The sequence below is a fragment of the Schistocerca serialis genome, chromosome 3 (assembly GCF_023864345.2).
Source record: "Schistocerca serialis cubense isolate TAMUIC-IGC-003099 chromosome 3, iqSchSeri2.2, whole genome shotgun sequence".
NCBI classification, from domain to species: Eukaryota; Metazoa; Arthropoda; class Insecta; order Orthoptera; family Acrididae; genus Schistocerca; species Schistocerca serialis.
In genome coordinates this window covers 382,164,418-382,236,506 of record NC_064640.1, presented here as the reverse complement: position 1 = coordinate 382,236,506, position 72,089 = coordinate 382,164,418, and positions in this window count along the sequence as shown.

Below are 72,089 nucleotides of genomic sequence, written 5' to 3'. Positions count from 1 at the left end.
ACTTTTTTGAAATTCTTGAAGTAAACCGAAGTCGACCATTCACCTTTTCTATTACAAATCTTACATGCTCACTGCATTTCATATCGCTTTGCAACGTTATGTACAGATATTTAAACAATGTGACTGTGTTTTTTTCCTACTCATTATGGCTCTGAGCACTATGGGACTCAACTGCTGAGGTCATTAGTCCCCTAGAACTTAGAACTAGTTAAACCTAACTAACCTAAGGACATCACAAACATCCATGCCCGAGGCAGGATTCGAACCTGCGACCGTAGCGGTCTTGCGGTTCCAGACTGCAGCGCCTTTAACCGCACGGCCACTTCGGCCGGCTCCTACTCATTAACTTACACTTTTCTACATTTACAGCTAGCTGCCATTCATCACATAAACGAGAAATTTTGTGTAAGTCATCTTGAATTCTTTTACAGTCACTCAACGACACCCTCATGCAAACCACAGTATCATCAGCAAACAGCTGCTCATCTTGTCAGCCTGATCATATATGCATATAGAAAATCACAGTGGTCCAGTCGCATTTCCCTGGGGCGCTCCTGACGGTGCCCTTGTCTCGGAAGAGCACTCACCGTTCTGTTACTTAAGAAGTCTTCGAGTCACTCACGTATCTCGTAACATCTTCCGTATGCTCATACCTTAGTTAACAATCTGCCTAGGGGCCCGTGTTGAAAGCTTTTCGGAAATCTATGAAACTGGAATCTGCGTTTTGCCCTTCATCCATATTTCGTAGCATATCATGTGAGAAAAGCGCAAGCTGAGTTTACACAAGTGACGCTTTCTGAAAGAAAAATTATTATATTCGAACTGGAAATATGTTCAAGAATTTTGCAGCAGAAAGATGTTAAGGATATTGGTCTGTAATTCTTCCGGTCCGTTCTTTTACACTTCTTATGTACAAAATGACCTGCATTTTTTTCCAGTCGCTTGGCACTTTGCGCTGGCCGAGAGGTTAGTGATAAATGCAAGATAAGTAAGTGGGATTCAAAATGGTTCAAATGGCTCTGAGCACTATGCTACTTAACTTCTGAGGTCATCAGTCGCCTAGAACTTAGAACTAATTAAACCTAACTAACCTAAGGACATCACACACATCCATGCCCTTGGCAGGATTCGATCCTGCGACCGTAGCGGTTGCTCGGTTCCAAACTGTAGAGCCTATCACCGCACGGCTACCCCGACCGGTCAAGTAAGTGGGGGGGGGGGGGGGGGGGGGACCAATGCCTTAGTATACTCTTTGGAAAACAGAATTGGGATTTCATACCAGTGCACACTCCGCTGCAGAGTGAAAATTTCATTCTGGAAACATCCCCCAGGCTGTGACTGAGCGATGTCTCCGCAATATCCTTTCTTCCAGGAGTTCTAGTTCTGCAGGGTATGCAGAAGAGCTTCTGCGAAGTTTGGAAGGTAGGAGGGTAGCTCAGTTGGTAGAGTACTTGCCCGCGAAAGGCAGAGGTCCCGAGTTCGAGTCTCGATCCGGCACACAGTTTTAATCTGCCAGGAAGTTTCATACCAGCGCACACTCGTCTGCAGACTGAAAATTTCATTCTGAATTTGGATTCCATCCGGATCTGGCACCTTATTTATTAACTTTTTCATTTGCAGGTTTCTGAAAGCGTATTACACAAGATGTCTACGAATAGGTCACGCAATTCCTGTAAATTAAGTGCCCGTGGTTTCCGGGCGCGTAGCTGGCACCCAAAAGCGTCCCAGACGTGTTTCACCCTGTTCACATCAGGTGAATTTTGGCTAGGCTTCAAAGTGAGATCATCATCATGCTCCTCAAATTGCGATTCTGACCTTGTAACTGACAGTTATCCTACTGGCACACGGCATCGCCGTCGTGGATGAAGGAAAGCAGAATTTCTGCAGTAACTTTCACCCAGTCCATAGCTGGCATGGTGCTTTCAATTACTGCCAGAGGTTCCACGGAGTCCTAGGTGAATGTCCCCCTAGTGGAGTCCTGCTCCACCGGCCGCAACCAGGGCGCTGTGCATGTTTCGAGCAGCCGTTCGCCTCGATGATGCCGTACCGAGAAACTAACCTCGACCTGGTGTAACAGAGAATGCAATTCATCCAACCAGGGACACTTCTCCATTTATCTGCTGTTTGATCACGATCCCATGCCCAATGCTGTCCAAAGTGACGATATCGCTGTGTTAACATGGAAACAAGTAGGGTTCATCTGCTGCGTAGCACTATGTTCACCAATCTATGCTAAACGGTTTGCTCCCAAATACTTGTACATACAACACCAATGTACGCTGTCGTAGATATGTCACAGATTGCCATCTATTCTGCTTTACACGTTCTGTGATGAGGCGTGAACTCCCAACACTTCGTTGCCTACTCGTAGTACACAACGTCCTTCAACCACTTTTCATGAATGATCACGACAGTAGCACATGAGATCCGACTAGCTTCACTGTTTCCAAGGCGCTAGTTTCCAGGCGCCATCTCATAACAACCCGCCCTTTGTCAGACTCGCTTAAGTCGGTAGATATCCTCATTCATGGTCCGTATCACCTTTAGAATGATTCCCAATTCGCAGTCTATCATGACAAGCCAACATGGTCTCGATTCTATGTAGACCAAGAAATATGGTGCACTCCTGCATTCTTCTCAATGAACGCTGGTGATTCTGCCCTGCTTGAGTGCTCCCTTTCGTGTTCATCTGATGTTGCGAGTACCAATTACGCTCACAGCTGGTCTGGCCATCTCGTGGTGGGCCGGAGCTACACCACCTCTAGACGACTTGGTTGGCTGAGTATTGCGCCTTTTTTTATAGATGATGCGGGCAGTCTGGCGGAAACTGTCCAGCAACATTGAGATGCCGGTGTGTTCACGAAGTTGTCTTCTCGAGTACCCATCGGAATGTGAAAGGGGAGTCTCAGGGTTCAGTTTTACACTCTTTGCAGCTGGCTGATGTGCGCGACAGCGGCATGTCCGCATACCACGAAAGTGTACTCTGCCACGGGTGTGACCAGTAGCAAGTTAAGCAGGATGTCACAGTGTGAAGGTGGAGTGAACTCCGGGTTGAGGGTGAGCTACATGTCACAGAATCACCGCAGTGCTCGTCATGTCCCAAACGTGTGGCCGCCAGGTCAGATGGTCACTGCCACTTATTTGCCTCTCCTAACGATGGGATGAGGTCACTCACAACTGTGACAGGCAGCATGTCAGGAGACAGCTTCTTCTTCGTGAATACAAGCACCTTGCCTTTTATGGCAATGAACTTGAGTCAGTAGATAGTGGAACAAGAGCCGAGGAGGTTGCAGTCGAGCTTAACATTATCCTGGGTACGTCAGGGACGTGTACAGTGAGGACAGCAGAGGGAAGATCACCGGTCCCAGAAACACTCCAGCATCTGTCGGCCACTCCGTTGATATCCTGTCATCAGCCCGAAAGTGAAAGGATCTCCGGAAAAGTAGGAGTGGAGCACGCGAACGTGCTAGGTCGGTACCCCGTGCACAAAGCTTATGTAGACTAGGCCGTTGTCCCAAACGCAATGAAACACCCTGGAGACGTCTAAGAACACTGCCACTACGTACTCACAACACTCCAGGGACCTTATTGCCTGCTCCACTAGCCGCAGCAGCCGATATTTTGTGGAGTGGCCTCTCAGCAAGCCAAACTCCTCACCCGTTACTAGGGCTTCTGCATAGGCAGATTCCGCAGTCATCTCGGATAGGGTGAGACAGGTGGTCAGCACACACCTCTCCCAGTCGTTGTCCGTTTTCGTGACAGGTAGCTCCTCAATTGACCTCAGGAGATTTGAGTGCACCCTGATTGCCAAAAGCGCTCGGCAGACCCAGGTGGACACCCATCCAAGTGCTAGCCAGCCCGACAGCGTTTAACTTCATTGGCCTGGCGAGACCCGGTGGTACTACTGGGGCGAGCACGTTGGCCAGCTAAACGGCTGGATGTACGATAATAACCTGAAAGCTGTTTTACCTTACAGCATAATGCTGTGAAATGAACGCTATTTAAGGAACATTAAAAATAGCTCACTTTTCCTTACGGACCAACAGCATGTAGTAGTTCGTGCAGTGAGACATGGTTATCTCCACTGACTGACACCTCCATATCGTGAGCGGCGACAGAGATGATGGGCACAGAGCAAGATCAGCTTTAAATTAAACTTGGAAAGCCAAATACAATTTTTAATTCATAGCTTACTGATGCAGAATTTCTATACGTCGGTATATCCATTCTACCAGTAACTGGAAGCGTTGACATTATCTCTGTATATAAAGCTCCAAATAATGATATAAATAAAGACCATCTGCATACTCCCCTCATTTCCACTACTCGCTAAAAGCGAATTATTAGAGACTTCAGTGGAATCATCTTGCTTGGGACTGAAATCGAGAGGATACAGTTAGAATGTTAATCGCAGGGATCACTGAGGAAAATAACTTAGTGATACTCAACGACGGGACACCAACGATAATTAGTCATCTAAATTAACGGTGCAGTGCAGGTGATCTGTGGTTTGCATCTGCATTGATGTCTACAGCTTTTACACGAAAGGAGGCTGGAGGATGAGTAGGTTCCACGTACCCAAGATTAAAAATGGTTCAAATGGCTCTGAACACTACGGGACTTAACATCTGTGGTGATCAGTCCCCTAGAACTTAACACTACTTAAACCTAACTAACCTAAGGACATCACACACATCCATACTCGAGGCAGGATTCGAACCTGCGACCGTAGCTGTCACGCGGTTCCAGAATGAAGCGCCTAGAACCGCACGGCCACTCCGGCCGGCGTAGCCAAGATTAACTACAAGTTAAAACGTATCAGGAGAAGTCTAGTTCCAAGTCACTTAGACGCTAATCTGCTAAAGAGGAATCGCCTGACAACAACATATTTCCATCGTGATTGAGAAAAGGAGGAAAAGCCTAAAAATATAATATAGAGGCAACTGGCCATCGATTGGGAAACTGTGTGAACAATCATAACTCTGAAATACTTACATCTGACATTACATTCACATGCTACATGGTTGTGAAAAAAACCATTGTAACAAACGAAAAGCTCCACAGTCCAAGACATAGCGACACAGATAAATGCTCCTCAGTTGCATTAGCTCATTCCCTTCTTCACCGTTTCACTTGCTGTGGTCATATACGCAACTGGAGGTGGCTCAGGAATACACTCGCCTTGCTGCCAAGGAGCTCAGAAACCAAATACACAACATACATCGTACTTCGGCCTGCACGTAAACAACACTGCAGTGTGGTTACTGGGAAATTATGTCAGTTACATAATTAACATCACAAGGTAGCATAACTTTACCAAGTTGGTTGGTAACGCAAAAAGGTTATGTGCCAACATGCCGTAAATAACATTTGACAAACTTGGGATAACATAATCTATTGAAAGAGTGAAGCAAGAGAGCAAGAAATTAATTTTAACTCGCAATAACCCTTTCATATTCTTATATTCATCTTTATTTAAATTTTTAAGACATGCATTTTATAACACTATTTCATGTTTATAAATACCATTAGTTGATAAAGAAAGTGGTCTGTTTAAAAGAAACAAACAAATACCTAGTTGGATCCATTTACCAGTCACCCTCAGATGATTACCAGACATGTCTGATATACAGATTATATAACAGTTACTCCTATAACATACATAAGGCATACTGGAGTCAGTGTAAAGTGGTAATACCATCCCTAATGAACAGATTGGAAGTTAGTAGAAACCCAATAGTTATTTCCTGTCAGAGAGGTCACAGTTCGTAGTAATTGACGGAAAGTCATCGAGTAAAATAGAAGTGATTTCTGGCGTTCCCCAAGGTAGTGTTATAGGTCATTTGCTGTTCCTTATAAACGATTTTGGAGACAATCTGAGCAGCCGTCTTCGGTTCTCTGCATATGGCGCTGTCGTTTATCGGTTAATAAAGTCATCAGAAGATCAAAACAAACTGCAAAACGATTTAGAAAAGATATCTGAATGGTGCGAAAAGTGGCAGTTGACCCTAAATAATGAAAAGTGTGAGGTCATCAACATGAGTGGTAAAGGAACTCGTTAAATCAGTCTAATCTAAAAGCCATAAATTTGGGCTGGAAATCATTAGAAGAAAGGCGTTTTTCGTTGTGACGGAATCTTCTCACTAAATTCCAGTCACCATATTTCTCCTCCGAATGCAAAAATATTTTGTTGACACCGACCTACATAGGGCGAAACGATCACCACAATAAAACAAGGGAAATCAGAGCTCGTACGGTAAGATATAGATGTTCATTCTTTCCGCGCGCTATACGAGATTGGAATAATAGAGAATTGTGATGGTGGTTCGATGAACTCTTTGCCAGGCACTTAAATGTGATTTGCAGAGTATCCATGTAGATATAGATGTAGATGTATTTTATAAGTAACAAACATTAGTTGATTTCATAATTTCTGTAACTTCATGTAATCAATGCAATTACTTCTGACGCAAGTACAGTCCACATGCACAAACATAAAAATCTATATAATTATTGTTGTCATTTTATACTCACTGTGGTTTTCACAAAATGTATTCGTAGTCAGGTGTTGTAATAAAACCTAGAAATTGTATTTTTGGCCCAACATACATTTCTTTACTTGAACAATACCTATTGGCGTTAACGAGCTAAAATTGCGGTACATTAGAATGTCAGTGGTTTTTGTTCCAGGACTGTAATGATAGTCGTTCACGAGATACCGTATTTTGAAAAGTTCCCACACCAACACTTGTACAAGACCTGTGGTAGCACACATTAGGGAACAACGCAAGTGCATGCACCAGTTATACGGGTTCTGACCAATAACGAGACATCTGCTCATCATAGGTTGTGTTCAGAATGGTCACCGGCAGCAGCAATACACGCTTCCAGTCTGGTATGGATCGACTGGCGCACACGTGCTAACCTTTCAGCGGAGATGTCCGAGCAGGCTGCAGTAATACGACGTTACATACCCTAGGATGTAGCTGGTCTGTCTTTGTAGACAGCGTCTTTCAGATTTCCCCGCAGAAAAATGTCTACAGGCGTCTAATCCGGGGAATTAACCGGTCAAAGTACAAGTCCTCTACGTCGAATTCAACGATTTAGAAACAAATCGTGAAGACATACGGCAGTACTTCACGCACTATGGGCTGGACAGCCATCATTCTGGTACCACAACTTCATCCTAGTCTGCAGGAGAATGTCTTCTAGCATCTGTGGAAGATGGTCTATCAGGAGGCTTCGATAACTGCGCCTTCAGTGTTCCGTCTCTGAAAAACGAGCTTATTGACTGATGGTTCAGTACCCCACACCACAAGTTTATGGACGCTGACGTGCCATCTAACGAAGCCAAGGGGGTTTTCACCGAACAATAGTGCATGTTTTAGCGGTTTTCCTGGCCATGATTAGTAACTGTCACTTTATCACTAAACAAATACATGATACATCTAGACTAGAGTATCCTATCTTAATGCCTATGTACAGATGTTAACACGATTCTCATAATCGTTTCCATGCAGCTCTTGACGGAGAAATACACTCCTGGAAATTGAAATAAGAACACCGTGAATTCATTGTCCCAGGAAGGGGAAATTTTATTGACACATTCCTGGGGTCAGATACATCACATGATCACACTGACAGAACCACAGGCACATAGACACAGGCAACAGAGCATGCACAATGTCGGCACTAGTACAGTGTATATCCACCTTTCGCAGCAATGCAGGCTGCTATTCTCCCATGGAGACGATCGTAGAGATGCTGGATGTAGTCCTGTGGAACGGCTTGCCATGCCATTTCCACCTGGCCCCTCAGTTGGACCAGCGTTCGTGCTGGACGTGCAGACCGCGTGAGACGACGCTTCATCCAGTCCCAAACATGCTCAATGGGGGACAGATCCGGAGATCTTGCTGGCCAGGGTAGTTGACTTACACCTTCTAGAGCACGTTGGGTGGCACGGGATACATGCGGACGTGCATTGTCCTGTTGGAACAGCAAGTTCCCTTGCCGGTCTAGGAATGGTAGAACGATGGGTTCGATGACGGTTTGGATGTACCGTGCACTATTCAGTGTCCCCTCGACGATCACCAGTGGTGTACGGCCAGTGTAGGAGATCGCTCCCCACACCATGATGCCGGGTGTTGGCCCTGTGTGCCTCGGTCGTATGCAGTCCTGATTGTGGCGCTCACCTGCACGGCGCCAAACACGCATACGACCATCACTGGCACCAAGGCAGAAGCGACTCTCATCGCTGAAGACGTCACGTCTCCATTCGTCCCTCCATTCACGCCTGTCGCGACACCACTGGAGGCGGGCTGCACGATGTTGGGGCGTGAGCGGAAGACGGCCTAACGGTGTGCGGGACCGTAGCCCAGCTTCATGGAGACGGTTGCGAATGGTCCTCGCCGATACCCCAGGAGCAACAGTGTCCCTAATTTGCTGGGAAGTGGCGGTGCGGTACCCTACGGCACTGCGTAGGATCCTACGGTCTTGGCGTGCATCCGTGCGTCGCTGCGGTCCGGTCCCAGGTCGACGGGCACGTGCACCTTCCGCCGACCACTGGCGACAACATCGATGTACTGTGGAGACCTCACGCCCCACGTGTTGAGCAATTCGGCGGTACGTCCACCCGGCCTCCCGCATGCCCACTATACGCCCTCGCTCAAAGTCCGTCAACTGCACATACGGTTCAGGTCCACGCTGTCGCTGCATGCTACCAGTGTTAAAGACTGCGATGGAGCTCCGTATGCCACGGCAAACTGGCTGACACTGACGGCGGCGGTGCACAAATGCTGCGCAGCTAGCGCCATTCGACGGCCAACACCGCGGTTCCTGGTGTGTCCGCTGTGCCGTGCGTGTGATCATTGCTTGTACAGCCCTCTCGCAGTGTCCGGAGCAAGTATGGTGGGTCTGACACACCGTTGTCAATGAGTTCTTTTTTCCATTTCCAGGAGTGTATGTGATAGGAGTAGAATCCATGCTGGTGGATAATGCGTAGGACGCTCGCTTGACTCACGCCAATTCCTAGTGCGACTGCGTGGGAAACATCGTTTGTATCAACTGCAACAGCAGCAAGACATTAATTTCCCTGTCTTCTGTCGTCACTTCTGTTACGTTATCTAGGTTTTAAGCTACCAGTTTCACGTAACTGGTTGAAGAGGTTGATAAGTAATTGCCGAGGTGATTGACGTCTGTTCGGATATCGTGCCCCTTACACTTTACCAGAACGAACTGCATTCTTCCTATACTCTCCAAGCACCAGGATCATCTCGGTTTCTTCAGCGTTGGTAAGTCCCATCGTCCTGTAACGAGCTACTGCTTGGACTGACACACACTGACTAGCAAGTCGCAGTACACTGAAGGAACACACAAGCACACTGTAAGCAAATAGAACAGCATCGTACTTAGCAAGTACGCAGTTTTAATGGCACAAATAAGTGTCGGTGTAGAGACTTCTCAAAACACTATATCTCGTAAACAACTCGCACTGGAATCCTGCAACAAACAACACTGAATTTCTAAGTTACCCTACTTTTAGTCTGTTAATGTCAGTAGGCATTGTTCCATTTAAAAAAGTATTTGTTTGCACGAAAAATACACTTTCCAAGTATTATTATTTTCTGTTTATTGGCTAACAATACCAGCCTCTGACTACCAGTCCATTCTATGAAGATCGCACATCAGTAGCACGTTCTGTTTCCGCAATATTTGCGGTGCAAGTTAAGTGATTCACCCTTTATAGGTAGGTGCAAATACAGCAACTACAAAAACTGCTTACACACATCTTTAGAATTATTAGAGAAGATAAAATGAAACACTTTTTTTTTAGGTTGCACGGAAGTCACAGGAGCACCGTTTCCTTCGTAGGGTCCTATGGAGGGTTTGACGTTGCTCTCCCATCAGGTTAACATTCACGGTTCTTTCTTCTACTTCTTATGCAACTCATTGAGAATGGAATCTGATTTTCAACACAATTACATTTTGCTATTAGGAAGGGTACGTTTTGAATACTATTAACAGTGTCCACATTCCCGAATAAGTAATTACATTATTAATGTTTATGTTACGTTATTTTACTTTTGCATAAAAGTTTACACGGATGTTTACAGGTATTTGATGACTGACTACACTGTAACCGAGTTATCTACATGCATCTCATGTGTTGGGTGGCAAAATGCAAAATTCGAACAGCAAGGTGCGAAAATGCAGAACGATTACCATCGAGGATGTGACCATATCATGTCACATATAAAAGGGTTGATGTGCATCTTCAGGAAACAGGATCTCTTAGGTCATACCGAGGTTACAAAACGAAGTGACCTCGCCCCTCGCCACACGCTGCCGCTGATACCGGAGAACGATTAGACAATGTTTTCGCCAATTCTTGAATTGCGAGAAGCCACCACGTTCTCTCGACTTCGGTCCTGCAGATTTCTTTTTATGCCGGGAAATGAAGTGGTCGATGTATTAACGTAAACGGACGACATTTTGAGCAAAATTTCTAAAATTGCGGGCGTTTGAAAACATTCTCTGGACATCAATAGCATCAAATCTTCATGGGCCCCAGCGGGGAAACGATGCTTTCAATTACATAAGAAAGGTGTTTCTTATTATCTCCTCCAAACATTCTAACACTCTGTATTCGTTGTTATTTTTATTTTATTTGTTTATTTATTTTTACTTCTTGTACGTAGCCAGTCCATAAATTATGAGAATCCACATTACCCAGATCAATAATAGTGAAGCTTGTGTCAAACAAGTAAAGACCTGACCTCTTTAGAGGGAAGAAGTGACTCGCAAAGTCAGGTATGACAATACGGGAGGATCTCATCTACTAAAAATCTCGAACAGTGCGATCTAGACATTTGGGCTGCAAAATGCGTAGACAAACAATGGCCGGATAATGGTGAAGACCGAAAATGGGGTAAATTCGGTATGCAGTGCAGACAAACTCGAATGCCTGTACTTTAAGAGCTAAGAAAACGTCAATTCTTGCTGCCCCTTGTTTGTGTGTTTACTTTTTGATCATTATTTGACAGTGAAATAGTTCATTTTTGTAATAATTTCCCTCAGACAGTTTCCTGTTATTATCAATTGTTTTCTTAGGTTTACTGTTACTACTAATTATAAATTTTCTGTTCGGTTTACATACTTCCCGTACCAATATAGTTCGTTATTTCACTAATACTTCACTATTGTCTATAACCCGGTTCGGAATAACAAAGTGATTGACAGCGAAGCACAGCTGAGCGTGGAAGGGGGGCGATATGGTCGGTTTGCCGGTGCGTGCGGACGCATTATTGCTGTAGCAGTAACGACTGTGCGGTTCTTTACTGGACTACCTTCTCATACCACCTTTTCATGTGCGGTACTGAGTTCGCTTTACAGAATCTTTATATCCTTGTGGCTTAACAAACGCACTCCCGTGTATAAAACGACAGCGTATACCTATTATTTGTATATCTCAACAAAAGCAACGGGACACGCACTGGTTTTACAATAACCAGAATGAATCACGTTCAGTTGTATTCGACTGTTAAAATAGTTCTGAATCGTTCATATAAATACAATAACTAAGCTTGAGTAGTTACCAATCACTGTAGTGTGCATGCAGAGTGTCATACTTGTGCAGAGGAGTATTCCTTAATAATGAGATGAGATTTGTTGTGTAACTGCAGTATACACCATTCAGTCAAACATACGACACACAAACACAAAAATAAAGACGAATTAAGGCAAATGTCACTTAGTTCAGAATCACTTTCTTCCAGGACACACTCGTTCTGCACTCATTTCACTTTTCCATGCTTCTTTAACAACCGTTTCTGTGTTGCTTACGAGACTTCTCCACTTCTGTGGCGTTGTTTGTGCCACTGCTTCCTCTAACAGATCATTCAAGTTTTGCCACAGTGAAGCTTTTGTTATTTGTTACCACGTAATTTTTAATCCGTGCCCAAATCATTTCGATGGCATTAATGTGGCAGTGATTTGGTGGAAGCATAAGAATCCTGTGGCCATGTTCTTTACCTACCTAGTCCACAACATACTGCTGAAACTGTGGTTTACTTTACTTTACTATTTCCATGAGCTCCGCCTTACATAAATTGGCCTGAATTTTCACGTTATGGCGTTTCAGCCATTCGACATTGTCGACTTTTTTCGTTGCCATCGTTGGAGCTTTATCGTTAATAGCTTAATGGTATGGGGCATTATTCATTACAATGACAGACGGCCGATTTAAGTTTTCCAGTAATTGCCTGTAGGTCCGAAACAAGATGCAGTTACAGCATGCAAGACATAATTCTTGCATTTTCCACTGGAACAGCAGAACTTTCACATATACTACCATGTGTCCAATGTTTTCTCACAGAATGACCGGCGTTTATCAAGCTTTCGTCGAGCCACACACTGTCTTCAAACAGCACTTTAACGATAGTTCTTAAAAATCGACAGCACCGTGACACGATGTGACTTCTGTCTCCATTCTAATTTTCCGTCCATTAATTTTTTAAAACGAAAACCAAGAGCTTTGGCAACCGTTAACAAAGACTTATTGCTGCCACTGAACATCTCAGCTTCGCGGAGAGAAACGCACAGCTTTATTATAGTTGGATATTCGTTTTCGTAGTAATATCCATAAATGTCTTGTCTTGTTGAAAAGAGTCCAACTTCGTTAAGCGCGGTTCTGTCCCTCTCTTGTTACCGGGTGTAGACAGTTTGGATGGATCAGGCTCTTCCCCTTCTGCACAGTATTGCTCCTTACAAATTGTGATGACAGTATTTTTGCGTATCTTCAAGACATCTGCAATTCTTTCGACTACCTTCGTTAGGGGCAATAGAGTTGCACTATTGTCTCTCTCCTTCTCGAAATACTCCCGCGCTGAAAACGAAAAACTTGAGTAGATCGCTGAACTTTCCGTTTAGCAGCCACACTTTTTTCACACTTCTACTACAAGTTTCAGACGTTCTCTAGCGCAAAATAAATTCGCCGCACAGGGAAACAAAGCACACAACGAAACAGACCACAACTGTTTAGGTTACTGGCCGCGAGCGCCGTCTACAACTGACTAGAGTAGCCGCTACCCGCAGTAGCAAACAGATTTAACAACGGTGAACGGAACACGAAGCGCGGCCAAGCGTGTTCTCTGATTGGCTGCTGCTATGTTAGTAACCCTGTGAAGAGCTAGACGTCAATCACTTTGTTATTTAGATCCAGGTATAATTCAGATGATTACGAGGGTAAGTCAATTATTATCCGTAAAGTAGTTATAAAATTTTTTTGTAATCGGGAATCTTAAAACAACATCATTTTTAGAGATGGCCTCCTTGCGTTTCAACGCACTTGGTCCATATTTGTACAAGTTTCCTGATGCCCTCATAAAAGAAGGTTCTCGGTTGAGCTGTGAGCCAGGAATGCACCGCTTCTTTCACTGCTTCGTCCGAGACAACTCGACGGCCCCTTAGTGCCTGTTTTAGTGGACCAAACAAATAATAGTCAGAAGGGACAAGATCGGGACTACATAGAGGACGATCCAGTACTTCAAAATTAGAGTTTCTGGAGCGTTTAAGCAGTGTGGGCAGCAGTATGCGGACGGGCATTGTCGGGCAACAACACACCACCTTTTGACAGCAATCCTCGTCATCTGCTTATAGTTTCAGGTTTTAGCCTGGAGGTAAGCATCTCACTGTAACGTACACTGTTCATTGTTGTGCCCCTTTCCCCATAATGTTCCAGTACTGGACCCTGTGCGCCCAAAAAACAGTAAGCATCAGTTTTCCTGCAAACGGTTGGGTCTTGAACTTTTCCTTGCGCGGCGAATTTGGATGTTTTCATTCCATACTCTGCCGTGTATTCTCCGGCTCGTAATGATGCATCCGTGTTTCGTCACCAGTGTCCCATTCGTTACCATAGCGATCAAAATATTTTTTGCGGGTGTCCAAGTGCGTTTGATTACGCAACTGTGTGAGTCGTTTTGGGGCCCACCTTGCACAAATTTTATGAAACCCAAGTCTGTTGTGGATGATTTCGTAGGCAGGACCGTGAGTAGCGCGCATACGATGTGCCACTTCGTCAATACGTAATCGTCTGTCTAAGAGATCATTTCATGTGAAAGCTCAATGGTTTCTTCATTTGTGGCGGTAAACGGTCGTTCGGTTCCTTCATCGTGCGTAACACTTGTGCGACCATATACGGAATTTTTCAATCCGTTCGTCGACACTCCGTTGTGGCAAAACGCTGTTGCCGCACTATACCGAAAGTCTTCGATGAATTTCGACCCCTGATACGCCTTCCGACCACAAAAAACCGATCACTGAACGTTGCTCTTCTTTGGTGCAAATAGACAGCGGAGCAGCCATGATTAACAGCATGGTGACGATAACGAAACTAACCTAGAAGCTTAAAAATTGCAAAGATGTAACAACAAATAAACAAAGCATGTGTTACCGACGTAAAACAACAGTACTACAAAAATAAACAAAAATGTAACTAAATTGCGGATAATAATTGACTTACACTCGTAATTATTCAGTCCGTTAATTTTACTGTCTGTTAAACAATTTCGTATTACATCACTGTTGTTACTCATCATTAGAACCATTAATAGTACACTTCGTTCTTATTCCGTTTGTATTGTTTTCAGACTGTTGCGCCCCAGATCGTTCTAGCTATGTTTAGCAAGTTTCTGCTCTTGACACCAGTCTCCTGTTTAACGAGCGCTGTCAAAGCATGCTATCCTCGGCCACAGAATCTCGCCTCTCCCTGAAGATACCCGTCGCCTCCACTTCCGGGAACTCTCGCTCCCCTACCGCAGAGCGCCCCGGTATGCTTTGTTCCACCACCCTCGTGACACAGGGTCGTTTATGTCCTGCAGAGACATCTTTGCGAGCTTTCACGTTAATGCGCTAAGCTCCTTACTACTCACGCAAATTTCCAATCTCTGTCAGATTATCTCAACAAGTCCCGTCATATATTATAGTACATATACATCCATGTAATACTTCTGTCGGAGAACCGGCTCTACCCAAGCATTCCCATAAGTTTGGTAAATCAAGACGGACATATCTTTCTAAGGCTCAACAGATGCAGCCGACGAGGGCAGGAGTAGGGGTGTACAGACGCTCTGATTTATCACCTATTGTTCTACGCATATTCAACATTAATGAAAATAAACGAGTAAAATATACACTGAAGCGTCAAATACACTGGTATAGGCATGCGTATTCAAATACATAGATATATAAACAGGCACAATAGGGCGCTGAGTTCGGAAACGTCTATATAAGACAACAAGTGTCTGAGCAGTTGCTATATCGGTTACTGCTGCTACAATGGCAGGTTATCACGATTTACGTGAGTTTGAACATGGTGTTATAGTCGGCGCACGAGCGATGAGACACAGCATTTTCGAGGTAGCAATGAAATGGGGATTTTCCCTTCCGACCATTTCATGAGTATACCGTGAATATCAGAGAATCCGGTAAAACATCAAAACTCCCGACACCGCTGTGGCCGGACAAATATCCTGCAAGAACGGGACCAACGACGGCTGAAGAGAATCGTTCAACGGGACAGAAGAGCAACCGTTCCGCAAATTGATGCAGATTTCAATGCTGGGCCATCAACAAGTGTCAGCGAACGAACCATTCAACGAAATGTCATCGATATGGGCTTCCGGAGCCGAAGCTACTCGTGTACCCTTAACGACTGCACGACACAAAGCTTTACCCCTCGCGTGGGTCGTGAACACCGACATAGGACTGTTGATGACTGGAAACATGTTGACTGGTCGGACGAGTCTGAATCGAGCGGATGGACGTGTACGGGTATGGAGATATCTTCATGAATCAATGGACCCTGCATCTTAGCAGGGGACTGTTCAGGCTGGTGGAGGCTCTGTAATGGTATGGGGCATTTGCAGTTGATGTTATATGGGACCCCTGATACGACTATGACAGGTGACACGTACGTAAGCATCCTGTCTGATCACCTGCATCCATTCATGTCCATTGTGCACGTACTTGGGCAATTCCAGGAAGACAATGCGACATCCCACACTTCCAGAATTGCTACACAGTGGCTCTAGGAACACTCTTCTAAGTTTAAACACTTCCGCTCGCTACCAAACTCCCTAGACATGAACATTATTGAGCATATCTGGAATGCCTTGCAAGAAGTAGTTTGGTGAATATCTTCTATTCCCTTCTCAGACATAAACGAAAAAACTTCATAGATTTACTGACAAACTTACTCAGTTTTATGACAAATATGCTCTCCTAAAGACTGGAAACCTTCACCTTGGCTAACTGAAGAATTAAAGCCGCTCATGAATTGCAAACACGCTGCACATCTGGCATAATAACTACACCATACGCCTAAAATCCATATTGCTTACAAGCAGAAGCGGAACGAACTCGGACAATCTGTGAGAAATGCATAACTGAGAGATGCTCTTACATGAACCGACAACAGAAACAGACAAGATGTCCTACGCAAAAACCTGCGTTGTCTAGGTATAGACGAAGTTAACGCTGCAGCTGAAGCCATTGTACCAGCTGAAGAATTGAAGCGATACTTGACATTACCCACAACTGAACTACAAACGAAACAGAGACTCCTTGGTTACATGATGGGGATAAACGCTGCAGCCACGCAAAATTGTATCTGAAGCATGTTACTTAGAACACCATCGAAAAACGCCTTCATGCGTATCAGACCGCAATGACATTGGACATAATGGCATCACAGTCAAATGATAAGATTATTATTGACCTACTACCGCTAAAAGGTATCAGACAGATTATATAATTGTAAGACAGAGATTTAGGAACCAGGTTTTAAATTGTAAGACATTTCCAGGGGCAGATGTGGACTCCGACCACAATGTATTGGTTATGAACTGTAGATTAAAACTGAAGAAACTGCAAAAAGGTGGAAATTTAAGGAGATGGGACCTGGATAAACTGACTAAACCAGAGGTTGTACAGAGATTCAGGGAGAGCATAAGGGAACAATTGACAAGAACGGGGGAAAGAAATACAGTAGAAGAAGAATGGGTAGCTTTGAGGGATGAAGAAGTGAAGGCAGCAGAGGATCAAGAAGGTAAAAAGACGAGGGCTAGTAGAAACTCTTTGGTAACAGAAGAAAGATTAAATTTAATTGACGAAAGGAGAAAATATAAAAATGCAGTAAATGAAGCAGGCAAAAAGGAACACAAACGTCTCAAAAATGATATCGACAGGAAGTGCAAAATGGCTAAGCAGGGATGGCTAGAGGACAAATGTAAGGATGTAGAGGCTTATCTCACTAGGGATAAGATAGATACTTCCTACAGGAAAATTGAAGAGACCTTTGGAGAAAGGAGAACCACTTCCATGAATATCAAGAGCTTTGATGGAAACCCAGTTCTAAGCAAAGAAGGGAAAGCAGAAAGGTGGAAGGAGTATATAGAGGGTCTACACAAAGGCGATGTACTTGAGGACAATATTATGGAAATGGAAGAGGATGTAGATAAAGATGAAATGGGAGATATGATACTGCGTGAAGAGTTTGACAGAGCACTGAAAGACCTGAGTCGAAACAAGGCCCCGAGAGTAGACAACATTCCATTAGAACTACTGACGGCTTCGGGAGAGCCAGTCTTGACAAAACTCTACCATCTAGTGAGCAAGATGTATGAGACAGGCGAAATACCCTCAGACTTCAAGAAGAATATAATAATTCCAATCCCAAAGAAAGCAGGTGTTGACAGATGTGAAAATTACCGAACTATCAGTTTCATAAGTCATAGCTGCAAAATACCAACGCCAATTCTTTACAGACGAATGGGAAAACTGGTAGAAGCCGAACTCGGGGAAGATCAGTTTGGATTCCGTAGAAATGTTGGAACACGTGAGGCAATACTAACCCCACGACTTAACTTAGAAGAAAGATTAAGGAAAGGCAAACCTACGTTTCTAGCATTTGTAGACTTAGAGAAAGCCTTTGACAATGTTGATTGGAATACTCTCTTTCAAATTCTGAAGGTGGCAGGGATAAAATACATGGAGCGAAAGACTATTTACAATTTGTACAGAAAGCAGATGGCCGTTATAGGAGTCGACGGGTATGAAAGGGAAGCAGTGGTTGGGAAGGGAGTGAGATAGGGTTGTAGCCTATCCTCGATGTTATTCAATCTGTATATTGCGCAAGCAATAAAGGAAACAAAAGAAAAGTTCGGAGTAGGTATTAAAATCCATGGAGAAGAAATAAAAACTTTGAGGTTCGCCGATGACATTGTAATTCTGTCAGCGACAGCAAAGGACGTGGAAGAGCAGCTTAACGGAATGGACAGTGTCTTGAAAGAAGGGTGTAAGATGAACATCAACAAAAGCAAAACGAGGATCATGGAATGTAGTCGAATTAAGTCGGGTGATGCTGAGGGAATTAGATTAGGAAATTAGACACTTAAAGTAGTAAAGGAGTTTTGCTATTTGGATAGCAAAATAACTGATGATGGTCGAAGTAGAGAGGATATAAAATGTAGAATGGCAGTGGCAACGAAAGCGTTTCTGAAGAAGAAAAATTTGTTAACATCGAATATAGATTTAAATGTCAGGAATTCGTTTCTGAAAGTATTTGTATGGAGTGTAGCCACGTATGGAAGTGAAACGTGGACGATAAATAGTTTAGACAAGAAGAGAATAGAAGCTTTCGAAATGTGGTGCTACAGAAGAATGCTGAAGATTACATGGGTAGGTCACATAACTAATGAGGAGGTATTGAATAGAATTGCGGATAAGAGGAGCTTGTGGCACAACTTGACTAGAAGAAGGGATCAGTTGGTAGGACATGTTCTGAGACATCAAGGGATCACCACTTTTAGTATTGGAGGGCAGCGTGGAGGGTAAAATCGTAGAGGGAGACCAAGAGATGAATACACTAAACAGGTTCAGGAGGATGTAGGCTGCAGTAGATACTGGGAGGTGAAGAAGCTTGCACAGGATAGAGTAGAATGGAGAGCTGCGTCAAACCAGGCTCAGGACTAAAGACCACAACAACAACAACAACTACCTCTCAATGTAACAGATACTGGGAGGTGAAGAAGCTTGCACAGGATAGAGTAGCATGGAGAGCTGCATCAAACCAGGCTCAGGACTAAAGACCACAACAACAACTACCTCTCAATGTAACAGATACATCCAACCATTCCTTAACCACAAATATTTTGTCTGAGGCCTGGAAACAGGGACTAGTTAAGCCACTACCTAAAAAGTACGTTACCACAGCATCCTCTATTTATAGACCTATTTCCTTCTCCCTGCACTGTCCAAGGCTTAGAATATATAGCCTGCGACCAACTAAGAAACCGCATACCTACAAACAATCTACAGGACGAATACCAACCAGGTTTCCGTAAACATCGCAGCACATCGTACGCCTTAATAAAGCCTTAACGAAGCTTAATGAAGCTTTCTATGGATGCACAAGGGGCAACTATTATGTGCTTTTTAGACTTGAGCAAAGCTTTTGAAACTTTCAACTTCAACATTTTACTTGCCAAACTTAGCGGACTAAATTTTGGGCCAAGAGCAGTGCAATGGTTTCTCTCTTAACTGACGTCTCGCCAGCAATGCGTGATGTCCGCCACCGTAAAGGTCCTATACTATTTTCACCGTACATAAACGATGTGTGCTGATGGCCTCCAGTTCTATCTAAAGGCAAAAGCAATAAACCTGAAGACAACTATCGATAATCTCCATATGGCCTGTGTGCACTATAAAAATGGGTCCAGGACGTAGGGTTGAAGCTCAACCAGTCCAAAACCCGAGCGGTACTGGCTGGTGATTCTAGGCTCGTTAGCTCGAAATATCGGGAACCTCTACCATCCCGGATCCTAAATGGGACAAACATCGACTTCTCTACTTTAGCAAATAGTCTAGTAGTAATAATAGATGAAAATCTGAATTGGACTGATCACAAAACTGCAACGTGCGAAGTGCAGCAGAAACTCCCTATGCCCTACAAAATTATAAAAAGATGTTCCCTCTTGACCTGAAAAAGAAACTTGTACAAAGATTTATTCTTCCTGTTATTGATTTCAGCGATGTTATCCTGTAAGCCCTTTCCCACGAAAGCTCACGACGCTTGAATCTGATTATGAACGACTGTGTTCATTATATCTGTGATTTTCGTCTCCTTGATCACATTTCACCACTGTATGCACAGCTATCTTGGCCGCGTGCACCCAAGCGTAGAGATTTCCATACCTTCTGCGTTCTCCACTGTCTTATCAGCGAACACTATCCTTCATATCTCTCCTGGACGTTAACATTCTTATCTAAATAACATGACAGAAACACCCGTTCCCATCACAGCAAAATCCTTTCTGTCTCACTCCACCGTTCAGCCACTATCTCGAAGTCCTTCTCAGTAGCAGGAATCCGACTCTGGAATAACATCCCACATATTTGAGAGCTGCATAATATCTCCAGCTCCAAAAGACATTTAATGATATATCTACTAACGCCATAATAAGGGTTACATTTGTCCCTGTAAGCTCTAGTTACCCTTGTACATACTTCTTTCCAACCAGATCTTCGTCTTTTCCCAGTATTCTTGGCTGGTACCGTCTCCTTAATATCTTCCACAATCATTATTGGCATTAAGATCGTCATTATTGTTTATTATTTGTATTATCACAGTTATTGGCCGCAGCTGCAGTAGTACAAGTACTGCCAGTATTGATTTGATTGATTCATAGTCAGTATAATTAACTCACATTGCCAGTTCAGACACTCAAATAATTTTGAAGCTATTTCTAATACTAAAATAGTTATTTTTAGGAAACTATGACGTAAAAAAGCAATGTGTGTGTGAAAATTTGATCCAATGTAAGTGAGGGCCTGATGGTCCTAATCAGATCAGGTTAAGTAAATAAACAAATAACAGCGTTAAAATCCACCTTTACCATTCAAAATAGTTCGTTTTCATTGGGTTATGTACTTGTACATGTCAGTGTAATTGTTTTCGCACCCTTCTGTGTTTCCACGCCGCGTTGTTAAACCAGAAACATACTACGCATCCCTACGTCCAAAATGGCGGAAACAGCGGTAGATATCAACATAAGAGAAAGATAATTGTAATTGTAGAATGCTATCCTCTTGCGTTTGTGTATATGTCCTTGGACGCGCTGAGGCATCTCTCTGCAAAATACATATTATGACTACGCTGCAGGAAACACTTTTAATAGAATTAGCTCCCCTAACGTGAAATCGACTTCTATTCCTATGCACATTCCGAGTAGTAACTGGATAAAAAGATTGTCTTCTTCGATCCATCGTCCATTCGTCTCACCTTGTTACCTATTCTCCTGTATCTCACGAGGAAGAGAATCCTCTGGGAAATAAGAGGTGGGAGAAATTTCATATGCCGTCTCACTACGTTTGGCCCACAAGTGGGCGCCTTTCACGCTACAAATTCCCTGCCTTGTTCGGAACACGCACTACAAGATTTGAGCCGCAGCCGAGACCGAGGCGCTGGTAAAGAAGCTCTCTAGCCGCTTTTCTACTTCAGCTCCGCAAATAGCAGCTTTCGTCTCATCTGCACTACTAAATAATTCTTATAAAAGGGTTTACCTCTCAGCAGACTAGCGTGTTTTAGTGTCTCTCTCTCTCTCTCTCTCTCTCTCTCTCTCTCTCTCTCTCTGTTTCTAAACTTAAATTAAATTCTGTTGCTTCTTCAGAGACCGTGTTGATGGGGCTCTGAAGTTAAACGAAAGCAATAAGAGTTCCTCCTTTTACCTCCGGTATTAAATATTTCCTAGACGGTTAATTGAGTTTTAATGTAACAATGTTTACCAATTTTTAAATTTGGGCACTCATTGTTTAAATTAATCAAACTAAGGAAATATATAACTTTTCATTATACGCAAACAAGTAAGATTTTAAGTCGTTACTGGGAATTTGTTTGGAACGTAAAATGGGTAGCCACGATATTTCAGTGATTCTCTTACGTGTCGTATATTTGTTCCAGAACTCGACGTCCAGTCAGTGGCAACAGATGCGGGGATATACCGCCGCCAGACTGCTTTCTTTATTGTATATTAGAGTTTAGTTTGCCTATTCTGGTCCGTTGTTAATGCGGTGAAGGTGAGTAACTCCATTTGGATTCGGACTCATGCGTTACTGTAAAGCATCAGTCACGTCTCAGCAGCTAACAGGTGATGAACAGTTCGAAAATAAGTAAATAACATGTTCTTCCACTAGCAGTCATGGAAGTCTGAGTCAGTGTTTTAAGCCCGCCGGAGTGGGCGAGCGGGTCTAGGCGCTACAGTCTGGAATCGCGCGACCGCTGCGGTCGCGGGTTCGAATCCTGCCTCGGGCATGGATGTGTGTGATGTCCTTAGGTTAGTTAGGTTTAAGTAGTTCTAAGTTCTAGGGGACTGATGGCCTCAGCAGTTAAGTCCCATAGTGCTCAGAGCCATTTTGAGCCAGTGTTTTAAAAACACACACATTACTTATCGGTCAGACCCAATTTGTGAATTCCATATATAGATGAATGCGGTTTCCAAAAAAAAAAAATACCTACAAGCTTTTTTAATAAGAGGAGTACTGGAGCAAGTATTCACAGCGTGTGAAGCAAATGAGCACTGGAAAAATATTCACAGAAGTTTCGTAATAGTTTACACATTATTTTATGAACTGACAAGAAATGTTCTGTTTTAGCATGAAACGGAGTTTATGTATAACTCTAGATGCCACTCTAAACCGACACGTTTCGTTTACTTCATGTTACCGGGAACGCTGAAACTTTCTGGAAGAGTTATAGTACCTCTTAATCGCACAGTCCTAATTGTACCATCGTAATACCCCACTCTTCCTGCTTCTGTTACCATTAACAGAGAATAGGAACAAAATTTAAGCTCGCAGCAACTAATTTGCCTATGCACAAAGTATTGGGCGGGACGCTGACCTTTAAAAATAGCGTTAAATTTAATAAATGAGTGCTAAAACTAGTTTTCCGATGCCAGTTTAAGTAAATTGCGCAATGATCCGTCATGCAACCGTCCGGCGGAACAACATAAAGAACTGAAATGAAATGATTCCGCTTTTGGCTGTTAAAATATCATTTATATTTACATGTTGTCACGTATGTTTACGTTTCTGACGCTTTTGTGATCCATTTTACACGCCTGATACATGAAATTTAGACTTAAGTGTTTGTATCATTATTTCATCAGCCTTATAAAGTGAATGGTATTTGGAACGGCGGATAAATTCACAACACCACATGTAAATTCTCTTACACAGTATGTCACAGCTTTATGTTACTGAGTGGGTTACGGTACGCCATGACGCTTCAAAATGACCATATATCAAATTTGCAGTCGCAATAAATAATGTCTTAACAGCCAAAAGAGGAATGATTTCGTTTAAAAAAATTCACGATAGCTGTGGACCTAGTCATCATCAAACTACCTGAAGCTTGACGCAAATAAGTGATAGCACTCGTACTTGAGTACTTTTTATTTGCCCCTCCTGTGAGTAGAGATGAAGAAGAAATCTTAATAAGTATCACACAGAACGATCCTAGTGTAGTTTACAAAAATCAGTTTCTTCTATACTTTTACTGGGTGGAATTATTCAACCGATTTTGATAACTTCGGAACTGCTTATTTCCGAAAATGATCTGTAATTTCACCTACCTCTCTTCGTAACATTTTCTATCACGTGAAATGCGGATCACTGTTATAAGACTTACCAATTCTACACCTGTACTTATAGTTAAGTCAAGATCTTTCTGCACTGTGCATTGTGATTTCATATAAAGATCAAGACATGATTTAACATAAGAAAATGCAAGTCTATGTCAGTCTCAAAGTGTTTTCTTTACCCAATACGTGTGTCGCAACGCGTAGTGGATGGCGTAATAACTTTTTCACTGATAGAGGATTACATTTATTTCATTTCAATTAACAGTTGAAGTTCGCATAACACAGTCCATTATGGATTCACTGTATGTAACTGAAAAACATGGTCTAATCGATATTTTTTAAGTACTGTTTCTAAGATTGAGAAAACCTCGCTTTTTTTTTTAGCGAAAACAATTATCATACCTCCTGCGGTTGGCAACATTGGTTGGTTTAAAAAAAATGGATCGGAATAATTGTTCCACATAACTTCGTTACGATGCTTTGTGCCATTCCGAGTAACACCAAAAATAATCTTTTAATTATAGATACAGTAATTAAGAAGCTCAGCTTCTAAAGTTACTGTCTCTCGTGCTCCGTGCTTTCTACTGAGTTCCACTTATTTGCCGTCTCTATCGAAGTCTCGAGTAGTTGACCTTTGTACTCCAAACATATTTTCAAGTTTCAGGTATTTCAATATGCAGTCTGACAAGTTAAATCGGACATTTTCTGCCTATTGTTATTATCATTCTGGAGCTTAGAAACGCTGCACTTAAAAATGGACAATATATTAAACAGATAAGATTGAGGTAAAGCAACTGAAAAAATGAAGCGTATACTGGCACATGACCCACAATATGAAAGTTCCTACTATATTTGGCTTATGGGCTATATTAAGCATACTGTTAATTCGACAGACCTAAGAAAGGGAGGACATGAAAAACTTTAAAAATGTTATAAGTTGGCTTTACTATTTAAGTCCCTTCCAAAGGGATCAACCATAAGACATTACTAGTTATTATCTGGTCGTTTCCGAGCAGAAATAGAAGCAAAGGAATGGTGAACAAGGCCTCAAATCCGTCACGGTCTTTTCTCTTACTATAGTGGTACTCCAAAGTTTCGTAGATGACCACATGAAACCAGAGTTCATGTGAATGTTGCCGTCAACACACTTGTGGACGATATTACCCACAAGGACAATATTTCGATAGATATATCTTGAGACATATTACACATTTTCTGAATAATAAAATAAAATTTTAAATTTTGCAGTAAATAAAATCTGAAAACTATCCTCTAATTTAAGAATATACATACACACGTCATACTTTTCCAACTCGTAGTGCTCCTTTCATCAGAGATCTTTGGTAGTTGTCTAGTGAAGTATCTGTCTTCTGATCTTGGCTACTCGCTCGACGTTATGTTATTCAACAAAGAGTTTAGATAGGCTATCTCCGTGCTAAAGAACACAATCTTAAATGGACAAATCGGTGGATTACGTCGCTAAAGTGTCGAGAGAAATTGATTGTGTGAATGCGTGAATTGATACAATTGACGCGAATGATGTCCAGACATCAAGTGCCAGAACTGTTTTTCGGAATTCAGATGTTTCGTGTGAATCTCTGGTTGCTTCGATGTCAGTGGTGTAACCCATAACACCCCTTACGCACATCTACTTCTACATGACACAGAGAAAAGACCAAACATACTTTCAAAGTATCAACGTGGAGGAATTACCGTCAAACGTATTAATTTTGCAGTTTAAAACTTCATATTTTTTCCTGCTTCGTGTTGAACACAACAAGACTCGTGGCAGTGAATCTCTTCAAATAACAACACAGTACAACGGACTGGCTCCCAAGCGGTGTCAAAATCTGTTGTATCGACGCTGTAAATATGAAGAGGAAGAAAGGAAAAGTAAATAATGTTAATGTTTAATGTCCTGTCGAAGGTCATTAGACAAGATCGTTGAAACGGAGCACATGCTCAGAATGGGGGAGGATGGGGAAATAAATCAGTCGCCTCCTTTCCAAAAGAACCATCCCAGAATTTTTTGGCCTAGGCTTGAAAGCAGCATAAAACCAGTCCTCGGTCTGAAAACCATAACGACAACGTTTTAGCAGCTTTGTGAGAGCTGCGCGGAGTGGCCGTGCTGTTTGAGGCGTCATGTCACGGACTGCGTGGTCCCTCCCGTTGTGTTGTTCTTAGCATAAGTTAGTTTAAGTTAGTTTACGTAGTGTGTAAGTCTAGGGATCGATGGCCTAAGCAGTTTGGTCCCTTAGGAATTCACAGACATATGAACATTTTTTCAGCTTTGTAACGAACGTTTTGAACCTACTCCCCTACTTAATAGCACCGACCATTCGTTTTTATGAACTGAATGACACGAGGGAGTTACAAGATGTGAAACTTTAAGTGTAACTGTAAACGAGAGAAAAGGTCATGGAGTGAAGGTAGCTGTGTGACTAAAATTCAAAGCCAGTAACTTCGTTCAATAAACGTAGATGAAAGTGAAACTATTTTTTTATATTAGCTTTTCAACAGAAGATCGAGTATTTCAACATGACAACAAAATTGCACGACTTTCCACGTACAGTGGGCCCAGCATGGCATCACTGCGATTTACTATTTACCATGGCACCAAACGAACACTGAGTTTTTCGCTTTTGCTCGCAGACATCGTGATAGAGTCCAGATTAGTGTAAGACTGCTAGCCAGCTCGTTAAAGGTGCTGCCTGGATGACCGCATAGCTGCTATGGGCTACTGCAAACAGTACGTCACACGTCAGGCCCCACTGTTCGGCAATCAGCGGTGTTACCGAAATCCAGGGCGGAAGTTCAGCATTACACTAGGTGAGACCTGGAGCGTCTGCAGGAGAACACGCTATGTCAGATCCTGTATTAATGGCGCCCGCCCAGCCAGCAAAGGAAACGTGTCAGCTACTACTGCAGAGAGCGCTATCTCCATGTGGTTCGGGAAAGCGTCGGCGTTCAGTCACCTCCCACTGGTGCAGCCATCAGCATTAATCAGCATCGTTCAACGGGACCACTTGCCATTCTGTCTTGCATCTAGGACCAACAGACTTGACGGTCGAACTGGGACCCTACCAACCATCGGACACCTAGTGACTGCCATCGCCAGACATTAGCAGCCAAATATTAGTAGCCCGAGATCACGCCTTGGATGACACCGTCTTCGTCACACGCTGCTGCCGAAGAGGCTAGCAACATCTACTCATCATGTAGCAATGAAGTACTGCTGTGCCGCCAGCATTCATTAAGCAATGAAGGTGCCTTCGGTATGCTCTGCTCTGAGCCATGTCTTGCTGTTTACAGCCGTGGCTGGGGGCCTGACTATACCGCCATAGAAAGTCGTGGGTTCGATCCCCGTCCAACTTGCCGAACATGGAGTTTTGCTGTACCCCGTTCGAGTCTAATACATGTATCGGGTTGCAAAATGAGTACTGCTAAATTTGCGCCTGCTCCTCACTGGTGAAACAATTCTCTCGGGATGATGGCGTCAGAGCAACCACCCTGACAAGCTTAAACCTACCCACTCACACTCCAACGGGGTCGACGCTATCTAAAGCTGCCGACTCCGTCACAGTCTGATGTAAAAGGAGCGAGTAGGGGCAACACTGGCTCCGGGGCAACCAGTGAAACTTCACTTCTTGCACGCTACATGCCGAATGGGACATCGCATACTGTTAGGCAACTAGTGGCGCGACATCGACAATGGCTACACCTCCTCCCAAGCTGAGTGAAAAAGACAGTAAAATGTCACGTGGCACAAGAGTGTTCAGAACAGATAGCACGCAGCTGATGCTCAGCGACAGTGCATGTTTCGTTAAAAAGACGGTCAAGAGGAAAACTTACACCACAATTTCTTTGGCTGCGTAAAACGTAAGAATATGAGACTTTTAATCAGGGACATCAGTCGATTGGAGAATCAGTTCTCGATCACAATCCCAGTGCTATTAGCATTAAGACACGTTTTAAGAACATGCACATCATCTTCAACAAAATAAAAAGAGCTATATAAGAGATAACTCTTAAATATTTTAGTGCTGTAATGTGACAGGAATCGCAGTTGCTATAGTTGTAAACTAATTATGAAGCTGGGTACTGTAATCATGTAACACCTTAATTAATATAAAGATTTTGACAAATTTCCTTTACGGGCTTTTGAGGACAGGAGGTCAGGATACTTACACAAGAAAGAAAAAAAAGGTATATCAACATGGACTCTAAAATGCATACCTTATGAGCTACGAAAACTTCTTGATCTTCGATACTGTGAAACACATCTTTTCTACTGCGAGTTCTTTGCTTTCCATATTTTGGGAGGAGACAGTATGGACCAAACAAAACAAAACAAAAAAAAGTGTCCAGTAAACACAGGCTCTAAAACGAGTACCTTAAGAGCTATAAGCACCTTTTCAATAGAAGACATATGTTTCACAGTGACGAAGATGAGCAAGTACTCGTATCTTTTAAAGTATGCATTATAGAACCCATATTTATTTCACTTCTTTCTTTTTTTAATTCATACCACCTCCTCCAAAAATACGGAAAGCAAAAAGTTCGCACTGGAAGAGATGTGTTTCACGCAGTTTAGAACTTAGGTTTACTGGACTTTGTCTTGTTTTGGTGTGAGAGACCTATCCTCGAAGACTGTAAAGGGTATTTAGATACACCCCGTACTTAGATACACCCTGTATTTATTTTAGCTTTATTATGTTTGTAAGTATGTGATTGGGCCACCTTATAGATAATAAGACTTTAAAAAGTTGCTTTTAGGTTTCAGCAACAGAAGTCAATAAAAATCACTTTCCATCGTCGCTGTAAGTCCGTTCTCATTTTTTTACTCAGTTCTTATGACATCATTTCTGAAAGAATACGTTCACAGCGAAGGAATAAAGTAGCTCATGTGTTACTAACAGACAGAAATACAGCAGAATTTGTGTTGCACAGAGAGATTCGAAACATAGACAGGACACATCTACACAACATCTTGAGTAATCACCGTAGGAAAACGAGAATTGTGTTTGCTTGTAATTTATCAGATAATTCTTGTGCTAGAAGATAAAATAAAAAGTGTAGGAGTATTACTCGACATCGAGATATGCGGGGTCGGCCATCGCTCCGTAAAATACCTCGGCGCGTTATCGATTTCAGTGAAAAACCGCTAGCATCAAGCATGTAAACAACGCGTAGTAACACCCATGGGAGGCGATGCAGCCGCGTAGCTGAACTACAAAACCCATACGCCCTGCAATCAGGCGCGTGGCAACTCATAATTTGCATCAGTAAATCGGAAACAGCGTCGTGCGCATTAGAATCTCGACGTGCCACAATGCGTCCACTATGCGTGCGTGCGCGCGCGCGCGCTCGTGTGTGTGTGTGTGTGTGTGTGTGTGTGTGTATAAAAACTCGCAGCGTGTCAACAAGAAACAGGGTCGCTGGAATATTTCGCATTCTATTTTGTTCACAGGGAGGAAGCGAAAGAGAAGAAAACACAGCTGTGCGCCCGAATGTTTTGGTGTCTGGCCATGCCTGCATGTTTGAAATATCAGCCTGTTATGCACCACATTTCATCGGTCCATTAATTTAATTTCTTATTATTCTACCTAACTATCCTTTGCTTATTGGCACTCAAGTAGCAGCTGTGTTTCTAGGAAAAAAAATGATATTGCTCCCCTTCATAATGGAAACTGTACTTGCCCAAACGTTTTTCAGCACACGTGCCACCATCCGTTTCAGCATACAAGGTGTAAGCAAAAACTAACGGACGTTATTGTTTTCCTTAAAGACTCTCTATTTATTCATTAACTTCGACTTGGTTTCCTTCAAAGTAATCCCCCATAGACATAATATACTTGTGCCAGCGCTTTTTCCAGTGTTAGAACTACTTCTGGAACTCACCTTTCGTTATGTCACTCACCACCTTCAGCGATTCTGTTTTTATCTCGTCAGTGGTGGAGAAACGTCGTCTTTTCATGGTTCCCTTTAGCTTCGGGAACAGAAAGAAGTCGCAGGGGACCATGTCTGGCGATTACGGTGGCTCTGGCAACATAAAGGTTTTCTTTTTTGCCAAAATATCTCGATAAAGCATTGAGGTGTGGGCGGGAGCATTATCCTGATACAGTTTCCACCAGTGTTTTGGCCACAATTCTGATAGATTCCTTTGGACTGCTTCAAGCAAACGGGGAAAGACTTCCAGGCAGTCTTTTTCATTGACCGTACGACCATCAGACAAGAACTCATGATGCACTATCTCATTGTAACCGAAGAAAACAATGAGAAGAACGTCAGAATGTTATCAAACTTGTCGAACTTTTTTCGTCTTGGCTCATGTTTGCATTGGAAGGACTGGGCCTTGGTTTCGACATCATACCCGTATAGACATTTTCATCGCCTGTTATAATATTTCTTAGAAGTTCTGAATCGTTGTCGACTTTATTCAGTAATTCCTGAGCGATGTCTACGCGACGTCGGTTTTGATCGAAATTCAACAATTTCAGAACAAACTTCACTGCTACACGTTTCGTGCCCAAAAGATGCAAAAAAATTTATTGGCATGAGTCAAAGGATATGCTAATATCATCAGCAACCTCTATGATCGTGACTCGGCGACTTTCCACAACCATTTTCTTTACTTCTTCTATATTGTCGTTAGTTATTGATGTCCTAGGGCGTCTAGGAAGGACGTCGTCTCCAACGTCTTCTCGACCGTCGTTGAAACGTTTATACCGCTCATAATTTCTTGTCTTACTCATAGTACCTTCGCCAAAAGCTAAAGTCAACATTTCGAATGTGGTGCTCCACTTCATTCTATACTGCAAGCAAAATTTAACCGAACACTTGAAAACACGTTTAACCTTTTCGACGGTCAACAATAAACTATATATTCTAAACCACTGAAAATGTGAGCATATATCAGGAACATGTGTAAGTAACAAATAAAAAAATTGAGAATCGAATGCATAAAGATGTGAAATTAAATAATTCTCTTTATTTTTTGATGACACCTTGTGTATGTACTGTAACATGTTTTGGGAAGGAAAGTAAATTAACAAGATTCTGCAGTTTGCAAACGCAAGCTGAACCTAATCCTACACTTATGATATCGTACACCAATACACGTTCCACAGGCTACAGACGAATGAATAGATACACAAGAGACGAGCGGTTAGAAGTGTTTCAGCATATGTTGACCGCTATACTGGAAATTTTAGCTCTTAGCGACACACTTTCTGAAATTATTCAAGGATACTGGAAGAAAAGGAAGAAAGGAAAATTAGAATTTACCGCTCCATCAACGAAGAAGTCATAAGACACCAGACACAAGCTCTGATTGGGGAAGGAAACGAAATGGAATCGTCCGCGCTTTCTTTAAAGAAACTGTCCCAGCACTAGCCTTGAGAAATCACGAAACACTATAATTTGGATTGGCAGACGGAAATTCGAACCACCACCCTCTAGAATAAGAGCCCAATGTCTTAGCACTCGGCCACCTCGATTGGTCCAGGATGTATTAATGTGGCACCCAAAGGTGTGGAGATGACAGTATAACTGTAAAACTAAAATCCATGGACACTCGATTAGACTGAACTGTGATTTTGTTTACATAATAAGATATTAACTAACCAGTGATAAAATTTAAATAATGATTTTCTATAATTTTCGAGACAAGAGGGAAGAGGAAGTTATGTTATTCTTTCCGTGCTGAAGTATTTTGGACGATTTTAATTTTCATGAAACTACTCTCCATTTACAATTATTAATTCTCGCTAAGATGTTTCTGACCATTAGATAGGTTCCTTCGCATCACAGACGACGCTCTGATCACAAAGACCCTTCTGATCGTAGGCAGTAACAGCAACCTAACACACCAATAGAGTTCCCACACAATTCGCTTGCAAAAGTGGCCTTGTTCCTTTTTTTACCATGTCCACAGAAAATAGTGCATTTCACGAGAGTATGCTGTTTCCTTGCTGGGATCGTGTCTTTAAATAGGACCTAGCAGGATCAATTATTCAGTGCACCGTTTGATTCACTGATTCGTACTGTAAGCAGGATGCTAACAATTGGAAGGCAGTTGGTCCAGTGAATGAGAGAAGCTAGGTAGTATCACCAACTAGGTATCGTTTACTTCTGTTACTGAACAGGTACCTCCTGAGAGTCGGGCTACAGATCGAATAGTGTATCTATTCTAAAAATACGCCCTGTTTACGACACCAGCTTTCCGGAATACAGCTACATCAGGAAGTATAATTTACAGTTTTTCTCTGAATGTGAAGGAACTGAAGAGCTTAAAATAAACGTAGCCTAAGTCGTAATTAGGTGTTCTCCAGTGAGATACGAACCGACAACAAGATATAAAACAAGGATAATCCGAATACAGAGCGATGTATGTGATTGTGATATTCAGAAATTCAACATCATATTATAGTGGAGAGCCTCATGTAGTCGATGCTAGCAGAAATTTCTTTCACTAAAACACAGGGCACGAAATATTGAGGGAAGAAAGCTTTGTCACAGACTGAACGAAATAAAAGTACGAAATCTACTTGGAATAAAGAAGAATCGGAGTAGCTCCTGCAGAAACGCACGGTGGCCTCGCAGCAGTGCGCCAGTCACACGAAGAAGTCAAGCTAGAGGGAATAAGAGGACGTTGCGCAATAACTTCCTGGAGCTTTGCTTCTGACTAGCTGCTGACAACCTCTCCTGGAATTTCTTATAGCCGCCGTTCCTGGGACCCTGAGCAACATCTGCAGGAGCAGTCGCAGGTCCAGGTCTGGTGAAGTATATCTAGGAACGCAATAAATTGGAGGTCGCGCCAATCACGTGAACGCTAATATGAAGGACAAAGTAGGCTGCGGGTGGTTGAATTTTCCAAGACCTGCGCGAGCCAGAGACGAAGACAAAAAGACAGATGGGTGCGTTAGAGCAGAATCACAAAAATTAACGACAGTAATGAGCTTTCACAGTAGTGATAATAGTGTACTAATCGCCAATTAATTCTAGGAGCATGACTGTTACACTAATTTTATATTAAGACATGTGAGATATTGTATCGGTCAAATAATAATAATATTATTAGCGCACTCTGACTCCACAAGGCTATTCCTTGCATTTTAACACTGCAATTGTTTTCTACAAAACGTCGTCCAGTATATGCTTTCTGCTAATAATGGGACGTGGCCACTGTAACCAAGTGTAGAACAAGTACACTGGTGATTAAAACTTAAGGACCAAACTAAGTTTCTCATGAAGTGTCCCTGCCAAGTAATGTAGCTCGATGGAACTTGAACCATACATAGGAAGAACTTCTTCAGTATAGTATGGTATAGTATCGAATGTGACTGAAAGAAATACGCAATGAAACAAACAGAATTGACACTTTTATTCAAAGACAAAAATTACACTGAAGTCACCGCATTTTATGATGGACATCTGGACATTAAAAAAGGCGTGACATTGTACGTAATATGCTGTGTGATCACCACAGAAGGCCAGACATGTTCTGCAACGTGTCAGTGCTCGCCACATGGCTGGTAAGGAGTTTTTGTTGTAGTCCGTTCCACTCCTCATACAGCGAGGATGACTACGGTCGCATGGTCGTAGGTCTCGTGGACGTGCTACAGTATGTGTCCCAAACGTATCGCACACGTTCTCGTGGGATTTAGGTCGCCGGAACGGACAGGCAAGTCCATTCGCCAAATATCCTCTCATTAAAGAGTTCCTCCACCTACGCTGTTCCATGCCGTAGCGCGTTGTCATCCATTAAAATGAAGTCAGGGTCGAATGCACCCCTGAAAAGACGCGTATGGGAAAAGACTACTGTGTCACAATAGTGTTGACCGGTGGGTGTAACGTGTTCAAACATTCTAAGGTCGGTATGCACATGCGACATTATGATTCACCATACCGTAATACTTGGAGCACCAAAATGAACATGTTAGACAAGGTTCCTGGGTGCATTACGTGCTCCCACCTCATGCCATATGAGAGTACGTCCAGGTTTGCTGAACTTGATCGTTTTGGTGGTCTACATGTTATGGCGTTGCAGGGGCGTGCTGACCTCTAAATCTCTGAACGCGAATGACAATGTGCAACCACATCGAACGTCGTAGGTGGAGGAGGTCCTGGACTCTGGGACTGGCCTGCCCGTTCCCGCCACTTAAGTTCCATGGGTCACGTGTGGGATGCATTGGGGAGATGAAGTAAGTACGTTCTCACGCACCAAGTGCCATCCAGATGTTTTGCTACATGCCTATTACTGTGCAAGGTTTCCACAGCGTTGTGTCGACGTTCCAGACTTTCATCCGATCATTCTTTTCACACATGAAGTGCATTTCACAAATGAAGGTCTCCTCATTCGTCGCAACAGCAACATTTGGTATGAAGAAAACTTTGATGCCACACTTCCCCATCAATTTCATCATCGTTTCGTTATTAATGTGTGGGCAGGTATTGTCTATGGTCGTCTGATAGGCCTGTGTATTCTACCACCGTGCCTAACGAGTTACAGCTATTTGGTCTGCATGCAAGACGTGCTGGTGCAACATTTGGAGGATGTGCCATTGCACATCCGTCGGACGATATAGTTCCTGCACGATGGCGTGCCAGCTCACTTTTCATGCGACGTCCTTCAGCACATTCATCAAATATTCGGGGACTTTGTTTCTCTATACGGGTGTCACGGGGACAATCTCCTTGCCCAGTAATGGTTACAGCACAGATCGATCAAGGAACTCAGAGATTTTTGGAGCTTGTGTATGTCAACATTGTTCGCAGGTACACTCCGTGCAATGAAACTTATGGTCGCCACATAGATCAAATGTAACAGTTCACGCAGGTACCAGTTGGTTGATGCACGTGCCACGTATCTTCTGACGATCTTTCAAAGTTGTTTATCTTCCAAATGGCACATTTCCGGACATGGGTTTACTACCAAATACTGTTGTTCTGAATCCCCTCTACAACACGTGTTCCTTTAGTTTGTCGTATTTTACTCGCTTTGTTTCTAGCTCTTGTCTGCTCATTCGAATTTCCTTGGAACTGTTGCTCGATATTACTTATATTAGTTTTAAATAGAGAGCGACTCTATTTAAAACTAATAAAAGTAATATCGAGCAACAGTGCCAAGGAAATTCGAATGAGCAGACAAGAGCTAGAAACAAAGCGAGTAAAATACAACAAACTAAAGGAACACGTGTTGTAGAGGGGATTCAGAACAACAGTATTTGGTAGTAAACCCATGTCTGGAAATGTGCCATTTGGAAGATAAACAACTTTATTCATTTCTCCTATTTGCTCCACTTTCTTCTCCTGATTGGACTGCAGTGCTGTGATTTGATTCCCACTTGACAAAATGGTTCTGTACGTATTTATCTGCTGGTATTCCGTACCACTAGGAAGTTGTACAAGCCTTATGCGATTATAAAAAATACTTAAATGCTTCGTTGAGTTGCATCTTGAACAAGTACAGGGCTGATTTTCGTACAGTTGCACCACAGACTGGAATTCTGTTTTCCCGGAAACCACAGAGTCGGGCTAATAAGGCTTCAACGCAATGACTCTGTCAGAATTTATACTAGGAAAGAAAGCATGTACTGCGAATAGCGAGGCGCAACACGGTAGTATTGCCACACAAAATCGAGCGAGAGAACAGAATGCGATTGCAGCAGAATTACCACACTATAACGTCATTCCGATAGCACCGAAAGATGAAGTAAGGTAACGTTACACACAGGGAAGAGTTTCTCCACAATATCAAGACGCCAAGCTGAAGATGTGAAGAAAACAGTTTGGACACTGTGGCTTGGTACAGAGCGCTGACAAGCCTAGAAAACGAGGCCAAATATCCTCTTTACCACAGCTCGTAATGTCATAGGCACGAGCTAACCAGTACAGTTATCCGGACTTTTGAAGCATGGGATCAGTCGGTACTCAGTCTTGGAAGTTATAGTGAATCAGCACCGAAATTGTTCTGTGATGGGCCGCCTACTGCACGTCCCATAAATTCAGCTACAAAACTCCAGTCAGCCAGCCTGATGCACTCCATCTCCATTGCTGTGGATTGCCATTGCTGCCCTCCTTTTTACCACTGATGTGAAGACTTGAGCGCCTTCGACCAGAAACCATTGAGGGTTAATCGAAGGTGCTGCCCCTGGTACACTAGTGAGCAGCTAGCGGTGTCTTGGCTGTCTCTTGTTGCGAGACCAGCGCATATTTCTCATGGGTACTGGATGACATCGAGAGCGCCTTGGTCGAACGGGTCATCAAGCTGTTAGGGTCCCAGCTGGACAGGCAACGCCTGCAGACATCCGGATCGATATCCTGCAAGACGCCACTGCCTCCGAGTGAATCTTTGACCACGCCAAGTTACGATGTCGCCTACTGAGTCGGGCTAATCGGCATCTCCTAGCCAAGTGCGCTCCTCTGCTGCCACCTGTCACACCATGGAGGCCCTATTTTGCACTGTATAAATCCTGGCAAGAAATATATTCAAATCCGACACTGTCTTTCTGACACTCTCGGCCATTCCACCAGAAAACAGTGCCGCACTCCGTCACCGCGTTCTGTACATGCAGACACCGTGGTTACCTGGGCCTCCACTGTATGTTACATACGTTCTGTGGCCATAAATAAATAGTTAGGACTAGATATACTTCTGAAATTTCGTTCTGGATACCCTGGACTATTTAGTTTACCGTACATACATTTATCTGACCATATATCCTCCCTAACATCACAGATAGCAGCATAATTCTTCAGACTACCTTGTATTTTGTCAAGTGAAACTTCGACGATAGTAAACTTAAACCAGCATAAGCAATTGCAACAGCACTTACTGAACCCTCCTCGTGTTTAAAATTACCGGTACCGTTCGTTATTGTACTATTGTTTCACAAACGTGAGCATTAATACACTTCAAAAATCCACTTCTTGTAATGTTATCCATTTTAAAACTGGAAAATTTCTTATCAATCACTTTTATTTCATTTACCACGCCGTTCCAAAAGGAGGAAGGAAATGGATGTACTATTCCTCTCAAAGCTAGACTCCAAATTTGTTTTCCGTGGCAAAGACATTTTTACTGTACTCTTCCTTACAGTTACCAAGCCGCACCACGGAAGGAAATAGCGAGCACGCTCGCTGTAAACGCGGGCGCTCGGTGGCTTTCTACCTAGCCTCTAGTTAAGAATCCAAGTGTTCCGTCCGCATATTTAACGAGCAGATGTGAAAAATGATATCAGTTGCACCTAAAACCAAGGCTTCATCCAGTACCTGGCCTCCTACAGGACCGCACCAATCCAGGAACATACTCTGGCGGAGATGCTGCACAACTGCTGACACAGTTCATTCTCGGACTCCTGCGTCCTACAAGACCCACATCAGCCTAACCATCTCCCATGCTACTCTTTGGGCACTGAGGTGTGGGTTCATACCTTCAGGGAAGTTCTAGGGTGGCTACCACTCGTTATCAGAACCAGCCAGGGACGACACATGTTCATTGTGGAAGTCTATGCCGCCATACAGGTATGGGATGCAGGCCAGATGCTCTCACGTTGAGCGGAATCTGCATTGAGCAAATCACCAGCTGCTCCAGAGCCAGTTCGCTACAAATTTAGATGCCACACAGAGACAGGCCAACAACCACAGGTCCAGTGAAATCGCAGCAGATCCCTCATGGAGTCGCACCCCTTCCCACATTCAGTACCAAAGACTCCCATCGGGGACCTGGAGACTGGAACACCAGCACCAGCCGGCTCCAGCACCATGACGAAGAAGATGTTCCAAACAGAGGGCACAACGCAACCACAGATAATAGCCGACGTCGATATGGACATCGAACACCTAGCTGCCCACCCACACTTTCTCTCTTCAGGTATGGCGATCCCTCAACTGACAGAAAATCTTCAAACCCTATAGGCCATTTAAAAAGCTCCATCTGCGTCCAGAGACAGCAAGGTCTGTAATCTGTGATATATGCTGCGAAAGACTATGGCTGAAAAGTGATGCCAAAGAGCAACAACATGGGTCTGGACTTCTACATCATGCATAAAATAAAGCCATCAGCCTTCCCAAGGTGAACTCAGTTAATATCGTGCTCTGTCACAATATCCACCTCGCTGACAATGTGCGTACGTGACTCAGCTGCGTACTGGACCTCGCTTGGACAGCTCTTTGGACTGCGAAGAAATGGATGCTGGTGGAATTCGGTGATCACAGACTATCTACATTCTTCTCTTGGTGTGTGTCTAAAGATTTCCGGCGGTCTGGCGGAGAGTAGTAGTTTCGACGGTCTATTGACAATTATGTATCCACGCTGACTGTTTAATAAAGAATGTTTATTTCACTTTAGCAGGTGTAATAATGCTCACGAGGTGGGTGCAGTACAGTACCGTCTAGAAAATGTAGCCAATTTTCAGAATTTTAACGGTATCGGCGGGCAGTAGTTTGGAGGATCCTGTTCGAGACATCATAATTCCCGATGTACCTGCTACAGAGTTGAGAAAAGTCCGAGATCGGTACAAAATACCGACCTAAAATGTGACTGACCTAATTTCACTTCCCTGCTTTCCCTGTATCCCTGAGATCTGTATTGGTACTTAGCCACCTACACACTCTCCTACGACAGTCATCAGGTGTCGGGCAAATTCTTTGCTCGTTGGTGAAGAGAAACAAACGCCACTGATCCGGGTTCCATTCCAGATTTTCGCTTGATCAGTTTTGACTTCCATCACAGTGTTGGGAGTTTTCTGTTGTTGTTCCTAATAGTTGCCTAAAAGCAAAATTGATCGTGCGGAATTGATTTCGTACTGTCTGGCTCGACAAAGCCCTCCCAGTTGCCAATGAAAGGACTTCGCTTGGTAGTGTTGCATTCTCCTCAACGTACCTTCCGGCCATACTTTGTACGTACCACATCAGCAGGTACTTTTCAGAGTTTTGTGTCTCAGTATAACAGTGTGATGTCTGAAAACACCATCTTGGCGCGCAGCTTCCCTTGCTAACAATCTTCTTGTCGTAGAGTGGCAATGCGCAGGGTCTAACCCTCTGATTACCTATAGAGACATCTCGATAGACTTAACAAGTCGCTTAGGAGCGTTTACGTTATGGAGACGGAGTGCACCCTTCTGAACTGCCCTGAGAATCGATATTTGCTTTTACCTGTATTCCTGTGGTCAAAGGAGTACTGGGAAAGAGGTTTTCGGTCAAAAAACACAAACTAGTCACGAGGTTGGTGCAAAACCATTTTGGGGTAGTTTATACAGTAAAGCTAGAACGGGGGAAAGGTGTAATGCAATGTAATTAATACACGAAAGAAGTCGCTTGTAAAGCACTCGTTAGAGCGATTCTTGAGTTTTACTCTCATGGAAGACATAACATGTAGGATTAAAAGAGGAGATAGGGAATACAGACAGAAAATTGGGCACGTTTCATCCCATGTCCGTTCAGTAACAGCAAGAACTTTTCGATGATTCTTCTCGAACTCCAGAAACAGACTCTACAAGGGAGGCCTTGTGCATTACCGAGTAGTTTACTGAGAGCGAACACACCAAGGAAACTCAAACAATATATTACATCTTCACATATACGTCTCGGAAAATGACGACTACGTGATAGTCAGGTATCTGAGCTCATGTGGTTTCTTTCCAGACAACATTCGCAAATGGAATAGGAGACCAAGGAAATGTCGGCACTATCTGAAATACTCTTTGCCACAGATCCTGAAATAACTTTCGGTGTACGAATGTAGAAATAAAATTATTTTGCAGATTGCTCTGCAGTATGGTTGTGTTCGTTACTGTCTTTTATAGAAAACTGCAGAGAAGGGAAATTTTATACTGCTTCGTCTGCATAAACGTGTAAAATATTTTGTAAATTCCCAATTTAGCGAACTGTGCCATCGTTGTTAGCTAAATTACAAAACTTCTGTCTGAGTTTGCAGGACTTTGAAGAACCTGCGCAGATACGCTTCTTCGTAGTTAGAGATTCCAGCAGCGCAGAAAGCACAATCAGTCTGCAGCCTATCCTGAAGCTTCCATCAGAGCTGGGGCAATACGTCCGTGGAATATGACAGAACTCTCTTCGCCGAGGAGCAGAGCCAAATTACAACTGCCGGATATGCAGAGAGTTTACGAGCGATCGAAGAAAGAGCAATCAAATGTTCCCGAAAATCTATAGGTCTTGTTAATGTAAATACGTCACCCGCTCCTAAATAAACTCAGGAGCTCTTTATGTTTTACGAATCACAAGTTTAAACCCACGGCGGAATAGCTATAACACTCTGTTTTGCTGCTCTGCACAACGAATAAACTGACAATTTGAAATTGGCGGAACAACGCTTCATCCGAAGATACACTGCCGGAAAAAATGCAACACCCTCAAGGACTATGTTCACAGGCACCAGAGTGTTTTAATATATGTGCATAGTGAGAGGTTGTATTGTTAGCGATACATTTGTCGCGGTGATTGGCGATCAGTCAGCTCTCAGGAGGCCTGTTTTTGCACCCTCTGTTCTGACTCTGCAGGCAGTAACTATGCTAGTTAGAGGTGAACATTGTTTGCTACATTCTTTGTACGGTATAACCGTATCCCATCAGTGAATACGTACTCCTGCTGAACAACTTTGATTATTTGGACGGTGCTGCATACTGGGTCTGCAGGAAGCTGGATAGATGTATAGACCGATTGCTGCACATGTTGGGCACAATATATCGGTGGTGTGTTGATGCATGCAACAGCACTCTGCGGAACATTGCCCCATATGTAGATATAGTTCTGCGCGTCCATGCAGTACAGATGCACTTCATCGACGTATTGTGAGCAGTGGTGGCTGACCGAACATCATCCAAGACGAAATCCGGGCACATGTTGCGCTTACTGTGTCATCAGGGGCCATTGGAAACTGTCTACCTGCAACGGTATTAATACCAAATTTGCCTCTGGCCGTGTCACCTCTGATGCTACGACAGCGCAAAGCACAGCTAATCTGGTGTCGTCAGAGTGTTGACTGAAGAGTAGAATGGCGTTCTGTTGTCTTCAGTGATGAAGTCTCTTTCGGTATGAGCGTGATGGACGTACACATGGATGGCATAGAGCTGGTGAGATGCCTATTCCAGATATGTGTTCGCCCACGACAGGCAGGTCGCGGCCCAAGCTTCATGGTGTTGTGGGGGCCATCAGTTACAACTCATGGTCACATTTCGTGTTTATGCAGAGTAAAGTAACCAGTCCTCGCTACACTGCACAGGCTGTTATCCTCGTGCTACTGCCATTTCTTCGACAGGAAGATGATACCCTTTTTTTAGAAGGATAATGCACGTCCACTTACGCCTACTGAGAGGTGACACGCTCTTTGTGGTGTACAACAGCTGCCCTGGACAGCAAGATCACCAGATCTCTCACCAGTTAGACACGTATGAGACATGTTGGAGCTGAAACTTACTCGTTCTCCAGCGCTTGCAAGAAACATTACTGAATCAAAGGGAGGTACACTGTGAATTGATTCTACAGTTTGGTCACCCCTTACTGCGACGTGTGTGTTTCATTTGGTAGGAAATAGTTGACATACACCTATGAGCCAAAACATTATGACCATCAGTTTAATAGCGTGTTTTCCATTTTTCAGACGCAGTACAAAAGAGATTCTGCTTGGCATGGATTATAAAAGTTCTTGCTGTATTCAGAAGTATATGGTACCAGATGGCTACTTACAGGTCAATCAATTGCAGCAAATTATGGGATGGTGATTTACGGGCACGTAGCTGACGCCAAGTATTTGTTCTAGTAGGTACAAAATGGTTCAAACGGTTCGGAGCACTATGGGACTTAATATCTCAGGTCATCAGTCCCCTAGAACTTAGCACTACTTAAACATAACTAACCTAAGGACATCACATACATCCATGCCCGAGGCAGGATTCGAACCTGCGACCGTAGTGGTCGCGCGGTTCCAGACTGAAGCGCCTAGAACCGCTCGGCCACTCAGGCCCGACAGTAGGTACAGGTCGGGCACATTTACCGGCCAAGACATCAAAGTGAGTTCACTATAATGCCTCAAATCACTGTAATACGATTCATATCCTCCAACGCGGACAGTTATCCTGCTGGAAGATACCATCTTGATAGAGGGAGATTTCAAGCATGAAGCGATATAGGTGGTCCGCAATAATATTCATGTAGTTCATTGCTGTCACGATGTCTTCGATTACCACGACAGGTCGTATGGAAGCCCGTCAGTGAACCCCATATCATTATTCTACCCTCACTGACCTTCATCTGTGACGCTGTGAATGTTTTGTGCAACCATTTGCCTGGATAACGGCGTGTAAGCATCGGTCAGGTGTAACAAGAAATGCGATTTATTCGACAGGCGACACGTTTCTATCGGCCCACTGTGAAAACTCAGTGATTCTGTGCACACCACAGTCATAACTGATGCAACACAGGAACAAATAGGAGTCGTGTGATGAGGATATCCATGTTCAACAATGGTATTTGAACGGTGTGCTCCGAAACACATGTGCCTGAACCAGCATTGCACTCTGTCGTCAGATCCGCCACAGATCGCTGTCTATCTTGGATTACACTGTGGCGGATCCTCCAACTTCTACGTTTTGTGATGAGATGTGGCCGTCCAATACCTTACGGCCTACTCGTTATTTCGCCATCCTTCAGCCACTTTCCATAGGTGCTCAAGACAGTAGTACGCCAACAGGCTTACAGCTTCGCCGTTTCAAATATCCTCGTTTCCAGCCGCAGCGCAACGAGAATGTGCCCTTTGTCAAAACAGCTTACACCAGTGGATTTCCGCATCTGCTACTTCGCTACAATGACTGCCCGTTCGTCTGTCTTTAGCTTATATTCTTTGCTCACTGCCTCACGAGCCCACAACTCCACCAGTAAGCTTTCAGCGTCATTGCGGGCAGCGGTCATAATGTTTTGGCTCATCAGCGTATATTCCTGCAACGATGAATTGTCTGTCACCTCACTTGTCAATAAAATCATCTTCTCCTTGAGTGTGCTTCATTATTTTCTTCCGGCGGTGTATAATACGATTCCCATACCGTTTCAGCACACTCATGTTTCCAGTAGATAATGTAGTTAAATATCAGATTTAGTAACAGCATATGCATATAATCATAAAAGCCACAATAATCTGACTTTACTGTTTATGTATATGTGCGAAAGCAACATCCATGTTAACATAATTTTGGTTCAATGTACTTGGCCTCACATTAGTTATACTATGTGAATGAAAAGCAAATACATTCTTCCAACCAAAAAATGTTGTATGTTTGTACGTAGAGCGTTGTACTACAGTTCTTCAGCACATGCCAGTTGCTGGCCGGTTGCTTGTGACATACAGTGCTTACAAAATAATAGATACAAACATTTGTGGGAATATGAAATAGAATGAAAACATAAGCTCAGTCGTAGGTAAAGCACGAAACTAGGTTCATTGGTTGGATACTGGGAAACATAGGAAACTGCAGTCACTCTACGAGGGGTAGTCATAGTTGAAACCTTATCACTTCCAAACAATCAAGTTGCAACCATGCGATTTATGGAGGCTGCTAGGATTCCTCTACATATTCACCCATGAGTGTGAGATTTCCACAACAATGGATGACTTGGTGGAGACAATGGTTATAGAAGTCTGCATTCTGGCTGTTCATAAAACTTTCCACCTCAGAAATCACCTATGCCACACGAAGGTTTCTTCATCTCAAGGTAGAGCAGGAAGTCACTGGGAGCCATGTCAGGGGAGAGAATACCGGGAGAAGATTAAATTTGCCAGCACAGAGAAGGAAAATGTGTGATCGTGTACTGTGCAGAGTGAGCTGAAGTAAAACCAACCCAGCCCCTCCCCACCCTTGTACAATTTCCCGCGACGCTTCGTCTGGAAACTGTAACTGCGTCATATTTCGCTAGTAAGAACCTGTGACGCTCACACCCTTACGAAAATAGTCTGTTGGCCCCACACCATGGCAGTCCCAAGAAAACTTTATCATTATTCTGCCCAATGATGATTGGTTCTTCGACTTTTTCAGCGCTGCTGATTTCCGACGTATCCGCTAGTTGCAATGGTCCTTTGTCTCACGGTCATAGTGATATACCTAACGCTGCAATGGTCCCCTAAGGTCAACAATGGCGATTGACGACCTGTATTTCCGACTTTAGACTGTCATCACGATAAACAATGATTGTGAAGGCTATTGGGATCTACGTTCCCACACAAAATTCACGAAATAACGCACACAACGCCTCTCTATATTGTATGCGGCCATGGAGGGCCCGTCCATAATCTCAGGCACCCTGTTGAGCATACAAATGGGTACAAAAGCACCAAAAATTGACCATGGAATCTTGGCGTATACCTCTCTTTGGAGATGAGCACCGTAGATGTAAGATTCCAGATGACTGTCGTCAACGTATACGAAGGTAACTTGGACTGCTGTATGCCAGAGACATCCACTCTACCGAATATAGCAAAGTAGATGTGGGGGCGTCCGAAGCCACTGATGTGAATCCAGGAAATATTAAACTCTCCACAATACAGGGATAATGTCATCCAACCTCTCGATGAACTGTTTCATCAGTATTTCGGAGAATAATTTAACTTCGTGGATGACAACTCTCGAGTCCACTGCACAAGTGTCGTCAACGATTTCTTCAATCGAACCCGTATTGCTAGTCTGAATTAGCCTGCATGTTTCCTCAATATGAATCCCATGGAACGTGCTTGGACACGATATAAAAGAGCTTTGGAAGCACGTCCTGAGCCACCTTGGAATCTAAGGGAGCTACGCAAGAGTGCCATTGAAGAATGGGATAAATTAGACCACCAGCGGTTAAATGAATTCGGAGGCACCATTTAACGTAGCGTGTATGCCTGCATTCATGCAAGGGGGCATGTTACCCTGTATTGAATAAGGCTGCTATACAATGGGCTTACGAAAAGAGAAATCCTTTTTGTTTCTCTTAGATTATTGCAGGAGTAATTCGCCAGGTTTTGGTTGTCAATAAATTGGGAGATGCATTACGATTTAATTCTTGCTTCAACTTGTACAGAACGTCTTAGAGTTTTTGAATGGCGGGTGATGCATACCTTTTGTTGTTTGTGAGTGAGGAAACTAGTAAAACACTACAGCTACCTATTCATCACTGCCGCAGGTAGCGCGAAGACAAGATTGGTAAAATCGAGTTGCCAAAGATCGCGAGAAGACTGCGATGAGTGGTGCCAACGCTCTCGTTAGAAGATAAACAACGTTATGTATTTCCGTGCTGTATATACCGATGTGCCAAAAGATGACCACAGCCCACCGCGAGATTGTATGATGCCTGGACAACACGGGACGCGGAAAGAGAAGTATACGAGCGGAGCAGAGACGAATAGCGAATGATTCAAGCGAAGATAAGTGGCGCAAATGAGGAAATCCGACAACTCAAGAGACTTTGACAAAGCCAGATTGTCGTATCCATGTACCTGGGAGCACGTATCCCGGTAACGGCGAAGCTGGTCGGTTGTTCTCGTGCTACTGCCGTGAATATCTAAGGAAAGTAGTTGAAGAATGTTGAAACCAGGTGTGGGCGACAAGAAATTGGATGTCCATACCTCGTCATAGAACATAGCGATCCTAGGCTTACTCGCTCTCTGAAGGAGCGCAGGCGGCGATCTGTGGCAGATCTGACGACAGAGTACAGTGCTGGCAGAGGCATAAGTGTTTTGGAGCACACCGTTCAGCGCACGGTGTTGAACATGGTGTTCCACAACAGAGGACCCCTTCGTGTTTCCTTGCTGAGCCGACAACATCGTCAATTATGATTACAGTGTACACGGCATCATAGAGATTCGACAGTGGATTAGTGGAACCGTATGGCCTGATCAGATGAGTCCCGTTTATTGTTAAACCAGGTCGATGGTAGTGTGCAGATACGTCGTCATCTAGGTGAAAGGCTGATCGAAACATGTAGCACGCCGCGGACGCAGGTCGGTGGGAGCAGTATTATGTTATGGGAGTCACTCACCTGGGCTCCCATGGGACCTGCGTTAGTACTCGAAGGCAAGATGATAGCTGTGGACTTCGTGAACTTTATTAGGGACCACCTGTAACCCGTTATGCTTGATGTCTTCCCCAGCAGCGGTAGCATCTTCCAGCAGGATAACTGTCCCTGTCACAATGCCAGAATCGTGCTGCAATGGTTTGAGGAGCTTGATAGCTAACTCATGTTGATGTCTTGACCATCAAATTCGGCTTCTATGAATACGATGAAACTCAACTGGGACGCTACTGGGCACCAGCTCCGCGCCCTCAAAGCTCTGAAAACCTATCGTTACTTGTCGAATCTATGGCACGCAGAATCACAGCTGAACTGCGTTACAGAGGTGAACCAACAGGCTTTTAAGTAGGTGGTCATAATGTTTCGGCTCATCAGGGTATCGACGTTAAGAATCCTTACTCACTGAATGTAGTGGCACTAGCTTGTTTAAAATAGTAGTTCTCGCACATTCTAATCTCTACAGCCTCTTGATGATAGGGTACCAGTAGATACATGCGTTCGTCAAGATGTGTGACATTCTTCACTTCGTGCTTAGCAACAGTTCATTGTATCAGATTAAGATTTTAAATTTTTTTAATGTTCCGTTGGTATTCTGGACAACGTTCGGACACTGTGGAGTTGACTAACCGATATAATTGCTTCACAAGCACTGTTATAAATTCCAGAGATTCTATGGCCAATATTGTCCTTAACCGGCCTCAGCATCTCTCATATTTTTGAGTGGTAGGAAAATATACCTTGAGCAAATAGATCTCATGTGTAATGTAAAGACCAATCCTCGGTTGTGGCAATATTCCCCTACTCATTGTCTGGATACCTTCAACCATTCGCCATCGAGGACGCGATAAGTTTTCCTCCGTTGAAACAGTAGTACATATATACCCACGGTCTTTCTTTGTAATTCTATGATTGTCTTTTCATCGTTATGCTTGCCCTAGACGTGGAGGAGGAAAATGTGTCTCCGACTACGTCTCCAGTCAGCGACAGCATCTTCATAGTTGCCATCTACAGCTTTAAATATAAGCGAAAAATAAGATTTATGCCTTCATCATGTTCACATTTTTAACCAAACGATCTCAAAAAAGCAATATTGTATGTTAGAAGTAAATTCATACAGGGTAACTGGCTATCTGTCTACACTGCCTTTATATTGACAACATTAATGCTGTTCCTTGGTTCACCGCGAGTTCAAAACGTGCGCAACGCGTATAGGCCCAAAACATTGGTACATGCGGACTGCAGGTGGAAATGTTTACGAGTATACCGCGTCTTGTGAGATAAAGTACAGTTGAAAAACGTCTTAAAACACACACAGAAACTCATTTTAAGTTATGACTTGGACAAATTTTCCATTTGGTATAATGATCGTGGACCAGTGCAAGATTAGTAGTAAACATCGTCATATCGTTTAAATATTTAAGAACAGTAATAACTCATATGAAATGGAAAAACAAGTAACCAAATCATTATTCATGGAGACAAATAAAGGCTGATATTTGTTGGAGGGTTTCTGGGAAAGTGCAGTCCACCTGCGAATCACATACGAGACGCAAGTATGAGCTGTTCTGAATTAGTGCTCGAGTGTTTGGAGACTTTATCAAAAACAGGGGTAGGACAAAAATATGGAAACACGGCGAGAAATGCATGCTTGAACGTAAGTGCGCTGTCGTATTTGACCCTGAACGGACTCTTTGCAATGTCCTCAAAACGTTGCAAGTGTCACTCATAGTCAGGACAGTACTCTGCGTAGTTGTGAGTGCATTACATCAGAGACAAGTGAATTCGAACGTGGGACGATTTCTGGTAGTCTTCTGATGGGCGCTTCCGTAACCAAGGTACCAGAAGTGTTTGTTGTTGCAAGAGGCACCGCATCGAACATTTATACCGCGCGCAGGAGAAGTGGAAAAACATCATCCACAAAGTCATAGCGTGGACGAAAGTGTGTGATGAGTAATCGTGACTGATACTCGTTGAACAGCATTTTGAGGAAAAATAGGAAGACAACAGCTGAAAAAGTCACTGCAGAGCGGAATGTCGCACTCGCGAGCCCTGTCCCACAAAAACAATACGAAGGGACCTGCATAAGCAGGCTAGATAGAATTCCAAAACCACTCATCAGTGATGCAAATGATCGTAACAAGGAAACGCGGCACCGAAGTCATAAAACGTGGACTACGGAGCAATGAAAAAATGTCATGCTGTCGGGTGAGTCTTGTTTCACATTGTTCCACACACGTCCATCCAGTGGTACAATGTTTGTTCTATGATGCTGTGTTCCCAAACGTCAGGGTCCCTGTTCAGACAGCTAACATCGTCCAGACCTTGTTTCGTGAGCACGAGAATGAATTGTCGCCTCTCCTCCGGCCGCCACTGTCACCAGATCTCTTTACTACTGGCCTTTTGTGGCAAGCTTTGGAGAGAAGGGTGCGTGATGACTGCCCACCACCATTATCGTTATCACAACTTCCACTATTTTGATGGGAGAATAGTATAAGATTCCCTTGAAAACTATACAGGATCTTTATTTGTCAGCTACAGCTGAACCGAATGCCATCGGTTTTCCTACACCGTATTGGGTATGGTAATATGTTGTGTTTGTGGTATTTCCACATTTTTGTCCACCCGTGAAATAACTGGAGACATGTAGCCACCTGAAGAGGCGCGCTGCTAGAATCCTAACATATCGGTATAGTCCATATGAAAGAGTAATGGAGATGCTCGGGGAATTTCAGTGGGAATCTAAGGAAGAGAGGCGACACCATTCTTGCCAAGAACTGTTCGGTAAATTTAGTGAACCACTACTGGAAGAAGACTGTGTGACAGTTCTGCCACCACCTCGCATAGGAACCACGATAAAAGAGACTGGGGCACAAAAGGGTTATTTTTCCCTCGCTACATACACGACTGGTATAGGATAGATTTTTCCTACTATTGGTGGTACGAAGTACCCCGTCCACCAATTATATACTGTCAAGAGAAGTATACGTGTAGATGTACACAGAAGATCCAAAGAAACTGGTACAGCTGTCTAATATCGTGGAAGGCCCCCGCGAGCACGCAGAAGTGCCGCAACACGACGCGCATGGACTCGACTCATGTCTGAAGTAGTGCTGGAGGGAATTGATATCATGAATCCTGCAGGGCTGTCCATAAATGTGTAAGAGTACGGGGACGTGATGATAGCTTCTGAGCAGCGCATTGGAAGGCATCCCAGATTTTCTCAATAATGTTCATGTCTGGGGAGTTTGGTAGCCAGTAGAAGTGTTTAAACACAGAAGAGTGTTCCCGGAGCCACTCTGTAGCAGTTCTGGACGTGTAAGGTGTCGAGTTGTCTTGTTGCAATTGGCCAAGTCCGCCGTAATGCACAATGGACGTGAATGGATGCAGGTGATCAGACAGGATGCTTACGTACGAGTCGTATCTAGACATATCGGGTGTCCAATATCACTCCAACTGTACACGTCCCACACCATTACAGAGCGTCCACTAACTTGAACAGTCCCCTGCTGATATGCAGGATCCATGGATTCGTGAGATTGTCTCCACACCCGTACGCGTCAATACTCTCGATACAATTTGAAGCGAGACTCGTCGGACCAGGCAACATGTTTCTAGTCATCAACAGTCCAATGTCGGTGTTGATAGGCCCAGGCGAAGCATAAAGCTTTGTGTCGTGCAGTCAGTAAAGGTATACGACTAACTCGGCTCCGAAAGCCCATATTGATATGTTTCGTTGAATGGTTCGCACGCTGACACTTATTATGGCCCAGCATTCAAATCTGCAGCAATTTGGGGAAGGGTTGCACTTCTGTCACTTTGAACGATTCTCTTCAGTCGTCGTTGTCCCGTTCTTGCAGGATATTTCCGGCCGCAGCGATTTCGGAGGTTTTATGTTTTACCGGAATCCTGGTATTCACGGTACACGCGTGAAATGGTCTTACGGGAATATCCCCACTTCATCGCTACCTCGGAGATGCTGTGTCCGATCCCTCGTGAGCCGACTATAACGTTCAGACTCACTTAAATCGTGATAACCTGTCATTGTTGCAGCAGTAACCGATCTAAGAACTGCGTCAGACACTTGTTGTCTTACATAGGCGTTGCCGACCGCAGCGCCGTATTCTACCTGTTCACATATCTCTGTATTTGAATACGTATGTCTATTGCAGTTTCTTTGGAGCTTCAGTATAGAATAACACAGAGAAATTGAACTTTGTTTTCCAGGCATTAATGGAATGTCCACAAACGATGAATAAACCGATTTCAAATTCTTCTTTGGATTTGTGTTGAAATATCGACAGAACGAATCTTGTAACATATCAAATATGATATTAAATGGCACTGTCAGGACAGCATGAAACATCTTTACTGTCACTGGTTTGATGCCAACCGCTCCGTAATCATTTAATAGCAAATAGGTTCGCCTCGTTAACGTTTTGTGTGTTCGTTGCTCATGCACTTACACAAACAGGGGACATCATTAACCGCAATGTATAATGGCTCTGTTTCATTGCTTGTCACGGTTGCTGGAACCTCTGATGTGGGGTGAAGCTACTGTGTGCAAGTTAATGAAATAGAAAGGAGAACCATGTCGGCGGCATAATATTCATTGCCGTATTCCGCGTAGTTTCTGCGTATTTTCGTGTAATCTCATAATGGTGTGGTAGTTTACTTAGAAATTACATCATACGTTGACGCATCGTTCCATTGACTCTTTAAATACTGGTTTTTCTTCTTTAGCGCCAAATAAGGACTACGTGCTAATGGCAGTGTGTACTTACGTATTGTCTTCTTTTCTGGTCGATATTTATTCGAAATTATCTATTTCACAGGTTCCAGATTACGATGTCAGATACAGGTAGTCTCTCATGGAGTGAGCCAATACATAATGAACAGAAATCTAATGAAACAATTTGAAAATTGACGATATTAATTTTTTAAACTACAAAACAAATATTTCAATAGTATGTACAAATAAATAAAACTTTAGTTCGAAATTTATAATCAACTGCGGTGAACTCCTCTTCAAAAAAAGTGTAGCACGTAGAAGACATTGTCGGATGTCAGTGTATCTTCTTCCTCATACCCCCTATCGGCATGTATTTAAATGATTCGATTCAATTCTATGTGACACGTAGAACGGCCACGACAATGCATTAGTTCTGTACGTGTTTAGTCTTATTACCAGGCCTGGTTGGGTGTACAATGATGTGACAAGTCATGGGATACATCCTAATATCGATCGTGTCGAATCTTCTTTTGCCCGGCGTAATGCAGCAACTCGACATGGCATGGACGCAATAAATAACCGGAAGTCCCGTGCCGAAATATTGAACCATGCTGCCTCTACAGCTGTCCATAATTGCGAAAGTGTTGCCGCAGCAACCGGCCGGGGTGGCCGAGCGGTTGTAGGCGCTACAATCTGGAACCGCGCGACCGCTACGGTCGCAGGTTCGAATCCTGCCTCGGGCATGGATGTTTGTGATGTCCTTAGGTTAGTTAGGTTTAAGTAGTTCTAAGTTCTAGGGGCTGATGACCTCAGAAGTTAAGTCCCATAGTGCTCAGTTATACATTATTGAGCTAACTCCAGCCTGCACAGTGGTTTGTTGGCAACTTAAGTTTGCGCCACACTCAAACCCTACCACCAGCTGTTACCAAATAAACTCGGGAATAATCTGACCAGACCGCGATTTTCTAGTCGTCTAGTGTCCAACCGATACGGTCACGAACCCAGGAGAGGCGCTGTAGACTATTTCGGGTGATTTAGCAAAGGCACTCGAGTCGGTCATCTGATGCCACAGACCATTAACGCCAAATTTCGCGGTACTGTTGTAATGGGTACGTTCGTCGTACGTCACAGATTGGTTTCTGCTGTTATTTCATGCAGTATGTATGTTAGCAATGACAACTCTACGCAAACGCTGCTGCTCTCGGTCGTTAAGTGAAAGCCGTCGGCCACTGCGTTGCCCGTGGTAAGAGGTAATACCTGAAATTTGGTTTCGTCGTCACACTGTGGGTCTCGGGATTTTGAATTCCCTAACGATTTCCGAAATGGAATGTCCCAAGGGTCTAGCTCCAACTACCTTTGCGCGTTCAAAGTATGTTAATTCACGCAGTGCGGCCATAATCACGTCGGAAACCTTTTCGCATGAATCACCTGGGTACAAATGACGGGTCCGCCAAAGCATTGCCCTTTTATACCCTTTGTGCACGATACTACCGTCATCGCTACCCCATGACTTTTGTGAGCTCAGTGTGTAAGGGGCTTGAATAACCTCAGATGTTGACTGGTCGCTATGAAGGACACGGAGATGCCGCGCACTTCTCTGAGACAGCGTTATCAGCACCTGATGGTATTTGAAAGGGGCCTCATTGAGGGTCTCCATTTGGTCGGTTGGTCGAATCGTGTAATATACGGATTTTTGGGGCATTCGGATGTGACAGAGATATTGAAGTACATTTGAATGTAAGAGCAGTCGTCGAAGTTCCAAATGACCACGTATGACCATCACAAGGGAGGACCTCCGAGTTGTGCACCAGGCACATCGTAACCCCTTCATACCAGTGCCTGCCATTCGAGAACAAGCAATGACTTTCTGCAACGTTCTACGTCATCTGGCACCATTTGCTAGAGATTAGCAGCAGCCACACTAGGTTACTTGTGTCCTATGCGCGGTCTATCGTTAACACCACAACACAAACGGCTGCATTACTAGTGGTGCCGTTATCGACGAGCATGTACTGTTGAATGGTATCCCTCTGTGGTAACCGATGAGTGGCAGTTCAGCACTCTCTCGGACGACGATCGTCGTCAAGTATGGCCGCGAGCTTAGGAGTGTTTTGAAGAGACGCAACGGTGTTACTTCTGGAGTCATGATGTGGGGACTCATCGGGTATGACTTCAGGTCCCGGCTGGTAGTAACTGAGGGTACTCTGGCAACACAACGTTACGTCACGAACTGCGGCTCATGAGTTACCTCTTGTGCGACAGTATAATGGTGCCATTTTTGAACAAGACAATGCCCGTCCACACATGTTACGTTTACCGATGACCTCTATGCGTAATGTTGAGTTACAACAACGGACAACACACTCCCTAGATCAGTCTCTGATAGTACATGTGTGGGACCAGCTTGGACGTCAACTCCGTCTCATTGTCAGTACCCAGGATATTAAGACCAGTTACAACAATTATGGAGCAACTTGCCTCAGCAGCAGATACCAAAGGCTTTATGAAACCCTCCCCTACCGAATCAGTTCATTCATCTAAGCCAGTGGTGGTCATACTGAATCATACTGCCAAGTTCTTTGTAAATTCGAATCGATTTTGTAATCACTGCAGAACCGTCGTATACTCTCTCAAAGCGCAAAGTTTCATACATATTGTATATTGGAACCCGCAGATCTTTCTCTGCAAGAGCTAAATAAGATTGTATAGTTTTTCTGCCGAGTGTTCCCTGAGAAAATTTTGAACTTGTTTCTGGCTGAATCCATATTGCGAACCACAATGACCATGCCGGCCGCGGTGGTCTAGCGGTTCTAGGCGCGCAGTCCGGAACCGCGCGACTGCTACGATCGCAGGTTCGAATCCTGCCTCGGGCATGGATGTGTGTGATGTCCTTAGGTTAGTTAGGTTTAATTAGTTCTAAGTTCTAGGGGACTGATGACCACAGATCTTAAGTCCCATAGTGCTCAGAGCCATTTGAACCATTTTTGAACAATGACCATGGAGATACTAAAAGGTATCAGATAGATTATATAATGGTAAGACAGAGATTTAGGAACCAGGTTTTAAATTGTAAGACATTTCCAGGGGCAGATGTGGACTCTGACCACAATCTATTGTTTATGACCTGTAGATTAAAACTGAAGAAACTGCAAAAAGGTGGGAATTTAAGGAGATGGGACCTGGATAAACTGAAAGAACCAGAGGTTGTACAGAGTTTCAGGGAGAGCATAAGGGAACAATTGAAAGGAATGGGCGAAAGAAATACAGTAGAAGAAGAATGGGTAGCTCTGAGGGATGAAGTAGTGAAGGCAGCAGACGATCAAGTAGGTAAAAAGAAGAGGGTTAGTAGAAATCCTTGGGTAACAGAAGAAATATTGAATTTAATTGATGAAAGGAGAAAATATAAAAATGCAGTAAATGAAGCAGGCAGAAAAGGAATACAAACGTCTCAAAAATGAAATCGACAGGAAGTGCAAAATGGCTAAGCAGGGATGGCTAGAGGACAAATGTAAGGATGTAGAGGCTTGTCTCACTAGGGGTAAGATAGATACTGCCTACAGGAAAATTAAAGAGACATTTGGAGATAAGAGAACCACATGTATGAACACCAAGAGCTCAGATGGAAACCCAGTTCTAAGCAAAGAAGGGACAGCAGAAAGGTGGAAGGAGTATATAGAGAGCCTATACAAGGGCGATGCACTTGAGGACAATATTATGGAAATGGAAGAGGATGTAGATGAAGATGAAATGGGATATACGATACTGCGTGAAGAGTTTGACAGAGCACTGAAGGACCTGAGTCGAAACAAGGCCCCCGGAGTAGACAACATTCCATTGGAACTACTGACGGCCTTGGGAGAGCCAGTCCTGACAAAACTCTACCATCTGGTGAGCAAGATGTATGAAACAGGCGAAATACCCTCAGACTTCAAGAAGAATATAATAATTCCAATCCCAAAGAAAGCAGGTGTTGACAGATGTGAAAATTACCGAACAATCAGTTTAATAAGCCACAGCTGCAAAGTACTAACACGAATTCTTTACAGACGAATGGAAAAACTAGTAGAAGCCGACCTCGGGGAAGATCAGTTTGGATTCCGTAGAAATACTGGAACACGTGAGGCAATACTGACCTTACGACTTATCTTAGAAGAAAGATTAAGGAAAGGCAAACCTACGTTTCTAGCATTTGTAGACCTAGAGAAAGCTTTTGACAATGTTGACTGGAATACTCTCTTTCAAATTCTAAAGGTGGCAGGGGTAAAATACAGGGAGCGAAAGGCTATTTACAACTTGTACAGAAACCAGATGGCAGTTATAAGAGTTGAGGGACATGAAAGGGAAGCAGTGGTTGGGAAGGGAGTAAGACAGGGTTGTAGCCTCTCCCCGATGTTATTCAATCTCTATATTGAGCAAGCAGTAAAGGAAACAAAAGAAAAATTTGGAGTAGGTATTAAAATCCATGGAGAAGAAATAAAAACTTTGAGGTTCGCCGATGACATTGTAATTCTGTCAGAGACAGCAAAGGACTTGGAAGAGCAGTTGAACGGAATGGATGGTGTCTTGAAGGGAGGATATAAGATGAACATCAACAAAAGCAAAACGAGGATAATGGAATGTAGTCGAGTTAAATCGGGTGATGCTGAGGGTATTAGATTAGGAAATGAGACACTTAAAGTAGTAAAGGAGTTTTGCTATTTGGGGAGCAAAATAACTGATGATGGACGAAGTAGAGAGGATATAAAATGTAGACTGGCAATGGCAAGGAAAGCGTTTCTGAAGAAGAGAAATTTGTTAACATCGAGTATAGATTTAAGTGTCAGGAAGTTATTTCTGAAAGTATTTGTATGGAGTGTAGCCATGTATGGAAGTGAAACATGGACGGTAAATAGTTTGGACAAGAAGAGAATAGAAGCTTTTGAAATGTGGTGCTACAGAAGAATGCTGAAGATTAGATGGGTAGATCACATAACTAATGAGGAAGTATTGAATAGGATTGGGGAGAAGAGAAGTTTGTGGCACAACTTGGCCAGAAGAAGGGATCGGTTGGTAGGACATGTTCTGAGGCATCAAGGGATCACCAATTTAGTATTGGAGGGCAGTGTGGAGGGTAAAAATCATAGGGGGAGACCAAGAGATGAATACACTAAGCAGATTCAGAAGGATGTAGGTTGCAGTAGGTACTGGGAGATGAAGAAGCTTGCACAGGATAGAGTAGCATGGAGAGCTGCATCAAACCAGTCTCAGGACTGAAGACCACAACAACAACAACTCTACCTGTGCTGCTAGAACATGTGCCTTTACAAGTACGACACAACATGTGGTTCATGCACGATGGAGCTCCTGCACATTGCAGTCGAAGTGTTCGTACGCTTCTCAACAACAGATTCGATGATCGATGGATTGGTAGAGGCGGACCAATTCCATGGCCTCCACGCTCTCCTGACCTCAACCCTCTTGACTTTTATTTATGGGGGAATTTGAAATCTCTTGTCTACGAAACCCCGGTACCAAATGTAGAGACTCTTCGTGCTCGTATTGTGGACGGCTGTGATACAATACGCCATTCTCCAGGGCTGCATCAGCGCATCAGGGAATCCATGCGACGGAGGGTCGATGCATGTATCCTCGCTAACGGAGGACATTTTGAACATTTCCTGCAACAACGTGTTTGAAGTCACCGTGGTACGTTCTGTTGCTGTGTGTTTCCATTCCATGATTAATGTGATTTGAAGAGAAGTAATAAAAAGAGCTCTAACATGGAAAGTAAGCGTTTCCGGACACATGTCCACATAACATATTTTCTTTCTTTGTGTGTGAGGAATGTTTCCTGAAAGTTTGGCCGTACCTTTTTGTAACACCCTGTATATTTATGGTACTTTACAGGAGCAGCCTTATATCTCAGGGTATGATATATTCATTTGTTTCATGTTTGTCAGTGTTGCTATTTACAGACATTATACTGATAGCGAATGCTTGCTTCTGACGAAAAATGTCTGGGACTTTTCTTGTACATTTTGGATGCGATGAATCTGATCTGTGCATACGTTGTTTTATAATTAGTGTATGATACCTTTTTATACTTTTTTCTGTTGTTTAAGAAGGACGCCTTGATAATTGCTATGTGACTGAAAAGAGCTTACGGTGGTTTGAAAGGGCAGTAAATTGTTAAATGTATCGGCTGTGATGAATATGAAGAATACTATAAACGAAATTGGTCGCCCTCTTTTTCTACGTTATCCTCGATTTATAAATCAAAACACTCGTTCATAGCAATGATAATGACACTAATAAAAAAATACAGTACGGTAATAATAGTGCTCGTAATATGATCTCTTTTCCGGAAATTCCTCTAGAATTGAAGTATGATGCCGCAAGAAAGTCTTCTTCATGGACATATTGCATCCCGAAGACGTAAATCAAATAAATATTTGTGACAAGAAGGTACTGGATGTGAGTTACGGGAAAAAATTGAAAAGCCCCTACATGTCACGTCGATTGATTTAGAAAATATTACATGTATGAAATATAACTAAAATAATTTAGTAACATGCAGTATATGTACGAAAGATTTATTTTTGGGTATTTTTCCAGAATATCATTACGGCTTAGTGATCACGGGGACTGCCGGCACCGTCAGAGAAAGTGAATGGCGTAGAAGGTCCCCGTGCGAGGGTGGTGTTTAACATCTCGCTGACACGGAGGCCATTAGGAGTGGATTTACTCCGCTATCCATCCACTTTAAAGGCTTCTCATTGACGCCGTCTACGCTCTGCGCCAGGGGTATCATTTAACGCGAAATGCATTATACAAGTATTTTCGCTTTCATTCGATTGCTGTTCGATTTAAGCTTTTTCCTGTTATGTCTCATACTCTCGTAGTTACCTCACCTACCTTTGGCGTTACCATGGCTTGTTCTTACCATAATTTAGTAAAATTGTTATATATCAATTGTTTTTTTATTTTGTTCCTATGTACTAAAGGGAGTGGCAGAGAAGGCAACAGAGTTAGTATTCGGAATGAAACCGCGAATAAAAAAATGCCGTATGATCATGTGCCCACTTTCAACCGGTTTGCATGGAAGCTGATCGAATTTCACGAACAAGCGAAAAGCCTTCAGCATCTTGTTAACGAAGCTGGAAGTTTAAATTCACACGATCGGTAGGTGCGGAACTCTTGTTTGCTACAAAGGCTTTTTTTGCCTATAAAAAGCCATTATACGCTGTCACATAATACGCAACACCCTTAAGAGATGTTGAGAGGCGAAGCTTAAAGGATGAAAAAGAAATATTTTGAGAAAAACTTCTGGTGAATGTTGGAGTGGAACATTAACTGTATATTGTTGGAAGAAATGTTAGTGGAATGCGAAACAACTTATTGCATCAGAACCGTCAGATCTCACAACCACTTACCACACCAATTATAGCACGAAGAAAACTAACCACGAAGTGGGGCAGTAGTCGAGATATGGATTAGTTGTGGAAGCGAGTTAGTTTGGCCGATGAGACTATTCGTTGAATGGGAGACATAATTGCCTGTTGGAAAGTCGGCAGAAGCGTCTGTGCAGCATCGTCTTCACATATGTGTTTTTAGACTGACAAACGATATACTGAGTCGTCAGATGCTTCATACCAAGAAGCATCAGACGATGGCACCGATGCCCTGTTGCACTATCTGAATCTTGCAGATGCGCTGACTGTTCACCACGTCCTTTGTTACCGGACGGTTTGGCCGAGTGGTTCTAGGCGCTACAGTCTGGAACCGTGCGACCATTACGGTCGCAGGTTCGAATCCTGCCTCGGGCATGGATGTATGTAATGTCCTTAGGTTACTTAGGTTTAAGTAGTTCTAAGTTCTAGGTGACTGATAACCTCAGATGTTAAGTCCCATAGTGCTCAGAGCCATTTGAATTTGAACGTCCTCTGTTGATAGCAGACCTAAACTACTTTAACCTTTAAATTGATAATATCGTTTTCAGCCAACGCTGATTTGCAATACCCATTGTACGAACGCTAAAGAGACCTGATGTATTTTAGCTGGCATTGTGCCTCTCACGCATTAGGTAAGTGCCTTTGGCAGCACCTATACAAGTTATATTGGTTTAAATAACATAAAGTAATACTTTAGGGACTGGAACGACTTAACAGCTAGGGATCAACAATCTATGCAAAAGAAATTATACATTAACTTCATTACAAACAATGAAAACTACATTTTTCTATTTTAAAGCAACTTAGTATCACCCTGAAGAAAAAATTGAGGAAGCAGCGCTTCACTGTCTCGTTTTACGAGTGACGTTCAATAAGTAATGGAAGACATATTTCTTTCTCGGCCAGTTACAGTTCAAAAAGGGGAATTTGTTGCGGGATATCGTGGAATATTCCCGCTTCAGCCTCTATAGCTACATGAAATTCCGAAAGGTGGCAGCATTATACATAGCCTTCAAAATGGCTTCTGTAACGGAGGTACGTTCAGAGCAAAGAGTTCTTACTGACGTTCTTTTTGCGGAAAACCAGTGCATCGTATATATCCGCAGCCGCTTGCCGAATGTCTACGGAAACCAAGTACTGAACAAAAGCACGGTGAGTCGCTGAGCAAGGCGTCTATCATTGCAACGAGGGTGCGCTAACCTGTCCGATTTCCGGTATGCCGGTCGGCGGCAAACAGCTCTGACACTTGTAGTGTTGTAACGGGTGGACACCCTCATTCGAGCTGATCGACGGATTACAATCAGATACCTCGTTGCTCTACTGAACGTCTTTATTGATAGGGCTGACACACTCATCCACCAGTTGGAATACTCAAAGGTCTGTGCCCACAGGGTTAATCGCCGCCTAGCGGAAGACCGTAAAGAGCAACAAATGACCTTCTGTGCAGGATTGCTTGTGCGTTACGGGACTGACCGTAAAATTTTTTTATCTAACATCGTCAGGAGCATGAAACATGGATTCATCCATTAGAACCGGGAACAAAACGGCAATCCATGAAGTGGCGCCACACCACCTCTCCTCCGAAGATGAAGTTCAAAGCCGCACACTCAGCCGGTAAAGTCATGGGAACGATCTTCTGGGACTCTGAAGTGTTAATTCTGTTTGGTGTCCTCGCTCATTATGCAATGATCAACTCTGAGGTGCACTGTGCTGCCCTCAGGTAACTGAAGAAACGACTTCAGCGTGTTCGTAGCCACAAAACTGCAAACGAATTTCTCCTTCTGTATGACAACACAAGGCCTCATACCAGTCTGCGTACATGTGAGGAGCTCAAAAAGAAAACTTCTCTGCACTGTTTTTCCTTATCCACCCCACAGCCCGGATCTTGCACCTTTCGGCTTTAATCTGTTTGGTCCAATGGGGGATGTACTCCACGGCAAGCAATAAGTGGGTGATCGTGAGCCTATTGATGTATCGAGACGCTGGCTCCGATGTTGCCAAGCAGAGTGGCACTATGCATGGAGCTTTGCATCGGTATGGCGAATCCGCGTAACTAGCTTTCGTCTACATCACTCGCTATGCACGCGCACGCGCACGCGGAAGCACGCGGCTGGCAGTGCACTCCCTCGGCATCCCGCGGTGCTCACTCATGGAGTGACAGGCAACAGGGACGTGTCCTTGCCACGCGGGTAAGGGAACAAAGACTCATCCCATACAAATTCGACACAACGTAATGGCAGAAAGAAAACCTGGCAAGCGTTCAGACGCATTTAAAGTTATAATTTCCTTTTAGCTGACGAAGGTGTGTGCTGTATACCTGAAATTCACCAAGTGTTACCACAATATAACGAAAATTAAAGTGATAACGAAATATTGAATGTTATTGAAGGTCATTGTTTCAGCTGTGGAACTGTATATTTCCGTGAAATAATGACGCATGAAATTATGCTCGCTTTCAGTCAGCTGCAAAAATCGCACTGACATTTAGACATATTTTGAACAGAACAAATGAAAAAGATTTACGTTGCTGAGTGTTACAACAGATTATAATTGTCAACTTTGTTTATAATTAGCAAAAAATCTTCACTCCTGCTACATCGTAGGCTTTCGTGAGTAAATCGAGCAGATGAACTAATAGGACACGTTTCATTTGATAATATGAATAGAAAGAGAAAGGAAGTGTAAGATGTAATGGTGAAAAGAGGTGAGTATTAATCGAATAAATTTATATCTGGGTAATTATTCGAATAAGTCGATCAGTCAAACAAATTTACTCACCAATAAATTATCTGTAAACTAAATAACAAATGACTAATATTGCCAATGTATTTTCCTAGCTTAATTCTTGTACAGAACTAGTACGTGTTCCCTTGATTCAGGGCAGTTTCTGTTTAAGAAATAACTTACTAATGATTTGTATGGAAATGTGCATTTACTGCTCAGTGGCTTAAGTTTCAGACCACAAAACGTAGGCTTAGTGTTCGATCCCCTGTTGGTCCTCCGATTTTCTCTTTTCTTATCGCTTCTTTCATGTATAGCAACGAAAACTATGCCAAGTCAAGTTTCACGGTATTTCGGAGTATGTGCTGAAATGAGGATCCCCTCTAACTGGCTGTGTAAGTTTCTTCAGAGGTGGGAGGAAGTCAAGGACACGCCACCATGCCTACTAAAGCACTAGAGTGCTGAAAACATCATTCAAGTTGAGCACAGTTTTACTTGATTCACAGCGTGACAAATGAAACACAAAAATGATTATAGGCGGTCGGCCTCGACAATTTTGGCTATAACGCGCTAGATAGCCGCGAGTATCCAGAAGCCAGCAGACAGGCAGTCGTGACCGATTAGCCAAGAGAGACGGACGTGGAATATGTTATGCTTTGTTTCTCATAATAAACGTACTTCATTATAATTATAAAAATCATTTTTCCGTATCTTACTTGCTTTATACGCTGCGGATTTTAAGCACGATTACATATATGCTGGAGAATACGGAAAATATAGTGACTCATCTATTTTTATGCAGTCAGTTACGCGTGGTAATCTCATTAGTACAGATTTATCAATATCGGAGAAAAGACCCATACAAACAAGGGACTACCCATGTCGTACCTCATTGTCGGAGACGAAGCGTTTGGTGTATCTCAAAATTTAATGCACCCTTTTGCAGTAAGCAGTTTAAGAAACAATAAGGGAACCTTTAAAAACTGGCTGTCTTGGACAAGGTGGTTTATTGAATGCACTTTTGGCACTCTGGCAATTAAACAGAGAATAGAGAACGGAGAAATTTTAATCGCCAAGTGGATGTTCGAGAAGAATTTGCGGTTGTCATAATACACTACTGGCTATTAAAATTGCTACACCAAGAAGAAATGCAGTGATAAACGGGTATTCATTGGACAAATATGTTATACTATAACTGACATGTGATTACATTTTCACGCAATATGGGTGCATAGATCCTGAGAAATCAGTACCCAGAACAACTACCTCTGGCCCTAATAACGGCATTCATACGCCTGGACATTGAGTCAAACAGAGCTTGGGTGGCGTGTACAGGTACAGCTGCCCATGCAGCTTCGACACGATACCACAGTTCATCAAGAGTAGTAACTGGCGTATTGTGACGAGCCAGTTGCTCGGCCACCATTGACCAGACGTTTTCATTTGGCGAGAGATCTGGAGAATGTGCTGTCCAGGGCAGCAGTCGAACATTTTCTGTATCCAGAAACGCCCGTACAGGGCATGCAACATGCGGTCGTGCAATGTCCTGCTGAAATGTAGGGTTTCGCAGGGATCGAGTGAAGGGTAGAGCCACACATCTGAAATGTAACGTCCACTTTTCAAAGTGCCGTCAATGCGAACAAGAGGTGACCGAGACGTGTAACCAATGGCACCCCATACCATCACGCCACGTGATACGCCAGTATGGCGATGACGAATACACGCCTCCAATGTGAGTTCACTGCGATGTCACCAAACACGAATGCGACAATGATGATGCTGTAAAAAGAACCTGGATTCATCCGAAAAAATGACGTTTTGCCACTCGTGCAACCAGGTTCGTCGTTGAGTACACCATCGAAGGCGCTCCTGTCTGTGGTGCAGCGTCAAGGGTAACGGCAGCCATGGTCTCCGAGCTGATAGTCCATGCTGCTGCAAACGTCATCGAACTGTTCGTGCAGATGGTTGTTGTCTTGCAAACGTCCCCATCTGTTGACTCAGGGATCGAGACGTGGCTGCACGATCCGTTACAGCCATGCGGATAAGATGCCTGTCATCTCGACTGCAAGTGATTCGAGGCCGTTGGAATCCAGCACGGCGTTCTGTATTACTCACCTGAACACACCGATTCCATATTCTGCTAACAGTCATTGGATCTCGACCAACGCGAGCAGCAATGTCGCGATACGATAAACCGCAATCGCGATAGGCTAGAATCCGACCTTTATCAAAGTCGGAAACGTGATGGTACGTATTCCTCCTCCTTACACGAGGCATCACAACAACGTTTCACCAGGCAACGCCTGTCAACTGTTGTTTGTTATGAGAAATCGGTTGGAAACTTTCCTCATGTCAGCACGTTGTAGGTGTCGCCATCGGCGCCAACCTTGTGTGAATGCTCTGAAAAGCTAATCATATGCATATCACAACATCTTCTTCCTGTCGGTTAAATTTCGCGTCTGTAGCAAGTCATCTTCGTGGTGTAGCAATTTTAATGGCCAGTAGTGTAAATGCATCCTTTGTTTTATAGAATAATGGGCCAGAAAGATATGGCTATAAATTTGCAGAGATATCGTACGTCCCTCCAAAACTGGGATTTCACCATTGTTCTACTAGCTGCCGAAAGTTATCATGAAATTTGTTTCAGGATGCAACCAAGGTCTGGCTGCTTCGAAAAGTCCACTGAGACTGAATTCAGCCACATTCGTTCTCCACGAGACAGCATGCTCATATCTGGCAGCATCGAGCCAGCTGGCTGTCGCAGCTGCACAGTACGCGGGCTGCAACGCACGTTATTGGCTACGGCACACGGCCGGCCAAGTGCTTTACAGCGCTTACACTACCGACACGGCACACTTCAACAGTCTCTGCACCTGCTAATACGTCTCCCCCTCCCCTGTTAACATTGCTCAAGAACTCTATGTAAGCAGTCAATAATGAGAATGCAGCCAACAAAAACTCTCATCTTCAACACCTGTCTTAGATTGCTGACACTATCGAATATATGTGTCTCCTTTATATAATTACTCAGTTCTTTGTTATACTGTTAAAAAGTGAGTGAACCAAGCAAGAACCTTGCAGTACCTAACGATTAACATCACTAGACTTTTAATCCATCTATCTATCGCTGGCGCCTTTGTCCCGCATGTTGCGCGACGTCGGAGTGGTTAAATCGGATTTGGCATGTTAATTTGAAGGGATGGCCAGATGCCCTTCCTGACGCCACCCTGGACTCCCCGGAACGTAATCAGAGTACCCCATCTGTCTGTGTCTAGCGTAAATCATGGAAAAGTGCGGATGTGTGTCAAATGTCTATGAGTCGTGTAACTCAGGCGGGACGTGGGGACCAGCGCGGTATTCACCTAGAGGGATGTGGAAAACCGCCTAAAAACCACATCCAGGCTGGCCGGCACACCGCCCCTCGTCGTTAATCCGGTGGGCGGATTCGATCCGGGGCCGGCGCGCCTACCCGATTTCATGAGGCAGCGCATTAGCGCTCTCGGTTAACTTGGCGGGTCATCACTAGACTTTTAATCTGAAGTCTCCTCAAACGTTTATGGAATGCTTCTTGACGTCTAAAGTCATCTGAAGTGCTTTATGATTAACTCTGAGTAAGCCTGCCATTAGAGCTTTCAGATTCATAAATTTCGGAAGAAACACTAGGTTCGAGTATAATAGGAGTTCGCAATATTGTAGCGCACTTGCAAGTTGTGTATCCTGAAAGCGTCAAGAGATGATTGGAAGACGTTTTTCGCCTTATAATACCAACTACAAATATTGCAGCAAAGTCTTGCCCACGATTTAAAAATAAGTAGTTCACCTCTATTACTGTCCATAACCAAGGGAGGTTTACAACGAAATTCAGACATATAATACCCAAATAAATGTCAAGAAATGTGGTCACAAGTTTCGAATGCATTATGACGTGAAAAGATGATTTTACTTGGTACGTGATTTGACAAGTGAAGTTAAAGTGGAATCACAACGAATTATTTGCCCAAAGGCTCCAGTAAAATTAATGATGTCTCAGTTTTTGCTGAATAAGATTGTGAGCTGAAAGTCGTACATCGAATCCATGATTCATGACGAATTCAAGAGTGCATTTCATACGTAGAACGTATTTTGTTTAGTGCCACAACGGTAAATCTCTGCGAATGAAATACGGTTTCTGACAAGACGTTTCAGAAAAAGAGTTGTTCTGAAATCTAATTTAAAACAAACGAAAAGTACAGTAGTTTAATAAATGAAAACGAATTGGTGCAATAAATGCAGTTGTATTTCAAATTTATCTATTGTTCTTCAAACTTTTTTTTTCATAGATAACGAGTAAGTGTTTTCATTCGTGTAAGTGCATAATGTTTCGATTAATAATGTTTCGAATAATGAATGGAAATTTGTATCTGTATTCGTTATTCGTCGTTCGCATAAATTTCTCCCAAATTTGGTGTTAGACGTAGCGCATCATTCACGTGAACACTACAAATTCGCAACCTATATGCAAGTGAGTACAGGCGTGTGAAATCCGCGTAGCTGCGGACAAGCCATCAACCGGCTATGCCAGCAGCGTGGTAGGTGTACATGAGCTCACAAATTATTCGTTAGCATTGGTAATCTTGGGCAACTTCGGCCAACGTTCGCGAAGTGTTATCGCGCTCACTCGCACACCTCAAGCGAGTGCGGGCCACGCGGATAGGCCACACGGTTGCAGGGCTTTAGCATGTAGCCCTTCGAGTAAGGTAGCGTAAGGCCGTTCATTGAACTGAGATTACATTGACGAACAGAGTTTCGTAGTGAAAAGAGTAAAGAATAAGATGTACTGGAATCCTGAATGAAACCTACCTGCTTTCAGAAAAAGAAAGTTTTGCATTACTTATTGAACGAGTCACGCATTAATTATGTTTTCCACCATACATTAGGGGTTCGTTCTATGTATGGCCTAAACCAGTGATACATCATCCTTTCGTCCTTAGGTCTTCACTCAAATGTAGTAATTAATGTATTATGACGTAATGGGTGTCACAAATGCAGGATTGGGCAATAGGAATTCAAATTATTTCATTGCAGAATAGAAACTGAGTCTGGGTCTCAATAATGATGGGATATGTTGAGATATAGCGCAGAGGAGCGCACGTTCCATAAGAGTAAGGTTTGTATGCTCCAACCAGATACCAGCATGTGCGATATCTGCACATGCTGGAGCACAAGTAGCACGTCTGCACGTAGTAGCAGAACCCCTTCGATCCGATCATCTGCCCACTGTTCTAAGATGTGCTGCAGGTGTGACGCCTGGTGTCGTATGCCCAACCTAGAAGTGGTTGCTGTCAAATGACCGATTATGAGTTTAATGTAATTTGAGCGAACACACGTTGGATATAGGGAGAATGCACTTCTCATAAGGACAGAAATCCCATATAGAATTCAAAGATATGATAGATGAGAGACACCACTTCAAGCCGCTGCATATACATTACATACGAACAGGAATGATACAACCGTGAAGTCAGTTCACAGATCGCTGCGGGAGAGCGTAACGAAACAACAGCTGAGTATGTAAATCTCTTCTGTGGCATATCCGAAGATAATTTCAGGTGACTGTAATGCTCATCACCCTGCTTGGGGCTTACACTGGGTTCCCGGGTTCGATTCCCGGCAGGGTCAGGGATTTTCTCTGCCTCGTGATGACTGGGTGTTGTGTGATGTCCTTAGGTTAGCTAGGTTTAAGTAGTTCTAAGTTCTAGGGGACTGATGACCATAGATGTTAAGTCCCATAGTTCTCAGAGCCATTTGAAGCCAATTTTTGAAGCTTACACTGGGAAAACAACATCTTAAAAATAACAGCAGATATTGTCGAAGACGATCACCTAGTAGTTTCAAATGACGGCTCACCGACGAGAATAACTGCATCACATCAAGGATTGAGGCATGTAGATAGATATGTCGCCGGTCGCGGTAGCCGAACGGTTCTAGGCGCTTCAGACCGGAACTACGCGACTGCTACGGTCGCAGGTTCGAATCCTACCTCGGACATAGATGTGTGTGATGTACTTAGGTTAGTTAGGTTTACGTAGTTCTAAGTTTAGGGGACTGATGCCCTCATATGTTAAGTCCCATAATGCTTAGAGCCATTTGAACCATTTTTGATAGATATGTTGCGTGTCACGTAGTTCAAAATAAACTTTCACAAGGGAGGTAGTAGCAGAGCCCCTTCGATCTGATCATATACCCACTGTTCTCGGATGTATTGCAGGAGTGTGGTAGCGTGGTGTCGTTCAAAATGGTTCAAATGGCTCTAAGCACTATGGGACGTAACATCTGAGGTCATCAGTCCCCTAAACTTAGAACTACTTAAACTTAACTAACCTAAGGACAACACACACATCCATGCTCGAGGCAGGATTCGAACCTGCGACTGTAGAAGCAGCGCGGTTCCAGACTGAAGCGCCTAGAACCGCTCGGCCACAGAGGCCGACCGTGGTGTCGTACGCTCAACCTACAAGTGGAACATTCGGAAAGCTGGACCAAGTAAACAACTACGCTTTCGGAAAAGATATATAAGTTCTATCAGTGTGGAGAAACAAGGTCAGACTACAAGAACTTTATTCCTTGTATTGAGGAAGCTGCAACGGCATCCACCTGACAAACGAAACATTTTATTCCGAAAACTACAACGTTACGATCAGTTGGAACGACGAATACAAAAATACATTGCTTGACCGAAAAAACGCTCTAGAACAATACAGAAGGCACGCTTCGGAAGAAAATCACATGAACTTCAAGTGACTGCAGGCGAAAGCAGAACGACTCCGAGTTGGTGACACTTCGCTCTCAGATTCAGGTTGTGATGGCTTCGGTTACACGTCTTGAGGCTGCAGTGGATGGGCACCACCGTTGTGGGCCGGCCGTGGGGTCCAACGGACGTCCAGCACGTCAGAGTCCTTCGATCAGTCCTCGCCTGTGGCCAGCCCAGATACTGCTCGCACTGAGGTTGACCCCTCACCTGAGGTCGAGTGGGAGGTAGTCCCAAGGCGTAGCAGGCGGCGAAAGACTTCCCAGCATGCCGCACGTATGGCCTCACCGGTTTGTCTGACAAACAGGTTCTAGGTTTCTGTCTGGGGCTGACACTGTCGCTGAGCCAGATGCTGTCGCCTGTCCTGTTTCAGAGGAAACCTCTCAGCCTGCAAGATCCGGACAATCACAGAGGGTGAGATTATTGATAGTTGTGAGCTCCAACGTTAGGTGTGTTATGGGGCCCCTTAGGGACATGGGTGCCAAGAAGGGAAAGAAAACCAATGTGCACTCCGTGTGCATACCGGGTGGAGTCATTCCAGATGTGGAACGGGTCCTCCTGGATGCCATGAAGAGCACAGGGTGCAGCCAACTGCAGGTGGTTGCTCACGTCGGTACCAGTGATGTGTGTCACTTTGGATCAGAAGAGATTCTCTCTGGTTTCGAACAGCTCACAGAAGTGGTAAAGGCTGCCAGTCTTGCTTACAAGATGAAAGCAGAGCTAACCATTTGTAGCATAGTCGACAGGACCGATTGCGGACCTCTGATACAGAGCCGAGAGAAGGGTCTGATTCAGAGGTTCATACGGTTCTGCCACCGTATAAGCTGGAGATTCCTCGACTTGCACCAACAGATGGTTGACTTTCGGGTTCTGCTGAATAGGTAAGGTGTCCACTACACGCAGGAGGCAGCTACACGGGTAGCAGTGGCTTTGTGGCTTGGACTGGGCGGTTTTTTAGGTTAGAGGGTCTCAGAAAAACACAAGAAGGGCCTCAGTCACAAAGGGTGCAGGCCGAACACAGGAAGAAAGTAGATACAGGAACCATTGGTATAATAGTCGTAAATTGTCGTAGCTGTGTTGGGGAAGTACCAGAGCTCCAAGCGCTAATAGAAAGCACGGATGCTCAAATCGTTATAGGCACTGAAAGCTGGCTAAAGCCCGAGATAAGCTCAGCCGAAATTTTTTCGAAGAACCTAACGATGTTCCGAAAGGATAGGCTAAACACGGTTGGCGGTGGGGTATTTGTTGCTGTTTGAAGTAGTTTATCTTGTGGCGAAATTAAAGTAGATAGTTCTTGTGAGTTAGTATGGGCAGAGGTCATTGTTGGAAACATGAATAATATAATAATTGGATCCTTTTACCGACTTCCCAATTCAGATGATACAGTTGCTGAAAGGTTCAAAGAAAACTTGAGTTTGATTTCAAACACGCAACCGACTCATACAATTATAGTTGGTGGTGACTTTAATTTACCCTCGATATGTTGGCGAAATAACATGTTTAATTCCGGACGTACTCATAAAACATCATCCGAAATTGTGCTAGCCGCATTCTCTGAAAATTATTTCGAGCAGTTAGTTCATAAACCGACGCGAATAGTAAACGGTTGTGAAAACACGCTTGACCTCTTAGCAACAAATAATCCTAAGTTAATAATGAGCATCAAAACGGATACAGGGATTAGTGAACACAGGGTTGTCGTAGCGAGATTGAATATTGTAACCCCCAAATCATCCCAAAATAAACGAAAAATATACCTATCCAAAAAAGCAGATAAAAATTCTATTAACACTTTCCTGAGAGACAATCTCCACTCCTTCCAAATTAAAGATATAAATGTAGACCAGATGCTCCTTGGCTTCAAAGAAATAGTATGGGCAGCAATTGAGAAATTTATACCAAATAAATTAACAAACAACTGAGCCAATCCTCCTTGATACACAAAACGGGTCAGAACACTGTTGTAGAAACAACTAAACAACATTCAAAATTTAAACAGACGCCAAATCCTCAAGATTGACGATCTTTTACAGAAGCTCGAAATTCAGCGCGGGCTTCAATGCGAGATGCTTGTAACAGTTTCCACAATGAAACTTTATCTCGAAACCTGGCAGAGATTCCAGGGAGATTCTGGTCGTATGTGAAGTATGTTAGCGGCAAGAACCAATCAATGCTTTTCTCTGCGCGATAGCAGTGGAGATACTATCGAAGAAAGTGTTGCCAAAGCAGAGTTACTAAACACAGCCTTCCAAAATGCCTACACAAAAGAAGAGGATGTAAACATTCCAGAATTCGAATCAAGAACAGCTGCCAACATAAGTAACGTAGAAGTAAATTTCCCCGGAGTAGTGAAGCAACTTAAATCACATAATAAAAGCAAGTCTTCTGGCCAGACTGTATACCAGTTAGGTTCCTTGCAGAGTATGCTGATGCATTAGCTCCACACTTAACAATCATATACAACCGTTCTCTCGAAGAAAGATTCGTACCCAAAGACTGGAAAGTTGCACGGGTCACACTAATATTCAAGAAAGGTAGTAGGAGTAATCCACTTAATTAAAGGCCCAAGCATTAACGTCGATATGCAGTAGGGTTTTGAAACATATATTGTGTTCGAACATTATGAATTACCTCGAAGAAAACGGTCTATTGACACACAGACAACATGGTTTTAGAAAACATCGTTCTTGTGAAACACAACTAGCTCTTTATTCGCATGAGTGTTGAGTACTATGGACAAGGGACTTCAGATCGATTCCGTATTCCTGGATTTCCGGAAGGCTGTTGACACTGTACCACACAAGCGGCTTGAAGTGAAAGTACGTGCTTATGGAATATCGTCTCAGTTATGTGACTGGATTTGTGATTTCCTGTCAGAGAGGTCACAGTGCGTAGTAATTGATGGAAACTCGTCGAGTAAGACAGAAGTGATTTCTGGCGTTCCCCAAGGTAGTGTTACAGGCCATTTGCTGATCCTTATATGTATAAACGATTTGGGAGACAATCTGAGCAGCCGTTTGAGGTTTTTCCAGATGTCACTGTCGTTTATCGACTAATAAAGTAATCAGAAGATCAAAAAACATTGCAAAACGATTTAGATAAAATATCTGAATGGTGCGAAAATTGGAAGTTGACATTAAATAACGAAAAGTGTGAGATCATCTACATGAGTGCTAAAAGGAATTCGTTAAATTTCGGTTACACGATAAATCAGTCAAATCTAAAGGCCGTAAATTCAACTAAATACTTAGGAATCACATTTACGAACAACTTAAATTGGGAGGAACACATAGAAAATGTTGTGGGGAAGACTGACCAAAGACTGTTTTTTATTGGCAGCACACGTAGAAAATGTAACTGATCTACTAAGGAGGCTGCCTACACTACGCTTGTCAGTTCTCTTCTAGAATACTGCTGCGCGGTGTGGGATTCTTACCAGATAGGACTGACGGAGTACATCGATAAGGTTCAAAGAAGGGCAGTACGTTTTGTATTATCGTGAAATATGGGAGAGTGTCACAGAAATGATACAGGATTTGGGCTGCATATCATTAAAAGAAAGACGTTTCTCGTTGCGACGGAATCTTCTCACGAAATCGCAATCACCAACTTTCTCCTCCGAATGCGAAAATATTTTGTTGACACCGACCTACACAGAGAAACTATCACCACGATAAAATAGGGGAAATAAGAGCTCGTACGGAAAGATATAGGTGATCGTTCTTTCCCCGCGCTATACGAGATTGGAATTATAGAGATTTGTGAAAGTGGTTCGATGAACCCTCTGTTAGGCACTTAAATATGATTTGCAGAGTATTCATGTAGATGTAGATGTAGATGTAGATGTAGACTCTTAAAAAAGAAGAATAAATTTGCAAGGATAAACTTCTGTAATAACCTTAACAAAAGCATACTCATCCCATCCATCTGGCTAGAATTAAGAGTATACGTAGAGCTTGGAACACCAATAGAGAGAAGCCATCGCTGCAGAATTTTTAATAATATTTGGAACGAATGTATTTATATCCCTGTATGGAAGACGTCACGAGTAGTGCTGACAGAAGACACTGTAAACTACCTAAAGGAGAAAACTTCCATAGACCAATAACGTTCGTGAGCTATGTACAGATAGTTCTGGAAGGTATATTGAAACGGACTTGAGTGGTGGTACGAACACCATTACCTGTTCCCAAAAACCACTCTTGGTTTTCGGAGAGGACATGGCACGAAAGCAAGGGTGATAAAATTAGTAACTGATAACCAAATAAGTCTCAGCTGCCACAAATATAGCATTGGTGTTTTTAGTGAAATAAACGTGTACGATAACGTTATCTTATCGATACAGGCTGTCAAAATGCGGATGCAGAAAATTCCTCGTAGCTTTGTGAATAAACTTATCTACCTTCCATTGGTCACTGGTAGTAAGAAGAGGAAATGGCAGTGAGTGTCAGAGGACGATAACCGAAGGGTTATCTCAGGGATCAGTTATACCTCACCTACATTTTAGTATCTTTCCATTGGGGCCTACACGATATGTTGCCATAAAATGTAACAGTTTTACAGTATGCTGAAACCTGTGTATTTATTCAGTGAGTGGCAACCTTCCTGGTGGCCTGCAGACGATGGACCTGTGTCTATACTACATATAGGGAGGGTGGTTAGAAACA